This window comes from Aricia agestis, chromosome 1, assembly GCF_905147365.1.
Source record: "Aricia agestis chromosome 1, ilAriAges1.1, whole genome shotgun sequence".
NCBI lineage: Eukaryota > Metazoa > Arthropoda > Insecta > Lepidoptera > Lycaenidae > Aricia > Aricia agestis.
Genome location: NC_056406.1, coordinates 5157953 through 5230041, shown reverse-complemented (window position 1 = coordinate 5230041; position 72089 = coordinate 5157953). Strand labels below are relative to the sequence as shown.

The 72089-nt window shown below is 38.2% G+C and overlaps 4 protein-coding genes across 4 annotated transcripts in view; 2 read left to right on the top strand and 2 right to left on the bottom strand.

Moving 5' to 3' along the window:
* LOC121731024 (myrosinase 1-like) overlaps window positions 1-1963 on the bottom strand; it is a 13750-nt gene extending 11787 nt beyond the window's left edge. Inside the window, exons 1-3 of the mRNA XM_042120328.1 lie at window positions 1935-1963; window positions 1495-1598; window positions 783-930 (exon numbers count right to left, since the gene is read on the bottom strand). Of these exons, the coding sequence (XP_041976262.1) occupies window positions 783-930; window positions 1495-1598; window positions 1935-1963 (281 nt within the window). The remainder of the gene's footprint in view (window positions 1-782; window positions 931-1494; window positions 1599-1934) is intronic.
* A 32331-nt stretch (window positions 1964-34294) lies between these two features.
* On the top strand, window positions 34295-44808 carry LOC121730972 (myrosinase 1-like). The gene is made up of 11 exons (XM_042120233.1): window positions 34295-34320; window positions 35098-35219; window positions 36756-36903; window positions 39270-39436; window positions 40621-40881; window positions 41556-41644; window positions 42086-42233; window positions 42734-42897; window positions 43607-43759; window positions 43969-44060; window positions 44598-44808. Exons 1-11 carry the CDS (start codon window positions 34295-34297, stop codon window positions 44806-44808), a joined length of 1581 nt encoding a protein of 526 aa, XP_041976167.1.
* A 2075-nt stretch (window positions 44809-46883) lies between these two features.
* On the top strand, window positions 46884-54901 carry LOC121731395 (myrosinase 1-like). The gene is made up of 11 exons (XM_042121195.1): window positions 46884-46923; window positions 47201-47319; window positions 47542-47689; window positions 48460-48626; window positions 50318-50575; window positions 50832-50920; window positions 51057-51204; window positions 52257-52420; window positions 53782-53934; window positions 54291-54382; window positions 54637-54901. The coding sequence occupies exons 1-11, from the start codon at window positions 46892-46894 to the stop codon at window positions 54860-54862; spliced, it is 1596 nt and encodes a 531-aa protein (XP_041977129.1). The 5' UTR covers window positions 46884-46891; the 3' UTR covers window positions 54863-54901.
* Window positions 54902-56179: 1278 nt separating this feature from the next.
* Window positions 56180-65965, bottom strand: LOC121730965 (myrosinase 1-like). The gene is made up of 11 exons (XM_042120220.1): window positions 65940-65965; window positions 65055-65191; window positions 64457-64604; window positions 63558-63724; window positions 61431-61691; window positions 60076-60164; window positions 59781-59928; window positions 58944-59107; window positions 58015-58167; window positions 56840-56931; window positions 56180-56397 (listed from the first exon to the last, which is right to left on the bottom strand). Exons 1-11 carry the CDS (start codon window positions 65963-65965, stop codon window positions 56184-56186), a joined length of 1599 nt encoding a protein of 532 aa, XP_041976154.1. The 3' UTR covers window positions 56180-56183.
* Between the last annotated feature and the right edge of the window lie 6124 nt (window positions 65966-72089).

The following is a 72089-nucleotide window of genomic DNA, read 5'->3' as shown; positions in this document are numbered from 1 at the left end:
TCTATATCATAGTGTAAAATACGTTATAAATGTACATTCATTAACTATATAAAAATTGTCAAAAGCTAGCGGTACTACGGAACCCCATATTGCGCGTGACCCGACACGCACTTGGCCGGTTTTTTCCTCTTCGGGTACAGAATCCTAAAAACGACAAAGAAATTTTGTTCATCTTCATGGGTCTACATCTTATTTATTAAAGCCATTATAATCACAATAAACCCAAGCAGAAACTTAATTCAAACCTTCTCATTGAGGTTATAAAAATAATAACAAACACGAAATCCCCGCACACCACAAATCACATTGCACAATAGTGAACCTATCAACACACTGGGAACAATGTTACTTACTGTCTTTTATTATCAATTATTATTATTAGATAAACTCCATATTTTCCAGCAAAACTGAAACTCAATTTATTTTATTCTGAACAATTTTTTTCAAATGATTTCTGAACGTCAGTAAGTACTATATGTTACTAGTTCAGGAGCTAACCCGGCGTGAAGAACAAAAAACAATGAATGCTGATGTCGATAAACTGTAGCTAAGACTTTGAGTTTTTCATATTATATCATTGAGCTAAGACCTTTTAAGGAGCACCATGGGGTTTTAGAATTTAGTGGGTAGTTCCTCGAAGAGTCCCATATACACCGGCAGATGTCCCCAATCCGCCGGGGATGCACAAACATTTCCCCAAGTAAAAAAGGATCGTTTAAGTTTTAAGTCTACTTTACAGAATTTGAAATCTACTTTAAGCAATAATACTTTAGGTAACCGACCTGTAGAAGTCCAGCCCCAGGTCCGCAGCCATCTGCGCGTCTCGTTTCCACAGGTGGTAGCTGTCGCAAGCCACGTCGCCGTTGGAGCCGTCCACCACCCTCTCCGGGTGAGCGTGGATCACCTCGTCCCAGATGCTCCGAGATTTGTCTGTAAACGGTATAAGCAGAAGCGTAGCGTGCCTTAGCGGGGCCAGTATAATTATTTGTTTGAAGGCCCTTAGAAAAGGATATAGCTTTCTGACAAAGCAAAAAATTTAAAATATACGGAGCCGCCGTGGCCCAGGGGCCGTATAATAAGGCGAATTGTCCGCGAAGCAGCTACGGTCATGCCGCACCGCCAGTGCCCACCGGGCACCTGCGGTACGGTCTTTTTGCCTGCCGTGTGCATTGGTAATATAGGATTTCCTTTGTGCTACGCTTGATAAGGGTGTAAGCTTCAATACCGTGGCGTAGGTTTCATGTTTTTTGGCATGGATATTTTGACTTCCGGATGTTTTGGTAATTCGCTTTCTATGGACCGAAATACCAGCTGTCTGGAGATTTTAGGAACCCCAAAATCAATCATGCAAGCAAGATAATCTGTCAATATTGTGGATCGAGATTCGAGCGCAAGGGTGTGTATTGACATCAATTGAATGAAGGTCCATTCAACCAAATGGCCAGTCAACTTAAAAGTATTCGTCGATTTGGATGGATGTGATTGGTGACCCACCGCTGACATTCCAGCCACCCTCCACCTGTGCTGCTGCTGTGGCGGCGCCAAACTTGAACCCCGCCGGAAAACTGTAGTTCGCGCACCACACTGCCTCCAGAAGGCTGAAAGTAAAGATGCATCGTTAGATTTTTTATTGCGACACGATTCTCGTTCCTGAAATATCTTATTTCGCTTTTAGGGCTGTGCCTCTCATTCGGCCTGGTTCCAAGCTGAGATCAGTAGTACCTGAATCACTGATGATGATGATTTACGCTTAAACAGGATCACATCATGATTATACGAAATTTTCAACTGTTAAAGTGCCGCGATAAAGTAAATCCGATATAAGTAAGCCTTTTTCCGATGGTAATAAAGATTATACTTCTGGCTGCAAAAAGTGCCGGATAAGGTTGTATTACTATTATTATGACCGTGGAGTTTGTTTTCACCAATTTCACCTCCCGTGCGCCACTGTTTGGGCGGCCATCGACGATTACATCTTTCTCTACATGGCCTCGGCCGTAGCCTCGGCTGCAGTGAGGATATCCAGATCTCTAGACCTGTTTAGGTCGAGTCATAATATTAAATCAAGTTTTACCTTAAAATTATTATAAAACACTTTAAATACATTTTCACAGAGTTTGAATTCAAATTAAGCAGACCAGAAAAGGGCTGATATAAATCTCAATTTATATTTTTATAAGTAAATAAAAATGAACGTCTACACCGTGCCCTGGTACGATGGCACATGCCGTAGTGGCGAGTAAAGAAGGAAATTATTGTTATTAACGTTGTCGTTTAATATTATGCAAATAAGATTAACTAATCTGTGAACATACAATAATTAATTACGTAAACCGTATTATAACGATATTATGTACATTATCTAACACAGCCTACATTTTTGGATGTGAAAACATGCATTGCAGGTTATAAAAAGTTTGTGTCCAACGAATAGTATTTGCCAGTCGGGCTACAGAAATGTATCATTGAAGAAATTGATTCTTAGGCGGTTGACGGCACCTACGTCATTTGGTCGAATTATGCCAATTCAATGTGGTTATTGGTGATCTCTCGGCTGGGTTTGACCCTATAGCGGAACCAAATTACATAGGCCTGCCATCTGCATATGAATCAACTTCTCAGATAGTACTACCAAAAAATGAATTCATAGGCAGAAGCTGGATCTACGTCTTTTGGTCAAACCAACCCGAAGATCACTACTGTATAACCCGGCAAATTACAGTAGGTCCACGTTAATATATTATATTATTAATACTATCTGAGAAGTTGATTGGTTAACTTTAACTTTACCCTTAACTTTGCCCGGAGAAATTGACAGATGACAGCTGATCCAACAAGGTTATAAATGCGCGTGGGCGGGAGCGCTGCTGGTATAGGAGAACTGTCAAAAATGGCGGTTTTTGTATGATGACAGCGTTAGTTCCTTTTTTCGCCACACGCAAAACCTTGTCGAGCTCTATGGTTATAGTTAAATATGGCGTCTTGATGGCGTCCATTTTTAACTTTACCCAAAGATTTGACATTTTGCACTGTAGTCAAAGTTAAAGTTAGTTGGTGCAATCCAGTCTTACTATAGGCTGCGTTCCAGAAGGCGTTAATTTTAACCAAAACGCTCAAAACGTCCCCTTCTGCCGTTCCCTTTGGCGACCGGGGTCGTTTAGATAGCGGCTATGACGTCACTCATGACGTCATCATTTTCGCTCAAAATGACCCTTGACGAAGATGGGTCAAAGTGGTCGTTCTAGTTTTTTTTTTTTAATTTTAACGTAACTATAATCGCGAAAGCCATGTTCGGAAAGTTTTCAGGAGAGAGTAGAGACAAAAAAACTTTATATTATTTCATTACAAATAATATTTTAATTGAAATACATATTATATTAAATAACATTTAATAAAATATTTTGATTGGAAAAGAAATTGTTTTAAATAAAAGGTCAAATGATTTCTTATTTTCATCTCTCCTGTACCTGTTGACTTAGCATTACGTACCGCGTAATGCTAAGTCAACAGGTACACCTAACGTTTATGTGACAATAGTCAATAATCAATATTCAAAGCATGTGGTTTTGTTATTATAATATGATTCCATGTGAAAACTGAAATAATATAAAAGTTTAACTATATCAAAATATGATTACTTCAGTAAAAAAAATGTAATACTAAAAACGAAACAAATATAATAATATGTATTTTATTTGTAAAATAAATGTAACTAAGTATAAACAACTACTTATGTACTTTTATTTACGACGTGAAGAAAAGGATCGTAATATCCAAGTTCTGTTCAATGTAAGTACTTATGTATAAAAAAAATATACTTAGTTCTTTTTTTAAACTTTTCTCAAAACGCTCAAAACGATCCATAATCCGTTCCACTTGGGTTTGTATCACTGACGCTCACATGCTAGTGGAACGCGAAAAACTACGGTCTTGAGCGTTAGCGTTTTTACCTCATCTGGAACGCGGGGTATATTATAGTAAGAGCTTAGTAGATTATAGTCTCGTGTGCGGACCGGATAATAGGCGACAGCCATGCGACGTGTTAGGAAAATAAACAAAATACAATATGGCCCCTAAAAAAATGTAACTTCGTAGTCTTCAATCTTGAAGAATGTGGTCAAAATTTCGTAGACAAATCCGCAACATCAAAATTTATGCGCTGCTCTAAAATTATAGTAGGCATTCTTTTAATAATATTTTTTATGAAAAAGTTTCAAAAATCAATACAGTGTCTATTAAGTAAGTACGTAAGTTATAAGCTGGTAAATTACCGTCCACTACAAGGACCTTTAAAGGAATAATAATTATTAATTTGTCTTCGCTTTCTAGTCTTATTGACTGTTTGTCGTAATGTTCTATGGCTCTATGCTAGGGGCTCTTTTTTGGGGCGACATATTTTGTCTACTGCCCACTTTGAGAACAAATTATTTTTTAAGCCCCATTAAACAACATTATTATTTGCGAAAATTCTCGAAAGTAGTAGCTAACAGAGATAGAAAGGATTTCATACTTTGATTTGATGATCCTAAAATACAGATTGTTCTATTTGTAGGACAATGTTACTCTTAAATTATATAACTAATAAGTAATAACCTATCACTATACAAAAAAATTGCTGGTTAGGGTTTTAGGGCTCTATAATCAACAAAACTTGGTTGACTACGGAACCAACTAAATCCCATTGCATTATCAGTAAATCCATTAGTCAAAACTCTCAGAGGACAATATTTTATGCAATTTTAATTAGCAGTTGTAGCTGAGGCAATAAAATTAAATTTTTATTGCTCATAAATAATTTAAATTAATTGTCATATTATATTTAAGGCCTTGCCTTAAATATAATATGACAATGATGCCTTGATAATTTGACTGTAGCGATATCGATTTTTCTCAGCAATGACCAGCTAAGAAATTAAAGTTCATTGTCAGTATTCATCATGTTTTTGTCTTTGAATTACCCATAGCATAACACGATTGGTCAACTTTTATAACACAGAATAATCAATCAAAAATACCTCTGTAAAAAAAGGGATTCTATTTTGCTTACAGAGGAGAGTGATTTAAGCTTCCGAAATTTGTACATAAATTAGTTCAAGAATACATTTAAGCCCATAGCTTATAAGATATGTATTTATGGTTATTCGACAAAAACCAGGCGACAAAGGCCGGGCCGGCCTCTCATAGAAAACAAGCAATCTAAAACATATTCAACTCGGTTTTTAGGATTCCGTACCCAAAGGGGAAAAACGGTACCCTATTACTAAGACTTTGTTGTCTGTCCGTCTGTCTGTCTCCAGGCTGAACTAGACTTCTGAAATTTTCACAGTTTTTTTTTTTTTTTTTTTTTTTATGAACTAAAGGGGCAAACGAGCAAACGGGTCACCTGATGGAAAGCAACTTCCGTCGCCCATGGACACTCGCAGCATCAGAAGAGCTGCAGGTGCGTTGCCGGCCTTTTAAGAGGGAATAGGGTAATAGAGGAAGGTAGGGATGGAAAGGGAACGGAATAAGGGAAAGTAGGGAAGGGGATAGGGTAGGGGATTGGGCCTCCGGTAAACTCACTCACTCGGCGAAACACAGCGCAAGCGCTGTTTCACGCCGGTTTTCTGTGAGGACGTGGTATTTCTCCGGTCGAGCCGGCCCATTCGTGCCGAAGCATGGCTCTCCCACGTCAATTGATCGATTGTGTATATCTATTGCCCCTATAACAACAAATACTGAAAACAAAGAAAATATATATTTAAGGGGGGCTCCCATATAACAAACATGATTTTTCGGCCTTTTTCGCTCTATATCAATAATGGCAAGAGGTGGGCACTTGAATTTTTCATATTGTGTTATATGTGTATTTTAATATTTAATTTACTTTAACGCGGCGTCACCTTAAAGCCAGGCGCGTCCCCCACACAGGCGCGTCATTTTCGGTCGATAATATTTTTTATTTATTTATTTATTTAACTCAATCTTGGCCCATATTATAAATACGTTATAGACTAACATACATACAATTATACTAAAAAACTAACACTAACACTAAAACACTAAAAACGTATTGTCTGCGGCGTGGGGCGCGACGTGTTCGGAAGTCTTCCTCGGAACCTCCTGTAGACGACTCCAATCGGCCAAAACTCCTCCTTCTCGAAGATCGGTATATGGTGCGTCGGGACTCTCACCACAAAGGAGCTAAAATTCACTTTATGGCGGGACTCCAAGCGCTCGACCCTCAAGACGAAGTGGGTCTTGCTCCTGATGTAGTCCACGACTTGATATTGCATGCGTTATTGCGATATCAGCTGTCCCTACTTCCATTGCGATTTGCGGCGTTAATATTATCGCAGCAGCCCGTTAAGGGCTCCGGTAAATATCCCGAATCCATACCTCCAATATGCCTCGGTGGAAAGGAGCTGAATAGAGTATTCCATTTTAAATATCTCGGCCATATACTTACCGACGACCTTGAAGATCTGCTTTGGCTTTGGCGGTTCGAGGTAATATGCTGGTCCGCAGGTTCGCCCGTTGTACCGACGAAGTTAAGATCTCTTTAAAACGTACTGTCAGAATCTGTACACAGGCGGCCTGTGGATCAGTTATACCAAAGCATCCCTAAGCACCCTTCCCATCCAATATAATGATGCTGAAACTTCCCCGATTTTGTAGTGCGTCCGATATGTTTACGCAAGCAAGAACGGACGAATTCCGGGCACTCCATAAAGTTAATGTACCTAGCGGAATAGAGAAACAAAGGCCTGAGCAAGACAGATGTCACTATCAGTAACACTGCGTGGTAAAAAGAGAGAGAGAGTGATACATGACAGCAGCACTCTTTTTCTGACGTCCAGTCGGCACGTGCCGCACGTTGACAATTTAATCTCATAGAAATCATGTTCAATCATGCTTGTGTAAGTGTATACAGATGAAACCAATTTCGGTACCTAACGTTTGACAGCTCGAGATTGTTGCTCTACTCCGCTAGGTATATTAACTTTATGGGGCACTCATGCGCAAAAAAGCTGCATCTCTCATAAATCGCGTAAGCGGAAGTGACAACAGCATCCTGAGCATTGCGGCAGATGATCCGCATGCGGCATGCACCCATATTGAGGAGAAATTATGCGGATAATGAACGAATTCCAAAGCAGACCTCCAGGTTACATCCGCACTTAGTTTAGATTGGGTGCATGATATTTTAGTTTTAGTTAATATTTAATTTTAAGTTATGTTTCTGATATTTAACTAACCCTAAATTTTTAAGTTTGTAATACTAACCAATGGACCATAGTAGCACAGATAGTAGTCTGAAATAAAGATATTTGTACGTGATATAAACTTACCGTTATTTTCGTCGCTCAATTAAAACTATTTTTTTCCTGGAAAATTTCCTGCTCTTTAAGGATCTATTTTCAAATTTTGAGTAAGTATCTCAAATAGTTTTTAATATTAAAAAAATCCAAAACCTTCTTTTTAGGTTTTTACTTTATTGTTTATAACTTTTGTATTTTTTTTCAGCGGTCAGCCCAGCCAGCTCTTGTTATTTTGATAGAATGTTCTACATGGAATCCTGAATCTGTTGAGCCCAAAAATCATAATTTTGCGCTCATTCAATTCGGCAAAAATGGCACTTATGAACCAGTGCAGAGTATGTACAGAAGTTACAACAAAATTGATTCCTTCTTTCTTGTTTTGGGCTAGTTTCGGAAAGATTGGAGAGTTACTAACAGTGTTCGTTTTGTTGATAATAATGGATAAGTATTTATATTGCAAGGTATCAGTATCTCTACCATGAGTTTAAAGCTATAGTATTTATCGATACTCGATACCGACTACGTACATTTTTAGTGTGGCAAATTTTATAGTGTCAACAGTGTGTAATGCGTCGAGTTAGCGACCGGTCGTGCTCCGCGTTACACACGCAGCAAAAGTAATATTTTTGCGAATCGCGCGGCACATTGCCGCTGCACGTGACCATGGCGCTCGTGGCCAACGAGTTGCTGGCGTTTATCCAGCACGCCATCGACACTATGGACGAGGTCAGCATCATGCAGATCTGCAAGTCCTCCTTCTCCAGTAAGGAGATTTGCAAGGGCAAGCAGCTGCTATACGAGACGCTCGGACAGAGCGCGAATATGCCGTCGCGACGAAGAGACGGAACGGAAAGGAGCGTGCAGGACATCATCTCCCTGCTGAAGCCGACGGATCCTGATGAGGTGCCGGCTTTTGTAGCAAATGAGCTCCACAAGCTGCCACCCGTCACATTGGACCACGTCGACGTCGTCAGCCTACTGAAGGACATCAGGTTCCTGAAGGAGGAGCTGGCCGGAGTTCGAGGTAGATTGCAGGCATCAGAGTCTACGATCAGTGACTTACGTATTGAATTATCGCAATTAAAAAGTGGTAATTCAATATGTAGGTCACCTGATGCTGATGCCGCATTCGTCACTACTCGTCGTGGTGCGCAAGCGAGCACGTTTAGCCCGTCAGCATTATCGGACGGGTCAACGAACACCGCCGCTGCCGCCCCCGCCCCCGCTCCCCTCCCGGTTGCGCCGACCCCGAGTCCTCAGGCGACTCAGAAAAACTTTGCGACTGTTGCTGGTCGCCCCGCACCTCCCCCGCGGGCGAAAACTAATGGGGCGAATGAGAGCCGCAAGGCTCCGAAGAGTCGCGAGACTGAGAACCGCAAGGCTACGAAGAGCCGCAAGGTGGAATCTTCTCGGCTTGGCAAGGACGAAGGCAGGAGGTGCGATGAGGAGGGCTTCATACTGGTGGAGAGGAGGAAGAAGCCCGCCGCCCGCAACCATCGCGGCACCGCACCATATGTACCTGAGCTGCGTCTGCGGAGCGAGGTCCTCGCGCCCGCACTCATCCCGCCTGCACTGGTCCATGGAGGTCCAGGATGTCGTGGACTACATCCAGAAGAAGACGACACTGCGCCTGAGGGTCGAGCGTCTGCAGTCTCGCCACAAGGTTAACTTTAGCTCCTTTGTGGTGAGAGTACCGACGAATCTTCTGTCGACTTTCGAGTCGCCAGAGTTCTGGCCGATGGATGTAGTCTATCGGTGGTTCCGGGGGAGACTCCGGAACGAAGCGAGTCACGTCGCCGGCAAAATGTGACAGTGTTAGTTTTTAAGTATATATAAAATATGTATGTTAGTTTTAAGGTATTTATTATATAATTATATGTATGTTAGATTTAAGGCATTTGTTATATGGGCCTCTGATGCCTGAATTAAATGATTTGATTTGATTTGATAGCGCCTCTAGCGGTTACTTGCGGAACTAAAATAGCCATACAAAATTAAGGTATCGAGTATCGATAAATACTATAGCTTTAAATTTATGGTAGAGCTACTGTTTTTGTTAATATTTTTTTAAGTCTAATTTGTATATTAGGTACTTATGCTAATATAATTTTACGCTTAGTTTTCCCGCAGCAGAACGATTCGAACCGAATCGAATCATGCAAGTTGTTTTTTGAAAATAAAAAATATTTTGTATGAGGTACCGCGTGGCAACTGTATGCCGATTGCCGATAGGCGCGAGCGGCTATGACGGGCTGACGGCCGTCATTCACCCGGCCGAATTTTATTTTAACTAGAGATCGGCCAATGATCGCCCGTCTCTGGGACTCAGCTGATCTCAGACTGGCCGTGTAAGCCTAAGCATTGAATAGCATAGACATAATATATACCTAAAGACCAACAAAGAGTGCGAGAGAGAAGAAAATCCTTTATGGAATTATAACAAGATGAAAAGAGAGAGGCAGTCTAATGAAAATTGTAACAACTTTTATTTGACAGGTCGTCAAAAGTCGTCAATCGTTTTTATGCCCTTACGGTATTTGCAATTTATTATTTAAATCGTATGTTATTTTCAACAAATACTATTATATATAACAATAATAACTTGTGCTGTGAGTGATTGCAGTGTAAATCATAGGAATAATCCTGAAAAATATACATTTCACCCGTAATTAATCTTCATGTCCTAATTGCTACGATGTGTTTATTTTTGCTATATTCTGGTCTTTAGTTCTCTATTTCAAATAAAATATTGTGAATCCTCCCTTTTACTTTCATATTTTGCGTAACTAAAGGTACTATTGTTCCTGTATTACACAAATTTTGAAGAAAAATTTTTCATCAAAATTTCTTACATATACGCTAGTGCTTGAATCAAATTTATCGATATGCTTATCGATATTTTACAATAACAAAAATCTAAAATAAAAATCATTTACCTTTATATTTATCACCTTAAGCCCGGCCGCACATTATACGAAATTTCTGATCAGAAAAATTCGGACGCCCGGCGGAACGCACTCTGTTCATACATTTTGTTGTAGACCCATCATACTAAAAGAATTTCTGACGTGTCAAAATGTATGAGCGGGGCGGGGCGTCCGAATTCTAGTGATCAAAAATTCGGATAATGTGCGGCCGGACTAAAAGGACATAATTATTATCTTATTTTAACTAATAGTATATTATAATATAGCTAATATAATATAACTACTATAATATAGAGTGACTCTAAAACTAGAGGAAGGTTTATATTTATATATCATAATCATTTGTTTTACAGATTCCCTCAAGATCCCCTAATAAGAGGAAAATGGCTGAAATTAATTGGGCGTGTTGGTTGGAATCCCAAGAAAAATTCAACAATATGTAGCAAACATTTCATTGAAAATTTTTAAAGAAAAATTAGAATAAATACTATTTTGGTTAAAGGAGCTATCCCAACTTTATTTGTGCCAGTAAGTTTGACATACTGTTGCACTTGTTACTGAAGCAATTATTAAAAATAAACAATTATAAGCAATTAATGCTTTTTAGTACATTTAAGATTATACTTATATGAACTAAAAAGTATTAAATAATCCTTATTCTGTACTCAATCTTCATAATTTTGAAGTCGGTACCAGTCCTAAGTATATAAGTTGCTGTTATACCTATTCTGTCAGAGAACTGGCGATTAGGTTAGCTGGTACCGATAGCAAAATAATGAAGATTGAGAACAGAATTATACTGAGTACAGAATAAGAATTATTTAATACTTTTTAGTTCATTTAAGTATAATATTACTATTGTCATTGCCTTGGAAGTTGGTTTTGATTTTTTGTTTAAAAATAATAATTTTACTCATTTTAGCTGTCCTTAACGTTTTCTATACTTACAGTTGGTGTTTTAAAAAATCAAAATCAAAATTGCTTTATTTCTGAACAAATCTAAAATAAAATATATTTTCAGAATACATGGTGCCTACCACCGGTTCGGTAACTAAGCCGACGAGAAGAACCGGCGTAAGAAACTCGCACGCCCACTTTTTACCAAAAAAAGTGAGAAAAAAAAATTATCTTTTAAAACAAAATTTACAATGCTGTAACTAAAAATTATACAATGTAAACATAGATAGATACATAATAATTGTAAGTCATGTAGAAGTAGCCTTGCAAGCAGTCATTCAGCATTCTACTCCCAAGATGTGCCATCAATTATGAAATCATTTTGGCTTTGGCACAAAACGTTCTTTGACTACTTTTTTAAATTTATTTATCGAAAGATTTTTAACGTTATCTGGGACCATATGTTCCCATTTGAATATCAAGTAGTCACTTCGATTTCTCATTGTTTCCATCACCAGACCACCATTTTGTGAACATGATACCTACTCGGAACAATACAATGTACAGCAAAAGAAAAAATTTGAAAATCGGTTCATAAACGGCAGAGTAATCGTTGAACATACATAAAAATTTATCCACAGGCGAACGTCTAGACTCCTCCTGTTTGGAAGTCGGTTTAAAATAATTGTAATAAAATATTATGATATTTTATAATATGTATTTAATTTAAGAATAAAATATAATATACTATGTGTGTTGTTTACTTTCAACGTTTACTTTCAATGTAAGGACTGATTTACCAGATAGATTTTACCTGAGTAATAAATAAGTAACTTTATAATGTGTTAAGTGTAAATTATTTACCCCTATAAGAACCTCATGTCATAACATATCCGACGATTGAAAAATCATTCCAAAAGAAAATGTGTATCTACTTTTCAATCGTCACCTTTTTTTGCCAATTAAAATTTATGATACCTAATTTGAAATACAAATCTATCAAAGTTGCATATTATTTATTTCTTATAGAAACTCAGGTAAAATAACTCGAACGGACTAAACTATCGATAGCAAAATACTATACTATCGATAGTAAAATATACATCACTAGCATACGCACACATTGACAGATCAAAAATGGTCACGCATTTTCGAGTTGTCAGGTGGTCTTTACGACAGTATATATTATGTCTATGTTGAATAGTATCTAAGAATCAATAAAAATAAACTATAATCCATTTTCAATTTCAACCATAAATATAAAAGTCTGAGAATAATTCGTATGTATGTATCATAGATAAAGTATTATAGTATCTCAATGGTATGTATATTGTTACTCAAAAATCTGTCATTTTCTTGAGTGTGCATATTGTAGTGTGTGTAATGTTTTATTTGTTAAAAAATAATAATTTGAAATTATGCTATTAAGCATAATTTCAAAATAATATTAGCTCGATGCACTCCTTCTCCATAATTATAAACTATAACTGTGCAAAATTTCATTCACCTACGTTTCCCGTTTCCGCATTTTTCGTCAAAAGGGATACAATACAAAGTTTTTCGCTTGCGTATTAATTTAAAGATGATTTGAATATAAAAAAAAACTTCACAAATCTATTGTACTACTAACTCTAAGATATAAGATGATTATATCTTATATCTTAGTGCGGGAAAACAACCACTAAAATATATTATTTAAACGTACTTACAATATTTTAAATTAGGAATTCATTAAAGTTAATTGTATTCGTTATTTAATTAATTTATCCCATCAATCCCCACACAGCCGGACACAGCGCGGGCGTGGCAGCCGCCTAGGCCGCCTAACAATAATTGAAAATCTATTTTTAGTTCGTATTATTATTGTTTTTACCTTGGAAGTCGGTTTTAATTTTTTTTTAAAAATAATAATTTCACTATTTTTAGTTATCTACAAGATAAGGCTTTATGCGTAAATAACCACTACGAATTTGCTACGAATGTTAACTATTCACAGTATGTTATTGTAATCGAAATTGTGGTAAATGCTTGCAGTTATCTAAGCGATGCTGCAATTTCCAAACTTTTATCTGTAAAGGTTCAGGATTTAAGTATTGTTACGGTACATGGTATACGGACACGTGGTGCCATCTAGCGACAAACCAGCTAAACTTACCGAGGGAGCACAGGCAACATAAATCCCCTACTCAATACTAGATGGCATGAGGTGCGCAAGTACATACTAGAACCTTCTAGAAAGGTCCAATGTTTGTTTACGTGTTTACCGTTTATTTGTTTGCGTGTTTACGTGTTTTTATTTAGACCTTATGACTGAGTCCATAAGGTCTAAATAAAATTTGCCAAAAAATTCAACTTACTGCACTTATCGTAAGGACGGCAGTTTTATTGTGGTACCTACATGCTCGAGCCTCCTAGTAAGTTCCCACGGTTGTTTACTTGTTTACGTGAATCGGGAACTTTCTGGAATTCGTCTCGCCATATAAAAAGCCGCAGGCAGGCCCGGCGGGTTCAGTTCGGTTCGAGCGATCATCAAGCCGATTTCGGAGTGACAACAAGTGATCAATAGTGAGTGAACCAGTGAAACCTTCGACTTGGCTACGACCTAGGACAGTGATTGTGCTTAGTGATTGGACCTAGTGAACAATGTTTGGACTTAGTGCTAAGTGTTGTGACTTAGTGTTTAGAGCAGTGTTAATAAAGTCTTCAAGAGAGTCACCAGGTCTTTCTCTCCAAATCCTCGAACCCTAGCACGTGACAGTATGTTCAGTGTCTCTGGGTCCAGGGACACCTTCTTATGAAATTTCAGTTATTTGTAACATATGTTTAAGTTACTAGAAACAACTTCTTAACCACTATACGTGGGAGAGCCATGCTTCGGCACGAATGGGCCGGCTCGACCGGAGAAATACCACGTTTTATATCATATCATAAAAATGTGTATTTTTTAGGAAAACGTACTGTAGTGTTATAATGGATTTTAATGAATGTGGACCAAATTATCCCAATACGACGGACACAATATTAACTACTTATTATGATTGATAATATTATTTAAATATTATTATCATAAAAGTTAAAACTTATTTTTTTTTTATGAAATAAGGGGGCAAACGAGCAAACGGGTCACCTGATGGAAAGCAACTTCCGTCGCCCATGGACACTCGCAGCATCAGAAGAGCTGCAGGTGCGTTGCCGGCCTTTTAAGAGGGAATAGGGTAATAGGGGAGGGTAGGGAAGGGAAGGGAAGGGAATAGTTGAGGGTAGGGAAGGGAATAGGGTAGGGGTTAGGGGATTGGGCCTCCGGTAAACTCACTCACTCGGCGAAACACAGTGCAAGCGCTGTTTTACGCCGGTTTTCTGTGAGAACGTGGTATTTATCCGGTCGAGCCGGCCCATTCGTGCCGAAGCATGGCTCTCCCACGTATAAAATACTAAAACAAAATTAATTTTATAAATGTGTTTTTAACATATTTTATAAATATTTAAATAATATTTTATAAAATATGTGTTTTTAACATGTTAATTGTTTTGTTTTTACTAAACAAAACTCTGTTCTTGAATAAAATTTGATTGCTTAATAAGCACCGTGAGAAAAATTGTTATAAATTATCTTCATTAACCATTTTAAATGGGAGGTGTTATTAAAAAATAATTGATTAAAGTTGCCTACGGGGACCACATGGTGTATTATCTTTTTTAATTATATTATGTTCGGGTATATATATATATATATATATATATATATTCGGGTTCAATTTTTGTTAAAAAATAATAATTAGATGATTGTAGAGGCGCAATTCGCAAACCTTGATACCTTGATACCTTAATTATACAGTATATTAAACAGTATAATAAGTTCTTGAAATCATACTCGCTCATTAACAGACAAGTTTGATGTATGTGCGAAATAGTGCGTCTGATGAATGTTTTATTTACTAGAACCAAGTAAAATTACAAACTTACGTACACTACAAATATGTCTTACAACTTACTACCTGATTACAATGAGACACCGGTAGCTACAAAGACGTGTAAAACTGCAGTGCAGCTCTTATACCAATGCCTCTTACATGTAAATAAGAAAAAAATCGGCCAAGTGCGAGTCGGAATCGCGCACGAAGGGTTCCGTACTGTTATAGAGCAAACATAGACCAAAAATTGTGTTTTTGTATGGGAGCCCCCTTAATTTTTTATTTTATTTTAATATTATTCTTAAATATTGAAGTAGACATAATATAATTCATGCTTTTGTGAAAATATCAAGTGCCTGTTGCCATTATTGATATCGAGCAAAAAGGCCAAAAAAAAAACACGTTTGTTGTATGGGAGCCCCCTTTTAATATTAATTTTATTTTGTTTTTAGTATTTGTTATTATAGCGGCAACAGATATGTACACAATCTGTGAAAATTTCAGAACTCTAGCTATAGCGGTTCTTGAGATACAGCTTGGAAACAGACAGACGGACACCGAAGTCTCATGAATAGGGTCCCGTTTTCACCCTTTGGGTACAGAACCCTAAAAACTAGGCCTTTGCATCCGTTGTGGATGATTTATACCAGGGGTTCACAATCTTTTTCAGCCTGCGACGCAGTCAATATTTTGTCACGGCGCGGTGCAGCGCCCTTCTTTACCTAGCTATTATAAATATATACATAAATTATAACACCTTTTATGATTATTATAGTTAGGTTAAGCAGGTAAATAATATTAAACAAAACTTTCTATAACTCATATTATAATTTTATTTTATTATATATTTTGTGGTTACGGATAACGATGGAGCATCGACTCACGGCGCCCCTCTTGCCTTCCCACGGCGCACCAGGTGCCCAAAGTGTGCGCCGCGGCGCGCCGCTTTGGGAACTCCTGATTTATACTACTGTATATAAGTGGATACTTTGCTTTGAAAATACTTTTTCAAAGCGAAGTATCCACTCCTCAAACACTGTAGTGCCCGGGACACGATTTTAAATGTCCGTATGGTTGCCCAAGCACATACGGCATTCTCACAACATAGTCGGCCTAGTCCAGAGGAAAGAACTAGTCAATACGTCTGGGACCAACCATGATCAACGGGTTTCCTAACGATGTTTTCCTTCACCGTATGAGCGTCCGTATTATGTACATGAGATCACAATACATAATATGTCTCATTGGAACAGCCTCCACCCGGGATCGAACCTGCACAAAGTACTTTATTATTATAATATTATATAGGAACCTCTACCAGTGTGAACCAAAGGTCATACCCACAAGGCCACGGACGCTCTTAAGAGGAGTCCACACCGCCCTTTTTTCCATACAAACGTTGTCCCCTGTTTCCTCCCTGGATAATGCTAGTAGAGTTATAATTTTGTTCCTGAATATCTACGGCCACTAATACAATGTCCCTATGTTTTCTTTTTTTTCATAATTTAATTATTAAATAAGATATGAACGTTCAAAAACCCAAAAAAATGGCCAGATTTTCCGCTGTGTTCAAACGTCCAGAAAATAGATTTGGCTAGATTATACAAAAAAAGCAAAACATAGGAACACAGCTCAATCCTTTTTTTAATCTTTAATGAAAAAACTACTTAAATCGGTTAAGTTTTGGAGAAGGAATCAGGGGACAACGAATCGTTGATTTTCTGGATTTTCTGCAGTTGTCTCTATCGCGTTCTGCGGTATAGGCTTGAGGTAAGGGAGACAGCTATAGATATTACAAGTACTTTTTTTTCATTTCTCTAGCCCTTGGTGTATCCTCTTAATATAACTAGCTGTTGCCCGCGACTTCGTCCGCGTGGACTTTAGTTTAACACGTTCGCTGCGTTGTGAGGCATTTATACCCCATACGCGTACCCAGTGCGGGAACAATTTGCTGCAATTTCCCTCTGGTGCGGAGCTCGTATTTCATAAAGTACTAAGTGTATGAATGAAAAAAATATATAGATGTGATGGCCGACTTAAACTGTTTACTATTTATAAATATATGATGAGACGGAAAGACCACACACCGCACTGAAACAATAACATTAATTTTCTGTGGGTATGAGTGGCGTTTCTGCCTCACGAGGGTATGAGATGTTCCCGCCCCTCACCGTACTGTCGAATTAGGTTAGTGTGTAAACACTATTCCTAATATGTAAATATTAGGAATAGTGTTGCGCTACGCTCGCGTAGAAATGAATTAATTATTGTTACATTATATTATTAAATATTAAAGTGCATTATCAGAAAAAAATCTCGGCTTCTCACCGGGGTTATTTCTAAAACGATGGTTCTTTATGAGTTTTGACACTATTTTTTTTTTTTTTTTTATTTATTTATTTAAGGTCGCTTTAACATCAGGGTCATTAGCGACCACAACAAAGAATACATTACAGAAGACTTAAATACATTTGTATAAATTTATCATTTTCAAAAATTGTAGAGTTTTAATACATCCATTTTCATCATTTAAACATTCTTTTAGATCGGTAGGTAATTTACAATAGCTTCTTTCAACATTATAGGATAAACATTCAACAAGGAGGTGAAAAACAGAAAGAAAACATCCACATTTGCATTTGCTTTTTTCAGTCTTAGTAATATTGTGAATATGGGTGATGTTTGTATGTCCAATTCGCAATCTGGTTATAACTACTTGATCATTTCTACACGAAAAGTGGGCAGGAACTTTATCAAATATAGAATTTCTAATAGAAAATAATTTAGAGACATTGCCTGATTTCCAATTAATGTCCCAATTGCTTTTAATTTTGTACTTTATATATTTCTTTATGTCTGAATATGTAACTTTATTTGTACATTCAATATTTATTTCATTAGTTGTGTTATAATATAAATTTAATTCTACTTTTAGATACTTTGGAATCCATATAATTTTAAAATTGTAATTATTTTGCAAAAGGCTTATAATCCTAAATTTTAAATCCATGATGATAGGATCCTTGTTTTTAAGGTTTAAAATAGCAGTTAAACATGATTTTGATGTAGTAAAAATAATATATTTTTGTTGAGAGGAACTTTCAGAAATGATTTGAAAAGTTTTAATCAAACCCATTGCATCCGAACTAAAAACTGAAAAAATGTCCAAAAGTTTGTATATATATTTTTTGTTTTTTATTAAAACAGAACAGCTTGGTTGACTATTTGTGGCGAAGCCATAAGTATATATCTTTTCGTAATCAGAAAAGGTATTCATAAATTCAGGAAATAAATCTTTAGATGCTATTTCTTCATTGTTTACTAATTCAAAACTTACTGGAATCTCATAATTATGCCACGGGCAAAAAGGTGATAAACGTTCAGTAAAAATTGGAGGTGAAATAATATTTAAATCTTTTATATATTTAGCGGCTCGAATACGTATTGGTTGGGATAATTTAGGTTGTTGTAAATATTCGGAATCAACAGCTAGTGACTGGGTGTAAATTTTAAAAGGGCTATCAGTCCGAGATGTAAATTTAAAGCCATACGATAAAACTAACTCCCTCCTTCTGTACTCTAATGGTGCTTCATTAGCTTCTGTCAAGATGCTCATTATTGGGCTAGTCCTAAAAGCACCTATACAAAGTCTAAGTGCTTGATTTTGTATTGGGTCCAGAGAATTAAGTGTACGTTTTTTTGCAGAATCATATAAAATCGATCCATAATCAAGTTTCTGTCTAATTAAAGCACGATAAGAATTTAATAAGCACCTACTGTCAGCACCCCATTTAGTAGAAGATAATACTTTTAATATATTTAACCTCTTATAGCACTCAGATTTTAGTTTATTGATATGATCTATCCACGACATCTTTTTATCAAAAATGAGCCCCAATATCTTTAAGTTTTTAGCTTCGTTTATATTATGTCCGTTTAAATTTAACTGTGCATTCTTAATTTTAGCTCTTTTTCTGGTAAGTATCATAAATTCAGTTTTGGTTTTTGAAAATTTAAATCCTGACTTATTTGACCACTCGTAAAGATTATCTAATGTATTTTGTAACAATTTTAAAGTTGGTTTTAAAGTTCTACCACTGCAAGTTAAAGTTAAATCATCAGCAAATAGAAACCCTTTTACAGGTTTAATAATATGTGAAAGAACATCATTTATTGTTAACAAAAACAAAATTACACTAAGCACGGAGCCTTGAGGAACGCCATTTTCTATAAACATTTTGTCAGAAAGGATATCATTAATTCGCACTCTAATAAATCGGTTTGAAAGAAAATTTTTAATAAAGCCTAAAACGTTTCCCTTAATACCTATGTCCTGAAGTATTTTTAGCACTCTGGGTTTCCAAACCATTTCATATGCTTTTTCAATATCTAAAGCTACAATAATTTCATAATTTTCATTTGCAAAATTGTCGAGCACCTCTGTTTCTATATTTATTAAATGATCCATGGTTGATCGATGCTGCCGAAAACCAAATTGATTAGGAGAGAGATAATTAATGCCTTCTAGATACCACTTAAGTCTTTTGCTTATAATTTTTTCTAATATTTTGCATAAATTACATGTTAACGATATTGGTCTATAACTTGAAGGTAAAGATTGTATTTTTCCTGGTTTTAATATTGGAATAACTATGGCCTCCTTTTAAATATCCGGGAATACTTGTTGTTTCCATATAAAGTTATATATGCAAAGCAAGTAATTAAGACCACTATTTGGTAGGTTTTTAATTATAATATTCGGTAAATTATCGGGCCCTGGACTAGAATTTCCTACTTCTGATAGAACTAGCAAAAGTTCATGCATGTAAATTTCACTATTAATCGAATTAGAATTATCTAATGTATCAAAACTATAATTTTGTAATTGATTATTATTTATTAAATTTCTAAATTCATCGCAATAATTATTCGAGTTAGAATTATTGGCAAAAGTACGAGCTAAAATATTAGAGACTTCGATAGGATTACATGTATAAGATTCATCATCTTTCTCTAAAGAGTTATTAATACAGTTTATCTTTTTCCACATATCTGCTAGAGGCGCACTGTAGTTAATAGATGACACCCAATCTTCCCAATACTTTTTTCTGTGATCCTTAAGAATTCTTCTGCTTTTTGCTCTCTTTTTCTTATAATCTATTTGGTATTTAACTGAAATTTGATCGTTATTGGAATGTTTTTTGTAAAGTCTAAATGCTTTCTTAGCTTCTTTCACGGCTATTTTACAGTCTTCTGTCCACCAAGGTAAGTATTTTTTATTAAATAATCCAGATGTTGTGGGAATGGCCTTTATTTCTGCTTCGTATACTAATTTGTTAAATTTGTCAACAATTTCATTAATCGAAAAATCACTTAACCCATTTGGAGATACTAAATTGTTAATCTTTTGATCAATTTCATTACGAAACATATCCCAGTCACCTTTATCAAATTTCCACTTTAATGGAAATTTTATATTTTGAGATGATAATTCATCAACTGTCGTTTGACTTTTAATACTTATTGGGAAATGGTCGCTGTCATATAAATCGTCTAAAGCATTCCATTCAAAATATGGCACTATATTTTGTGAAGCCAGCGATAAGTCTATATTACTTGTGCGACCAGTATTGCAATCAAAATGAGTGGGTTGGCCGTTGTTTAAAATTAACATATCTGTATGTTCATCAATCCAATCAGCTATTAATTTACCTCTATTGTCACATTTTTCAGAACCCCAGTAAAAATGGTGGCTATTAAAATCGCCTACTATAATGTAAGGAATAGGAAGCTGTTCAAGTAAATCATTTAATTCTTGTAAATTGAGAATTCTACTATTTGGGAGGTATATATTACATATTGTTATAGGGAAAGGCAATTTAACTTTAATAGCTACTGCTTCCAGGTTCGTAACTAAATTAATTTTTTTTGGAATTGTGTAAGTTTTAACAAATATTGCGACTCCACCACTAGCCCTGTTACCTGTAACCCTATTTTTGTAAAATGAATCGTATTCTTTGATATTAGAACAATGATCTCCTGTGAAATTCGTCTCTTGTAAGCAAATGCAAGTTGGAAGTAATCTTTTTTTAAGTAATTGTATATTTTCCAATCGTCTATAGTAGCCGTTAACATTCCACTGTAAAATGTCCATATTATTCATTTTAAATTTATAGACAGAATAAAAAGCGTATCAACTGTTTTTTTTTTTATAATCTATGAATTACCTAACATTTGATGTAGTTTTTTTGTAAGTCTAGAGCATCTATTTTTTAAACTTTTATTCATTTTACAGTGTAATGTGTTGCACATATAAATGAGATCTTTTATGTTATCAGTATACGAAAGAACTAGATCTTTAACATTTTGTTTACCTCTTGAATTGTCTAACAAACTAATGAATTGGTCTAGGTTAATAGGAAACTCACTGTCTTTCTTTATTTCATCAAAATCGTTTTCAATACTTCTCCAAACATCTTCTTCATTCTTAGAATCGGATCTTTTTAACTTCTTCTTACTTTTCTTTTTTTCTTTATCTGTTGAAATATTACTGCAACTAGATTCATCAGTTTCTCCTTCCATATAATCACTCTCTTCGTCTTTATTATCTTTTTTCTTATTTTGTAATGTAGATATTTCACTTGTTGATGGAGAATGGATTCGTTTTATTCCTTTCAGGTTTTCTTCCGGGAGCTGAAATGATTCAGGAACTTGTGGTGTAATAAACTTAGTACTAAATGAAAGATCGCCACGGATACTACTTTCTTGATTAGCACTTCTTATGTTAGGTGGTTGAGCATTTGAAGAGAGTTGAGTTAATTCTGGCATAGGAGATGTGACAACAGGAGGACTAGAAAGAAGATTCTCGGGATTTCTACTTTCATAATTTTCAGTTTCAGTTTCCATATCTTTGCATATTGGAAGAAATTTTGGTGCAATTTTTGGCTAAATGACCCATCTTGTTGCAGGTGAAGCACTTTAAAGCGTCCGTTGACACATATATCCAATAATTAGTGTCTTCAAAAGTAACTTGGAAGGACTCGGGCAGTTTAACTTCGTCTTCTGGGCTGATAAACAGCTGTCTTCGGAAGCTCAATATATGTGAGAAACCTGGTTCAGTGGCACCAATTTTCATAAAAGATATTTCGGACATTAATTTAATATCAAATTCTTCAAATTTGTTTTGTAACACACAATTCGGTATAACGGGACATACGTTTGACAAAACAATTCTTTTATTCTTGGTCACCAAGGGTTTTATAGCTAAGATATGGTTTTTTACACTAATTGTTTTCTTATCTTCAATTAGGTTATCGGCTGTTTTCTTGGTGTCGAGATAAATACAAACTCGAGCGTTGGAAATTCGTGACACAAATCTAATAGACGCAGCAGGTGTAACGGAAGATAAGCTCATGATGTAATCCCTTAGAGGTATTCCCTCAATCGCATCTAATATTACAGCTTGGTCTTTTTTGGGATAGCACATTGAAGAAGTTACATTTGCATAACTTGATGTTTTCTGGGACATTGTAGGTAAGTTTGACGATGTGGATGTTTGTGACATTGAGTTGCTTAAGTACGTTGGGTTTGAGGACATAATGAATAAAAGGGTCTCCTGTTACCAGGAGATACCCTTCTTACGTTTCCGAAGTTTTGTTTATATCGCGTCGTCCGTAGGCACTGAGATACGAAAACAAGTTGAGCGGAGAACAACACGCGCGTCCGCAGTGAGCTATCGCACGATACTGTGTGACACTATTTTATATTGGTGGAAATTCTATCATATTATTTTGGTTGCCTGGAAGAAACCGCTGAAAGCGGTAAGGCCGCCTATTTGCTATGTTTCTTGCCTAATGTTGTTTTTGTTATTTTATATTGTTTTATAATGCAAATAAAGAATTTATAAATAAATAAATAAATACATATTTCAGTAAAATGTGTCCAGCCGTTTACGCGTGATATCGTGACCACGCGAAATATAACGTTCCGCGCAGCTTTGCCCGCTTAAATTAGATATTTCACAATTATTAATCCACAAAAAATAGCCTATAATCCTTCACGTGGTCTACTTCCTATCTGTGCCAAATAACAGAAAAATTGCTCCAGTAGTTCGTAAGATAAGCCCTTTCAAATAATTTCTCCCATTTTTTCCCCATTTTCCTCTATTTCTTCGCTCCTTTTTGTTTTAACGTGATAAAATATAGCCTATAGGCTATATTCTATCCCCTTATCGATAGCCCATTTATCGAGGAAGGATATATCCTTCCTCGATAAATGGGCTATCTAACAATGTAAGAATTTTTCAAATCGGACCAGCAGTTCCTGAGATTAGCGCGTTTAAATAAGCCCTTTAAATAATTTCCCCCATTGGTTTCACATTTTCCTCTATTTCTTCGCTCCCATTAGTTATGGCGTGATAAAATATAGCTTATAGCCTTCCTCAATAAATGGGATATCTAACACTGGAATAATTTTTCAAATCGGACTAGTAGTTCCTGAGATTAGCGTGTTCAAATAAGCCCTTTCAAATAATTTCCCCCCATTTTCCACACTTTCCTCTATTTCTTCGCTCCTATTAGTATTAGCGTGATAAAATATAGCCTATAGCCTTACTCGATCATTTATCGAGGAAGGCTATAGGCTATATTTTATCTAATATATCTAACACTGAAAGAATTTTTTAAATCGGACGAGTAGTTCCTGAGATTAGCGCGTTCAAACAAACAAATAAATAAACAAACAAACTCTTCCCAATTATAATATTATAATATTAATAAAGTATAGATATAGATATAAGAAAAACAGTACCGTATTTAAAAATGTATGAAGTTTAGATATTATACTGTATTACATTATAATTTATAATATTATTTTGATGGGCATGCGCCCAATTCAGGAGTTGAAGTAAAAAAAGGTTATTGTACAAAAACTATAGGTGCATTTTTATATTATGAATAAGAAAAAAAATAACATTAATTTATCTTTAAACTCAGTGCCCGTCTTGCTATGAAATATTTATTTATTATAAAATATTATCGACCGTAAATCTTTGCTTGTAATTTTTTTAGCTTACGGGAATGGAAACAAATATTTATTATTATTATGGTGTATTATACTGAATAATAACATCGTTCTAATTATAATAAGGGATCATCCATAATCACGATTTTCATGATTTTTAGACCCCTAGAGTCATTGTCACAGGTGGTCACATATTTTGTGAGACCCCCTCCCCTCCCTAGTGTGACGTCATCTTAATATTTTGAGGTTCCTTATTTAATTTATTAAAAAATGACGTGACGTCACAATACTTGAGACCCCTTTTACACCATGTCACACTTCGTCGATCCCCTCCCCGCACTAAGACGTACCTACTTAAATGTTATTTTTTCAGAGCGGGAACGAACACTTTTTTTTTGTTTTGATATTCGGAAGCTTACTGGGGATTTGGGGCCGAAGGGTCAGGTGGTGATCGACTTCTTCCAGGCGATCCTAGAGGTGATCATGAAGATGGTGACGGGCGTGATGTCGTTCGCCCCCGTGGGAGTCAGCAGCGTCATCGCTGGCAAAATATTGGGCGTTGACAATGTTGGTAAGGTACCTATAAATTAGTTAATCCTTAAATTTATTAGTATCAAACTATCATAATATTGATTTTTGGTCTTGGACTGGCCATAGATGGATCGCAAATTGTAATTATGCCGTCTGTCTGTCGCCGTCTTTACTCAACAACGAGAGGTTGAATTTTGGACATGACAAATCTATGTTAGTCTACTACATAAAGTTAATATACCTATCGGAATAGAGAAACAAATGCCTGAGCAAGCGAGATGTCACTATCAGTAACACTGCGTGGTAAAAAGAGACGTGTGATGCATGACGGCAGAACTCTTTTTTTGACGTCCAGTCGGCACTTATCGGCACGTTAACAATTTAATCTCTAAGAAAGATGCTTGTATAAGTGTATACGTAAACAATTTTTTACACACAGACGTAAATCAATTTCGGTTTCGTTTGACAGCTCGAGATTGTTGCTCTATTCCGCTAGGTATATTAATAGTACGGGAGCCCTAGAACATTTTTTTTATTACTATCAAGCAATTTTTTTGTGAGTAGCTTCATTTTGATAAGACTCGGAACAACATTTTTATTTGCGAAAAATCTCGAAAGTGGTAGCTAACAGAAATAGAAAGGATTTCATACTTTGACTATATAAGAACCCTGAGCCATGTAAGAGCACTCTAACGGGAAAATGCTTGTTATTCGTTTATTAACTAAATAAATTAAGAAAACAAATTATCAAGTAATGCTCTGTTTTATAAGGTATCATATTATAAATCTCTTTTTAACCTAGCTTCAATGCCATTAAATAAACTTAAGTTTTGTTAAGCTCTTCAAAATGGCCTTGCAAGGAACACAGCTCCAAACAAGGCCAATATTATACATCAGTCGTTTAACTTGAAAATAGAGTTACAAGTATTTATTTATCTGTTTTTACTAAAACGACATTATGATTTCTTTCAATTAAGCAACACATTAAATGCTCAATATATTTATATCATTTAAAGAAACTATTACGAACATTGCTTGAACATCATCTTTTAACTAAGAGTATATTAATGGAAATTCTTTAAAAATAGTAGTAATGAGTACTTGACACCTTATAACTAATATAAACCTTATAAAATGCGTTTTATAATGCAATCAAATTTTTTTTAGTAGTATTATAATAAAAAGAAAATTAATTAAGTTGGCACCAGCGGTCATTGACCTTTCTAGTCTAGGAAAAATGCTCGCACTTTATATTCTGTTAACTTAAGAAAAATTTAAGGACACAGAATATTACAGATTTATCGGAAAAACTCTTAGAATAATAAATAATCGGTCGCGGTTTCTTTAGGAGGTATCTAATTAATAAAAGAGTAAAGCTCAATTTCATATAGCTTATATTCTTCGCGGTAAATGGAGGAATCTCGTCTTCGAGTGCCGGACATTTTTGACAGCTGCCAGCTACCTGCCTGCAGCTGCCAGACTATTATACTCGTAGCTGCCGTGGGACATAATTGGAGTGAAACCTAATACAATAATACAAACATTTTGAAAATCGGTTCACAAACGGCGGAGTAATCGTTGAACATACAAAAAAATTTAATAAATATCCACAGCCGAACATATTATAACCTCCTCCTTTTTGGAAGTCGGTTAAAAACCCTACCCCAAGTAATATAAAAAGTGGTGCAATGTTAGCCGTTCGGAGTTTAGTTAGCGCCTTGTCAATTATTTGTGTCGCGATGTGATATTTTTTTTTTTTTTTTATTATAAAATTGGGGCCGTCTATAGACTGTTCGTCCATATCCTTTTTTTGTTATTTTATTATTTAGATTTTGCGCACCAAGGATAATTGAAATAATATTATGAATTTTAATTAATTGTGGTCCATCACGCCATGGACACTTTTTTTTTTTTTTTTTTTTTTTTTAATATGTGTATATGTATATTTAATAGAATAGAGTATAATATGTTATACATATAATAAATAAATATATACATTTATTGTTTTATAAATTGCATAATAATAATATTAATGTTTTGAACGGTGAGGTCCCAGTCGGTGTGGCGGCCAGTAGATCCGACATTTTCCGATTTTCTTAGATTTTATGCTACTCCACCCTTTGCCTTTAGATGTTGTGACATTGGCTTGGTGGAGAGGGGTCACTCAAGCTGGGTGGAGTTTCTAGGTTGTTAAAAAGACATCGTTCTGTGTCGAATCTACCCGCCATGTGGCTTAGGACTTTATCGTTCCTGTCTTTTATAGCCATTTTTATGTTACAATCTTTTATGTGTTCGATTGACACCTCCGTGGCTCTTTTTATGAAGCTTGCCACAGCGTCTCCATCAGTGTCAGTGTAATAGACACAGGTGTTAGTGTGCCGGGATATAGCTACAACTGCATGAGGAACGCTGTCATGGATTGCCAGCTTTCGGGACTTGGTCTGTATGATGATCACCGAAGGACTCGTTAATCCCTGAGCTTCATGGATTGTGAGGACGCGAGAGTCCGTTCCCGATCCATAGCCTGTATTAGTGAGGGCTGCTTTCTCCTCTTGTGTGTGGACAAGATACAGGGTATTTAGATCGGTTTTAGGTATTCTCGCTCCTGTATACTTCATTAGCTTTAGGGACCGCACAATTTCCTTCGATGAATAGATGTTATTATAGACCATGTTTAAGGCGTATGCCACATCCATAGGGCTCTTGTGTGTGCAAGACAACTCCTGGGTGATGCTGGTTACCAGGTTTGGACGAGTGTAATTAAGTTTAAAGAGGTTTTCACGCTCTATAAACGGAAGTTGGTTAATATCTCCAATGAGGATGACATCGTTGGCGCCTGTTAACTGATTCGCCATGACGATTGAGCCGAAATGGTTCATGAGGGCCTCGTCAACTATCAACCTTTTGTAGGTTCCTTTTGTCCCATTTACCAGCAAAGAGGCCATGGTACGAACTTTATCTTTAACTTTGTTGCCAGTTCGTAGCGATAGCCTTTGCTTTAGATCCTCGGCTGCTTCGATTGTAGTTGTTATTATAACGTCTGTTTCCTCATTGAAGTTATTAATGATCCAAGTTGTCTTCCCACATCCAGGAACCCCATTGACCCACGAGTAGTTGATAGGTTTCGCGAATATGTCCCAGTCCATGCTAGATTCGGGGTCCCCAGATAGGACTTCTGCCATTTCTAGTATCCTGTCTTCCAGCATTATTCTGGTACATTCCGCTATTACCACTATTGGATCCTCAGATTTTGTAATAAATTTGAGTGTTCCCGTGCGTTTTGTCTCATCCTCGTCCAGAACCACGAATCCGCAGTCGGCACTTAATGCCGCCATATACTGCCCTGTCATCGCCCCGGCAATTATTGTGGAGGTGACATTGTCGTATATGGCAGCTTTTGCATCCTCGAGTCTCACTTCTAACAGCTTTTGATTTCTCCGCTGATAGGCCTGCATGATCTTATTGCAGGTCAAGAGCTTTATGGTCTTGTTTGCTCTTATTATTGCCTGGAACTCGAGGAAGGCATTTATTATATGATCTTCGGGGCTCTGGGCCAGTCTGAGTTTTGGCGGGAGCACTTGCCCGAGATCGGCCCTATATCTTTTGTTTTTATTTGCCGGTGTTTGTGTAGATGGTTCCCTCAAAAAAGCCTCCATTGCTAAAGCCTGCCGATTTGTTTGTGACGAAGCCTTGATCCGAGAAAGGGTGTTTTTATCCTCGATCATTCTTTCACGATGAAGTACTTTTTTGATGGATCCCACAAACGCTTTTAATTTGGCCATTGAGTTTAGAGACTTCTTAATTTCATTTTTATCTCTCTCTTTCTCATCCTCTTTTTGTCAAGCGATGTGATATTTTACTGCGGGCTTATCACAGAAATAAATCAAGATAGAACGGCGACGCACGTGCGTTGCTAATTGCTATGGAATCGATCGTGTCAATTTTTGCTTTGCATTTAGTTAGAACAAATAACTTACCCGTGGAAAGAAATACCTCCTTTTGACCGATTCACTTTCGTTCTTCTATTTTTACAATTAGACACTGCACAATGAGGCATTTTTGCACAACCGCTCCGGTGTAATCAAGTCGAGACGTGCGCGCTGACTAAATATGAACGTTCAACGAATCTTGCTCACTTGTGCAAGATTGAAACACGCGTACTTCACCCGCTTAGCCATTCTATCTTGATTTATTTCTGTGGGGTTTATCCATACTATCCATACAGTTAATATTATAAACGTGAAAGTGTGTCTGTCTGTCTGTTTTCCTCTTCACGCCTAAACCGCTATCCTTGGAGTCCCGGGAAACGACATAGGATACTTTTTATCCCGGAAAATGTACGGTTGCCGCGCGTAACGCGTTAAACGAATTTTGGCGCAACGCAGTTGCGGGCGTCATCGGATGCGGATAATAATTAATATTTGGTATGTACATAATATTATCTATTATGTAAAGTATTTAAAGAATAAAGTATAATACGATTTGACAAATAAGATGAGATTAATGGGTTTCGTTGCGAACTGCGATAATGCTAGTGTTATGTGATAACGCGTCAGTCCACGAAATGAATCCAACGGGAGTCGCCTTGTTGCTGTAAGTTGACACATTTCCACCTAGTACGTAAAGTCGATGGCACTCCCACCTAAATTAGTGCCTAAGAGTTAATAAGACCGCCGGAAGCAAGGATGTAGTATCACAGGAATCATGTGACCCACAAAAATATATTTTATATGGTAAACATTTAATTAACATGGTACGTAATCGTTCTGCGAACATTATTCGTGAGTAGGTAATAAAACAATGAAACGGAAAAAATAAATCCCCGTTTTTTAACCGTTACCATCTTAAGGCCCTTCCTCTATGTTTGCGGAGATTCCGTAATTTACCGTATTTAGAGCCTTATAAACTCATAATTTGAAAGCTACAAAGTTATAATATACAAATACAGCAATAATCTTTAGTAAGTATATTAACATTCCTTTTCGGTTTTAAATTTTCTATATTTGTTTATTATATACTTACTCATGACGTAATTAGCTTCCAAAGTAATACCAATTTATTAAAATTTAAGCATACTTTCAGCATCTCCCCAGTATTTACAAATTACGTTTATTTGAAACACACGAAAATAGATAGATAATTTCATTAACTACATATTCCCCGTTTTAAATTTTTAGATCAATTTTGAACTTTTTTTTTATGAAATAAGGGGGCACACGAGCAAACGGGTCACCTGATGGAAAGCAACTTCCGTCGCCCATGGACATTCGCAGCATCAGAAGAGCTGCAGGTGCGTTGCCAGCCTTTTAAGAGGGAATAGGGTAATAGGGAAGGGTAGGAAAGGAAAGGGAATAGGGGAGGGTAAGGAAGGGAATAGGGTAGGGGATTGGGCCTCCGGTAAACTCACTCACTCGGCGAAACAGAGCGAAAGCGCTGTTTCACGCTGGTTTTCTGTGAGAACGTGTTATTTCTCCGGTCGAGCTGCCCATTCGTGCCGAAGAATGGCTCTCCTACGTATAAAGTAAAAAAAAATAGAGTATAAGATAAGTAAAAAAAAATAGAGTTTTGTGCGATCTCGGTAACGCGTCAAATGTATGGTTAAGGTCGTTTGCTCGGAGGATGGCCTTAACGACGCTCTTATAATTATTATTTTTAAACAAAAAATTGTAAACCGACTTCCAAGTCACAAAAAAGGATTAAATCATTGTTAATATTTAATTATAATATAACTTTATAGAATTTTCCAAAATAGCCAGGGAAAATTAAGGAATCAGACCAAATAATTCATGTAGTTTTGAAAATTGGTACAGTTGTTCCTAAAGGTGTCCAGATGAATATACAGGTCACAGGTCAACAAATATTCATTACGCTAAATCACCTTTAAATACGTTAATAATTAAAACTATTTACAAATAACAAAAAATAAAAACTAAGGACACACATTTATCACAACATTTAACAAAACTTAAATAGGACTCACGATTACAAATCACACCGACATACAGTCAAACCAGCAGAGGATCCGCACGCAAGAGGACCCGAAGTAAAAGTGGATCTTGCGTTTCCGTCGTAACTTCCCACACGCCAAGACCCGCGAAGGGTCCCCGGGTGGGAAACCATGTCCAGGGGCTATACCCCTCTGCATGGGAAAATACCATTTTTTTTTTGCTTCCGAACCTTTTTTATTTTTGGCGGACGGCCGTCAGGCCCCAGGCGGAAAATAGAAAAATATGTGGATCTTGCGTGAACCCTGTACTTCTATAGCCTGACGACAAGGGAAGGGGAGTGATCCCACTACAAGTGCTAGTAGGCGGGGCTTATTCTGGAAATACTCCTAACACTAATATGATATTTCACATGAAATTCCCGTTCCCCTATAAACACACTTTAAAATGTAAAAATAAAAAAAATAATATAAAAAATACGTTTATTTCAGGTAAAATATAACCCATAGGAAAATTCTTAAACTAGCAGGAAATGAATGTTATTAATTTATATTTGCCACCCTCTGGTGCACCGGATACATGCACGTGTGCATGGACCCAGTGCTTCAGGAGGGGGCTGTCCAGCTTATCACTGAGTATTTTCAGGATGATGTTGGGGCTGCCGCGCGTTCGGAACATCAGCGATGCAATGCGACGTCGCAACACGGTGTGAAAACCGTCAGTTCGTGCGTGCGCAAACATCGCCGATGCACTATGCCATCGTGGAAGCCCCACCAACATCCTGAACGCATCATTATATTGTACCCGGAGAACGTTGATAGCCCGCTGCGTATAGCTTACCCACAGATTGCAGGTGTAGAGTGTTTGACAGAATGCTTTAAATAATGTAATTTTTACATCTGTACTACACTTTGCAAATCTGCGCGCAAGCATGTTACAGCGGACTGCCATCGCCCTCCTCTCCCTTTCGATGTCTCTATCGTCTTTTAAATCTTCGGTAACTATGTGACCTAGGTATTTAAATTCTTTTACTTTTCGGAGCGCAACACCACTGAGCAGTACCGGTGCTACATCTCCGATTTTACGAGCCCTTGAATTAAATACCATGAGCTCGCTTTTCCTTACATTGTATATAAGACCATGCGACCTGCCGTAACTTTCACACACACTTATCATTTTTCTGAGGGCGGCTATTGATGCGGCTGGTAAAGCTAGTGTCGACACTGAAAAAATTAATAATTTTAAATACATATCTACAAAAATTTATTCTAGATGATAATATAATACTTTCTAACACAATCTCGTTCCACTTGACAAGTGCGATTTTTGTAAAACACTTGTTTGTGTTTCATAAGCCTAATACAAGTGAAAATCGGATTCACCAAGTATTCAATTAGCATGCTATAAGAGCAAAATCCATACTAATATTATAAATGCGAAAGTATCTCTGTCTGTCTGTCTGTCTCGCTTTCACGCCAAAACTACTGAACCGATTGCAATGAAATTTTGTACACAGTTATTCTAGCGTCTGAGAAAGGACATAGGCTACATTTTGATGTGCGAAAATATCTTATTTCCATGAAAATATCGATGAAAATTAATTCGCATTGCGCGTGGCCAGCGCTCATCCCGGGGGTCCTGGGTTCGAGTCCCGCAGGCGGAACAAAAAGTTTTCAATGTTCCTGGGTCTTGGATGTGTATTAAAATAATATTTTAAAAAATCTTAAATATATTTTATGTATAATATTATAAAAAATCCAGAAATATATCGATGCAATGAACATTTTAGTTCTAATACGATTCAACAGATGGCGTTTTATTTTTTACTTCATTGTAACATAGAACTAATTATAGAAAAAATTATTAGTTACTAGCTGTTGCCCGCGACTTCGTCCGCGTGGACTTTAGTTAGACTTTAGTTAATTTAAAAACTTTTTAAAACCCTGGTAAGTGGTACCCCTCTTACGGCCGTTCCCAATATTTGATCTATCTCTGGTTTTGCCCTACTAGAGATAGGAATAGCTCACATTAGACATTAGAGACATATATTTTATGTCAATTGTGAGCTATTCCTATCTCTAGTAGGGCAAAACCAGAGATAGATCAAATATTGGGAACGGCCGTTAGAGCCGCGCTACACCGGAATGGCAGCGCTGAAAGTGCTCGCCTCGCCACTGCCATTCCGGTGTAGCGCGGCGTAATCAAAATACCCAAAAACAGCTGTGCAGTGTGCACATAATCTATACTAATATTATAAATGCGAAAGTATCTCTGTCTGTCTGTCTGTCAGTCAGTCTCGCTTTCACGCCAAACGCCAAAACTACCGAACCGATTGTAATGAAATTTTGTATACAGATAGTCTAAAGCCTGAGAAAGGACATAGGCTACTTTTTTACTGGAAAAAAGGGTTGTCAGGGGGTGAAAATGCGTAAATTTGTTCAAATTAAGTTAGTTCCAAAAATTCATAATAAATGGCGCCGTGCGTCTTCTACATCGCGCTGACGCTTGATCAAAAGTCTTTCTATAAGAGGTGGTATCATCTTAAATTTAAGTTTCGATTTTTTTCGATTGTTATATCTATAATTCTACGGTATAAAATAACTCAGTACTTTATCTGTGCAGTGACGTAACCTTAAACCTATCAATGATAAATAGTTTATAGGTAAAGTTGTGTAATTGGGGGCTAAAATATAAGCTTTAAAATTTGGCATAAAATATAAAGTATAATATAAAAAAATGAAATACTTATTGTGTGCACACTGCACAGCTGTATTGATTTAAGGGGTACCAGGGTTTTTTTATAAAAGCTTTTGACACCAATTTTGTTGACATCGCGCTTTATAAACTGAAGTCCACGCGCACGAAGTTGCGGGCAACAGCTAGTAGTCTTATAAAGTGGGCGCTTTTGCGGTCTTGGAGAGCGCAAACAGTGTATTATAAGTGTAAGAAATTAATGGTCTTGAGATAATTATAAGAGTACTTTTTGCTAGTCGGGGACTTTCCAGAAAGGGTAAAGCTCAATTTCATAGATTATATTCTTCGCTCATCGCTGTGTGGACAAATCTCGTCTTCCACTGCCGGACATTTTTGATACCTGCCAGACACCCTTACACTTTCTTAAAGTATTGGAGAGAAAGAGTTAAGTAAGACTTTGAGAGTGTCTAGCAGTGGGAAGCAACTGTCAAAAATGTACGGCACTGGAAGACGAGATTCCTCCACTTACCGCGAAGAATATAAGCTATGATATTGAGATTTACTCTTTCTTAAAGGTCAGGTAGACCTTCAGAACTGGATACTTCATACTTGCTGGTCATTCTTACCTCTGTAAAGGGCACAAAGATGTATACTTTCAGCTTTACGAAACTGAGGAAGGTTTGGCCGTCGCAAGCTCTTGGTCCATTTTAATTTCCGGTTGCATTCAGGTTTGCGACAACTACCTAGAATTTTAACTTGTAAATATTTTAACTTTAAAAATCGGATAAGGACGGTCAGTGGTCACTCGAATAATCGCGAGCTGCAGAAGGTGCGCGTGCGCCTTCATCGCTGGCACACTTAATGCAAACAATGAAAATTAATATTATATTTAAATCCTCAGGGCATAAATACCATACATAGATTAGTGTAATATTTTCATTCCATTATTTAATGCCGCTATAGTTTTTGCCATTACAGTATTTGAATATACATATTTTCGTGAAGTTATAAATGATCACGATTTAAATATTTCGGGCCATCGTTACTTTGTTTTTGGTGCGTTCAACATGAAGTATTATGTGGTATTATTGAGGTAAGTGAGATCAACCAGCTGTTTGTAGTAATTATGGCGAAAGCGCTGACAATCAAGATAATATGGTGACCGATTTAATAAGTAGAAAAAAATTGGCAGAATTCCATGATTTTTTTATTCGTTGTCTCACGTTTCGGTAAGTTTGTGTCATGACTCACGACTCACATGTTTTATATTTTGAAAGCATTTTAAATGTAGTTTTTTTTCTCTCTGGATAGTCTAGGAAACTTTTTTCTATTGTTATTAAACTTATTAATGAATGTGTGGCTATCTTCTTATAAGGCTAATATAGAAAAATGATAATGTTAAATCCCTGTATTAACTAAATATTTATAATAATTTTTGCATGCTTCAAAAGCAGAGTGTTTGATACTGTATATAACTATAAGATCTTTGTAAACAACATTCTTTGCAAATAAATGATGATTATGATTATGATTAACCTGATATTATCGAGAGGAATACCTATAAGATCTTGCCCTGGGAGCCTTTTGACCTTATCCTGAAGTTGAAATCGGGCGCATGCTTTATATAATACTATAATTCGTTTATCGCTCGGGAACCGTACATTTTTCTAGCATAAAATGTATTCTATGTCCTTTCCCGGGACTCATACCCAATCATTTTGGGCGTGAAGAGGTAACAGACAGGCAGACAGACAGATAGATTGATAGACTGACGGACACACTTTCGCATTTATAATATTAGTATGGATACGTCATACGTGTAATATACGTGAAGGAGAAGCTAAAATATCATATTCTACTTTATTTGCAGTGTCCTAATAGAGCGTACTTGGAGCACAAACGATGCCCCGCAGCAGCTGAAGTTCCCCCCGTGGTTCAAGTTCGGAGCCGCCACCGCCGCCCATCAGATCGAGGGCGCCTGGAACGTCAGTGGTAAGCATTATATTGTTTTTAGGGTTCCGTGACCAAAGAGTGAAAACGGGACCCTATTCATGAGACTTCGTTGCCTGTCCGTTTGTCTCCAGGCTGTATCTCAAGAACCGCTATAGATACAGTTCTCAAATTTTCGCAGATTGTGTATATTGGTTGCCGCTATAAAAAAATACTTAAAACGAAATAAAATTAATATTTAAATTTCATACAACAAACGTGATTTTTTTTACCTTTTTTGCTCGATATCAATAATAGCAACAGGTAGGCACTCTTGATATTTTCACAAAGGCTTTAATTATAAGTCTACTTCAATATTTAAGAATAATAATGAAATAAAATAAAAATTTAATAAAAATAAAATAAAAAATAAAAATTCATTATTATTTTTAACAAAAAATTAAAACCGACTTCCAAGGTAAAAACAATAATAATATGAACTAAAAAGTATTAAATAACTCTTTCTCTATAATAGTGCCTTTTTTAGAATTCGTCTAAATCTCAACTATTTCTTTAAAAAGGCAATATTATAGAGTAAGAAAGTTACTAGAAACAACATTTTAACCACTATGAGTCTTTTGATAAATTTCAAGGATTTCCCTCGATTGCTCATAGATCCCATCATCATCTCACCACTTTCGTAATTATTATATAAAATCAAGATTATACCCTATACAACAACATAAGAATTTTGAAAATCGGTCCACAAACAGCGAAATAATCATGAAAAACATCTGCCTCTATGCAAAATATCACGAAAAGCATCAATAATTGGGTCATAATGTCAACCCATGGCATAATTATGATTTTGATGATGATGATCAAATAAATTTATGTGTTGGCTTATGCTTTCAGTTGTTTAAACAACGCCGAAATCCCCGAACCTATATCTATAAGGATTCAAAAGTTCTGTTGGGTACCTTCGGATCCAGGACCTGGTGCGAAATTTTACTTTTTGGTAGCATTTACCTCGAATGCTTCAGAAAAAATTGAAATCACTATATGTTTCTATACAAATTTCAAGGAGTCTCCTTGATTCCTCCAGGATCCCATCATCAGATCACCACTGTTGTGAACATGGTACCAAATTTGAGTTAAACCCTATACAACACAAAGAGAATTTTGAAAATCGGATCACAAACGGCTGAGTTATCGTTGAACATACAAAAAAAAAGATACATACAGCCGAACGTATAACCTCCTTCGTTTTGGAAGTCGGTAAAAAAACACAATTTTTGGCCTATTTTTTACAAAGCTATTTTTGCTCTATAACGGTCCGATAAGATTTTAGATTCTAATGTACTCGATAGCAGGACTTTTTTTATAAAAATGTCCGGCCAAGCTGGCTGCTTTGTCCGGCTTTTCGGTTGAGCGACCGCAACCCTACACACAGTGAACTAAAGTACTTAAAGTTTAATTTCTACTTGTGATAGTTGTATCTACTATATGTATTAAATCTAAGAAGACATCAGCACAAAAACGAAAATTTTATGTCATTAGATACCGCATAAGAAAAACTTATTCAACATTATCTTTCAGACAAAACGCCGAGTGTTTGGGACGTGTTCTCCCATGAAAAGCCGTCAAGAATTGGCGACGGCAGCAATGGCGACGTCGCCTGCGACAGCTACCACCTGTGGAGAGAGGACATCGAGATGGTTACGCATCTCGGCCTGCATTTCTATAGGTATTACTAGGTTCTGATGTCGATTTTTTTATGAAATAAGAGGGCAAACGAGCAAACGGGTATGTCCGTCTGTCTTACCGCGGTTTCGCGCCCACCCCATCGTGTGGAGTATCGTTGGATAGGTTTTTTAAACACATTATGAGTATTCATAGATCATTTTCCGATTTAGGGATCCATTTGTGAAATATTAAGTTTTAAAGTGGAAAAAATCGTTAGACTCCAGTGTCCTTGTGACCTTGAAATGTGAAAAAATTCACGGCGGTAGGAAATATGCTGAATTTAAAAGGAGAACTTCATAAGTTATTGAGTAATAGTCGATCAACTAAAAAAAATATATTCGGCGAAGTATAAAGGAACTTGTCGTTCAAATTCCTTTGATAGTAACTGAGATGATGTTGTTAGTATTGTAAAACACGTTATACACGTACGTTCATTAATCATACAAAAATTTTCCAAAACTAGCGGTACTACGGAAACCTATATTGCGCGTAGCCCGACACGTACTTAGCCGGTTTTAATTTTGGTATGGATATTACTAGATATTCTAGATAACCTCGAATAGCCATCAATTTGAAAACCCCTAGAGCGAGTTATAGAACTTAAATTATAGGTAGTGTTGCATTCCGAGTCATTCAATAAAATATATCCCCGGAATATATATACCGCGTGTGAAAAATACGGAATGAACAAGTTTTAGTATACTCAGAAAGAAAGAAACTTTATTTGGTGGTACATTAAAACAATCAAAAACATTTTCAAGTCCTACCAAATTGGCCTAGTCAGCATTCAGCAACCAGCATATTATTATGTTTCAAACACAGCTCGTAACGTTGGTTACAAAGCCTATTTGAGGTTCACTACGCCTCTGCAAAACACATTTTAAGGTGTCACCTGGAGTTACTGTATAAATCATGATGCTTCAGTCGCTAGCCGGTACCAGCTGCAGTCAATGACTTTATTAAGAGGATACACCAGGGGCTAGAGAAATGAAAAAAAAAAGCACGTGTAATATCCATAAAGTTAATCAAGTTCCTAGCGGAATACAGAAACAAAGGCAAAAGAGATGTCACTATCAGTAACACTGCGTGGTAAAAAGAGACGTGTGATACATGACAGCAGCATTCTTTTTTGACGTCCAGTCGGCACGTGCCGCACGTTGACAATTTAATCGCATAGAATTCATGTTCAATCATGCTTGTGTAAGTGCATACGTACACATATTTTTCACACAGATGAAAACCAATTTTGGTTACATTTGATAGCTCGAGATTGTTGCTCTATTCCGCTAGATATATTAACTTTATGGTAATATCTATAGATGTCTCCCTTATCTCAAGCCTATACCGCGGAACGCGATACAGACAACTGCAGAATATCAACGATTCGTTGTCCCCTGATTCCTTCTCCAAAACTTAACCGATTTAAGTACTTGTTTCATTAAAGATTAAAGAAAGGCTTGAGCTGTGTTCCTATGATTTTTTTTTGTATAATCTAGCCAAATCTGTTTTCTGGATGTTTGAACACAGCGGAAAATCTGGTCATTTTTTTGGGTTTTTGTAAGTTCATACCTTATTTAATAATTAAATTATGAAAAAAAAGAAAACATAGGGACATTGTATTAGTGGCCGTAGATATTCAGGAAAAAAAATATAACTCTACTAGCATTATCCAGGGAGGAAACAGGGGACACCATTTGTATGGAAAAAAGGGCGGTGTGGACTCCTCTTAACCTTTTACCTAGGGAGAGTCCTACATTTTGTATCGTACGAAAAACCTTCGCATTTCCTTTAACGTTATTTCTTTGAAGATTTATGATAATAATTAAAGAACTACTCAAAATTATTCCACCCTCAATGGCTTTTAAATTAGCGTTTTCTGTTTAAACACATACAGTTTAGCATAATTTACCTACTGTAGCTATGTAAAAAAATATATTATGTTAAGTATGAAAATCGTCTGTAGGTATTTCAAGGTTTGCATGTCATGAGCAAAGAAAATCGCAATGATTTATAAGGTTAATTATTTAACGCAATTATTAGTCATAAAAAGTCATAATTTTGTGGTTTCGTCATAATTTTGGGTGTATTTTACCTACACACTACGTCTAATTTATTTATCAAAATACATTTGCAATTGATTTGCCTCTAGAGTCTAGATACTGAATACTCTGATTCTACAATTTGTACTATTTTAATGCAGCTCAATCGCTTCTTCGAATCTGTACGTTTCTTACGAACCAAAAATATTTTTTAAATAAAAAAATCTTCCAGTTGAAGTCAGACTCGCGTCCCTAGGGTACCATACCATTGACTATTGGTAAACAAGTCTTTCTTGGTCACCATTTTTAACAAACTTTATTTTTTCAGATTCTCTATATCGTGGCCAAGGTTACTACCGTCCGGGTTCCCCGACCGCATCAGCTCGGCCGGGCGGCGGTACTACAGCGAGCTGATAGACGGTCTGCTGGCGGCCGGCGTGGAGCCGGTCGTCACCGTCTACCACTGGGACCTGCCGCAGTCCCTGCAGGATCTGGGTTTGTAGAGTTGTCTATGACCGCATCAGCTCGGCCGGGCGGCGGTACTACAGCGAGCTGATAGACGGTCTGCTGGCGGCCGGCGTGGAGCCAGTCGTCACTCTCTACCACTGGGACCTGCCGCAGTCCCTGCAGGATCTGGGTTTGTAGAGTTGTCTATGACCGCATCAGCTCGGCCGGGCGGGGGTACTACAGCGAGCTGATAGACGGTCTGCTGGCGGCCGGCGTGGAGCCAGTCGTCACTCTCTACCACTGGGACCTGCCGCAGTCCCTGCAGGATCTGGGTTTGTAGAGTTGTCTATGACCGCATCAGCTCGGCCGGGCGGGGGTACTACAGCGAGCTGATAGACGGTCTGCTGGCGGCCGGCGTGGAGCCGGTCGTCACTGTCTACCACTGGGACCTACCGCAGTCCCTGCAGGATCTGGGTTTGTAGAGTTGTCTATGACCGCATCAGCTCGGCCGGGCGGGGGTACTACAGCGAGCTGATAGACGGTCTGCTGGCGGCCGGCGTGGAGCCGGTCGTCACTGTCTACCACTGGGACCTACCGCAGTCCCTGCAGGATCTGGGTTTGTAGAGTTGTCTATGACCGCATCAGCTCGGCCGGGCGGCGGTACTACAGCGAGCTGATAGACGGTCTGCTGGTGGCCGGCGTGGAGCCGGTCGTCACCGTCTACCACTGGGACCTGCCGCAGTCCCTGCAGAATCTGGGTTTGTTGTCTTAATATCAGGCATTATATAGAGTTCCGTAGCCGTAACCGTATCCGCGTCATAAAGTTCCCAAATAAATCAATATCCAAATCTTTCTGAAATTGAAATGATTTCTTATTTATTTGCGTATCTGGTATCAATAATTCAATAGTCACAATGTTACACTTGTTACTTGGTAAGTATAATCCGGCCAAACTATAGCATATTATAATATTATAGCATATCCATTGTAGATATTTGTTCAAAGCAGGAAAAATATCCCAAAAATTGGGAGGACGCTCGTTTTTTTTCATTCTTTTTTTTGTACTTTTTACAGTAAACATTTCACTAATATTAATTCCTTGTAGCCTAATATGTTATTTTTTAATTTTAAGAACATCTGCTTTGTCGATAGTCAATTAATGAATATTATTATTAATACCCATTACGCAGTATTTTTGTAATTTCAACGATTACCCTACTTCTTGATTCCAGGAGGCTGGACCAATCCTCTAGTCGTCGATTGGTTCGCGGATTACGCTCGGGTGGTGTTCTCCCTCTTCGCGGACAGAGTCAAGACCTGGATCACCATCAATGAACCTCTGGTATTCTGCGACGGAGCGTACACCATGGGAGTGTATGCTCCAGGTGTCCTGAGTCCAGACATCGGGAAATACCTCTGCAACAGGCACGCGTTGCTGGCACATGCTAAAGCCTGGAGAATTTACGACCAGGAATTCAGGGATAGGTATCGCGGTAGGTTGCTTTACCTTACATGTTTTGGAATGAAGGCTTTCGTTTTAAAATGGGCCAGAAAATGAGTAAATGTATCAGGTGGTGATGAACTTAGCGTCCAACGCAACATCGAGAAGTTACAGTTGTAATTATCTGCCCTAGTAGACAAGTGGCAAGCGATTATCGTAGACGCTAACGCTAACGCCACAAAATGTATCCAATTTGGCATAAGTCATCGCTTCGCTAGCGAATAATAATGTCAAATAGTTAGCGCGATAATGGCTATTGCCACTTGTCTTGGGGGGGCTGGTGTTGTGTACTTGCGATCGTGCGCAGTCATTATAATCGCAACCTTTTGTTGGAACTTTGGTAATCTCACTTGGCAAAACACAACGTTATAGTCATATTTCAAGTAAAATTTTTAATAGGTCAGGCAGGTTATTATAGGTAATTTCTTTGGTTGATACGGGGCTAGCCAAGTGGCAAGCGATTATCGTAAACGCTAACGCTAACGCTACAAAATGTATAGGATTTGACATTAGTATTCGCTAGCGAAGCGATGACTTGTGTCACGATAATCGCTTGCCACTAATTGTCTAGAGTCTGTTCGTGCTCAAGTTATAGCCCACCTCCCGCCTAATCTAGCACCCACTTTTCTTACTTTGATGCCGGTTGAACAATGAACATGCTTTCAGGCAAGATATCGCTCGCCAACACTATCACTTGGTACGAGCCGGCCGACGGAGAGACTGATGATGTAGCGGAGATCGTGCGACAGTATGGGGTATCAATTTTAATATCATATCTGTTACCCCCCTCCCCCCCTCCGCATCACGTCAGCAGACATCGAGCATAACCGGGTCGCCTCGACCATAAGCCGCGTAGGCTTCCGCGCCAGTCGAACCCCTGTCTGGCTTGAACGCGGCAACCATAGGCTACAACGACCGGTCAACAAGCAGAGCACGGTGCCCTCTCCTGGTCATTGCATGCTAGCTTCAGCCCACACCTGACAACACAAGCGCATCGAAGAATACCACAAGTCTTCGGAGGGAGTGATGTGGCGGTACCCAAAATTCATCGAAGTTTCGAAGAACGGCAAGATATATACGTCTGAAATGACGTCAGTGGGCTTCAGCCTGACCGAGCATGCTATCTTGCTCTTCTTTCTAAGATATTCCTTTTCGGTCGCCACTAACGTTAAAGCATTATGTTTCTGCATTTTCAGGGTGGAATATTCTCGCATCCAATATTCTCAAAGAAAGGTGGCTGGCCGCCAGTAATCGCGAAGATGATCGCCGAGAACAGCAGACGACAGGGATACCCGAAGTCCAGACTACCGCCATTTACTGAAAAAGAAATCAAGTTTATCAGAGGTTAGTAGTTTTGTAGAATTTGTTGTACCTATTTTTTTATTTTGTCTGGCATAAAACTCAGAGTCTTTCTCCCAAAGCTATAGGTAATAGGCCCTTAGGTTTAGTAAGTGCTCATCGACTTGCAAATCTTTCAAAACGTTAATAAAATCAAGCGTTACTTTGCGCAAAATAGCTTAATGTTGACTCATCAAGATCCTGAATATTCCTGAATTCCTGAGGATGCTCCGGTGTTGGGGCGAAACGCGAGTCGAGGTTTTCAACTTGCATGGTGGTGAGAGGCCTTGCACGAATTTGCTAACATTATTGCTTGTGTGGTGGTGGTGTTTGCAGGTTCTTGCATGCGAGTGTTTACAGGTTGAGGTTTATTTCGCGGAATATTGCTAAAAATAATAACAAACTTACTACTTTTTTTTCAAAAAGTTTGAAATTGAAAAGTCGTAGTCGAGTAAAAAGCGGATTTATTGAAAAAAAGGATATAAATCCTATACAATGCGTCACAGGTACATACGACTTCTATGCACTCAACTACTACACATCGCGCGTGGTGCGGCGCGCGCGGCCGGGGGAGACAATCGACGCGTGGCCCTTCTTCGGCGCGCCAGAGCTCAACGTCTCCTTGACCGTCAGGCCAGAGTGGAAGAAGGCGCCCCCCAGTTGGTTCTATGTAAGTTTGAAGAGACTAAGGGTCTGTTTCACCACTTCCTGATAAGTCCCGGATAGTTATCCACATGGGCGTACCGAGGGGGGGGGGGGGGGGGGGGGGGGGGGCAAAGGGGGGCAGCTGCCCCCCCTGGATCATGTTCACGTCCCTACTAAGTATATTATCTAGTACTTTATCTATAAAAATTAAAAATTAAGAAAACGAATTTTTGCCATTTCTTTGCAATACAATATCTTTACAACAAAAAATTATTAATTTTTTATTTTTTATAAACACCTAGCTTATTAAAAAACTGATTTGCCCCCGCCTGGCCCAAAACCTGAGTAATTTGCCCCCCCCCCCCCCCCCCCCCTGGCCGAGAACCTGGGTACGCCCATGGTTATCCACAACTTATATATGATTGAGTATGTAGTTTCTGTCAGATAAGTTGCGGATAGCCTATCCGGGACTTATCAGGAAGTAGTGAAACACAGAAAAAAGTCTTCACTTCAGTGTCACTTTAAAGTCACATTTTAAAGTCTGGCTTAAAGAAATCGATTCAAATCGATTTGCATTTCTCCATGACCATCAATATCATCCCATATACGAGTAGGTAAGTGCAAGATCATCGAGTCAAAATTTAAAGTGCCTCCAATAGAATAAATTGCTGTAAGCTTTCAAACGAGTAACGACTCACTGAAAAAGTACTAACCAAATTATATGTTGAATCCAGATAAATCCAGTTGGCATCCGTCACCAGATAAGATGGTTGAAGGAGCAGTACGGGGACGTGGAGGTGCTGATCGCAGAGAACGGGTACGCCAGCCACGACCCCACCGCACACGACATGGACCGAGTGCAATTCTACAAGGATCACTTGGAACAGGTAAAACAAACAATTTGGAACATTAAAAAAATACTGCAGAGGTCAATTAGCCGCCGATGATGACGTCAGAGCGAAACTTTAAAAATTTATTGAGAAAAAACTAGCCAATGAATTTCAAAATTATTTAATTCACATTCTTAAAATACCCTATTTTAACAAAAAATATATAAAAATACATGTGATTTTTTTTGGACAATGCCCGTTCCCAGGTTCTGCTTTCCATATATGAGGACGGTGTGAACGTGACCGGCTTCACGGCGTGGAGCCTCATGGATAACTACGAATGGATGGATGGATATGTGTAAGTCGTAGTAGAACATTAAATACGGCTATAATAATTTATAATTTACTAGCTGTCCCGGCAAACGTTGTTTTGCCATATAAATAATTTTTGGTATGAAAAATAGATGTTGGCCAATTCTCAGACCTACTAAATATGCTCACAAAATTTCATGAGAATCGGTCAAGCCGTTTCGGAGGAGTATGGTAACGAAAACTGTGACTGTAAGCTAAGTAAGTAAAGGGACAATACGAGAAGCTAGGATACGTTCTTGACAATTCGATTCGATTCTTCGACATTTCGATGGGTCTTTCTCAAAGTATCGGGCTTATACATATTAACGATTTGTATTAAGGACTAGATTACTGATTGTTTTTTTTTTTATAAAATAAGGGTGTAAACTAGCAAATGGGTCACCTGATGGAAAGCAAAGTTACTGTCGCCCATGGACATTCGCAACATTAGAAGAGCTGCAGGTGCGTTGCCGGCCTTTTGTAGCGGCAACTGTTGTGGCGAAACGGACGGATGGACTGACCTATTCCTTCTTTCTCCTTTCAGGCCCAAGTTTGGCCTGTTCGCAGTGGATTTCAACGATCAGCGCACGCGCAGTCCGCGGACATCGGCCTCCTACTACGCTGCCATCATCAGAGAACATGCGCTGATAGAGCCGCCCGAATATTTGTCAGTCACCCAAAACGCGACTAACACAAATACCTCATATAATAGTTTAATATTGTCTTTTGTTTTGATTGTATATTTTATAAAATGAATGAATGAAAAGTTTTGATTGTATATTTTAATAATGTGTATTAAGAATTATTTATTTAATAAAGTAATTTTAAGAAGTTTAGGTAGTTATTTGTATTGTGTAATGCCTAGACATCGTCTTTAAATGAGGTCTTATTGAAAGGTTTCGATTTTCAACAAAATTTTATTTTAAAATAAAAGACATATTTAATCGCATTTGCAACTGGAAGCACATGGCGTACAGCGGTACAACACGGGGGCTTTAAAATTTTCAAATATAAAATACCTACCTTATAGAATATAATGCCCGCAACTCCGTTGCGCCAAAATTTTGCCGCCGTTATGGCCCGGGCACCGTACATTTTTATGGGATAAAAAATATCCTATGTGCTTTTCCAGGACTCAAAGAAGGAAGAGGTAACAGACAGGCAGACCCACTTTCGCATTTATAATATTAGTATGGATCTTATGACTAGTACAAATTATTGTACTTTAATTATAATTATTTTTAACAGAAAAATAATTATAATTAAAGTATTTGTAGTTTGCATAAATCACGTAGGTACGATCTGCAAAAAAATCTAATTTTCCTTATGTGAGGTATAAAATTAGTTACTTAAATTATTATAATATTATTATAATATTTAAGTTATGTCCAACAACAGCAATAGGTTCAATTTGTCCGGTTTGAGTTCCAATTGTGGTCCAAGATAAATAACTTGAAAAATAATTTAATTTTTAATATGTAGTTTTATTTTTATAATAATAATATTATGCAATATCAATGGTTGTAAGACCCTACTCTTTAATCTTTGTACTTCTGGATGGAGTTCAATTTTTAGAGAGATCAATATCTATTTTCTGCTTTCTTTATCAGTAAAATTTCAGTTATCGATTCATGATTCAAAAAGTAGAGATAATATTAGCACGTTACCTGATAACTGATAAGTGATAATAATCAAAGTTAGTAAAAATAAGACGATGTACAGGGTGTAGCAAAAATAAGTGATACTACTTTAGGGTGTGTACGTGTTCCTTGTAGAGAGTTCACTGTGAAAGTAGCAGCTCTGAAAGACGAAAATTTTATTTCACTTTTGTATGGGCAAGGGCCCAAGCGTCACGAGTTTCCCCACATAAAAGTGAAAAAAAAATTTGGGTCTTTCAGCGCTGCTACTTTCACAGTGAACTCTCTACAAGGAACACGTACACGCCCTAAAGTATTATCACTTGTTTTTGTTACACCCTGTATAATTTGTAGACTGTTAATTTAAATTTTCCAGATCAGTCGCTATTTCGTTCACAGTTTACACTCTTGCTGTAAGAGATTAGAGAGTCTGTGAATCCTTTTCCAGCGCTGTATTAACTTTAGATACCGAGATGGTACAGACAGGTACTCATTACTTAACTTAATCTATAATATAATTATAATAATATCTATGGACGCTTCACACCACACGTCAGTCTGGCCTATAAAGTTAATACATCTAGCGGAATAGAGAAACAAAGGCCTGAGCAAGCGAGATGTCACTGTCAGTAACACTGCGTGGTAAAAAGAGACGTGTGATACATGACAGCAGCACTCTTTTTTTGACGTCCAGTCGTCACGTGCCGCACGTTGACAATTTAATCTCATAGAAATCATGTATAGTCATGCAATGAAATGCATGTGTGTTACGTACACATATTTTTACACACAGATGAAACCAATTTCGGTTTCGTTTGACAGCTCGATGTTGTTGCTCTATTCCGCTAGGTGTATTAACTTTATGGTCTGGCTCCGTGGTAAGTACCTGAAGGACTTATGTTACAGGTACCAGACAACGGAAATATATTATGCTTTTATACTTTACATATATTTAAGATTTTTATTATATGATACACCCCGGGAAATTTGAAAACTTTTTGTTCCGTCGGCGGGATTCGAACCCGCGACCCCCGGCTTGAGCTACCAACAGCCCACCAACTGAGCCACAGAGGTCGTCTTTTACTTAACTGATTTTTAGGGGTTATAAGAAGGCGTTTGTCTAACTTGTTAATTATAAGGCTAAATTACCATTATTATCATTAGTTATGTCTATTGTATCATCAATACTTGCCCGAGTAACATGTATCTTCATCTTCAATCAGTTTTTATCATGTAAGTTTAGCGTAATAAGTAATAACTAATCATAATATGTTTGTTTTGTTTCATGCAATATATTTACTTATAAATTCAATATTTATTTGAAAGTTGCTTAAAAGCTTGATTTTTCGGAGGTGATAATATGTGAAAACGGAAATTTAAAAATATGTATTATTTTCAAGTTCTTTAGAGAGCAAAACATTCGGAATTATTGTCCTACCTAATGATAAATAAGAAACTAATACAAGCTAGAGTATTGAAAATTATTCTTTCGATTAACAATTTACCTAAGTTTTGTAGTGGGAAGTGTATGGTCTCACAAAAATGTATCGGAGCTGAAGTTCCCCCCGTGGTTCAAATTCGGAGCGGCCACCGCCGCCTACCAGATCGAGGGAGGCTGGAATATCAGTGGTAAGTTTAGAACTTACAAAATATATCCAACTCATCTGCATGACATTACTATAAATGGGACGCTTTTCATTAATTTAGGTAGAGAAAGGGAATCACGTTGTCTCAAACTTGCCTCAAAGATATCCTTTCGAAAATATATTTATTAAGGATCCAGGCTCCTATGATCAGTGATTTAGGATTTGCGTCCCGAGCAGGCTTCTATTAACAAACAAAATCTTTCAGACAAATCTCCCAGCATCTGGGATGTGTTCACTCACGAGAGCCCCGGGATGATCAGCGACGGTGGCGCCGGAGACGAAGCCTGCGACAGCTACCGCCTGTGGCGAGAAGACGTTAAGATCGTCGCCGACCTCGGCTTGGACTTCTACAGGTGTACTGCCTCTTCTATTCCAATACCTCTTTACCTTGCTCGCAACACGAGCCGACGCTATACCCAACTAGCAAAATTAGTAGTATAAAAAACTGCAGCACGTTTCTATTTCAGCTATTGCTGGAGGGGGAGAGAGAGATCTTTTAATTAATGTCGAATAAGCGATCTCTGCACGTTCTCTCGACACGATTCGGGCGCACTTTTCTCTGCTTCAAGTGCTATATGAATATTGTAAAATTCGTGTAGTGACGTGGCTAATAGTCACGTTTTAGAATTTCAGCGCAGTTCTGGAAGCCCACTTTAATCAAACTTTGTTTCAGTAGTTTCACCAAAAGGGTGTGAACAAACATTTTGAGGTTCTTTATTTTTTATGCATGATGTTTGATTAACGTTATAATGAATAACATTAAAATTGCCTGAGTGCATTTCTACTCTAAAATATACCAAAATGATTTATTTTACCTGATGATGTTATGTTTTGTTTGAGTTTCATTTGTAAGTAACAAAAAACCCGATTAGATCTTTTATGGATGTGAAAACACTTCAGCATACCGTATACGACATACTCATAAAGCATATTAAAGAAGTTGTGTTTATAATAAATAAACACAACTTGCTTAGTACCCTAGTCCTTATATTATATTTTACATAGAAATAATGTAATTGAGTAATTTATAATCATAAATAAGTGATAAAACAATAGCTTCATATTACTGCGATTGCGTAGTTAATCACATCCAATGAAGTAATTAAATTATTGTGTTTTTCAGATTCTCTATATCGTGGCCAAGGTTACTGCCGTCCGGGTTCCCCGACCGCATCAGCTCGGCCGGGCGGCGGTACTACAGCGAGCTGATAGACGGTCTGCTGGCAGCCGGCGTGGAGCCGGTCGTCACTGTCTACCACTGGGATCTGCCGCAGTCCCTGCAGGATCTGGGTTTGTAGAGTTGTCTATGACCGCACCAGCTCGGCCGGGCGGCGGTACTACAGCGAGCTGATAGACGGTCTGCTGGCGGCCGGCGTGGAGCCGGGCGTCACCGTCTACCACTGGGGTCTGCCGCAGTCCCTGCAGGATCTGGGTTTGTAGAGTTATCTATGACCGCTCCAGCTCGGCCGGCCGGCGGTACTACAGCGAGCTGATAGACGGTCTGCTGGCGGCCGGCGTGGAGCCGGTCGTCGCCGTCTACCACTGGGACCTGCCGCAGTCCCTGCAGGATCTGGGTTTGTAGAGTTGTCTATGACCGCACCAGCTCGGCCGGGCGGCGGTACTACAGCGAGCTGATAGACGGTCTAGCCGGGCGTCACCGTCTACCACTGGGGTCTGCCGCAGTCCCTGTAGGATCTGGGTTTGTAGAGTTATCTATGACCGCTCCAGCTCGGCCGGCCGGCGGTACTACAGCGAGCTGATAGACGGTCTGCTGGCGGCCGGCGTGGAGCCGGTCGTCGCCGTCTACCACTGGGACCTGCCGCAGTCCCTGCAGGATCTGGGTTTGTAGAGTTGTCTATGACCGCACCAGCTCGGCCGGGCGGCGGTACTACAGCGAGCTGATAGACGGTCTGCTGGCGGCCGGCATGGAGCCGGTCGTCACCGTCTCTATGACCGCTCCAGCTCGGCCGGCCGGCGGTACTACAGCGAGCTGATAGACGGTCTGCTGGCGGCCGGCGTGGAGCCGGTCGTCGCCATCTACCACTGGGACCTGCCGCAGTCCCTGCAGGATCTGGGTTTGTAGAGTTGTCTATGACCGCACCAGCTCGGCCGGGCGGCGGTACTACAGCGAGCTGATAGACGGTCTAGCCGGGCGTCACCATCTACCACTGGGGTCTGCCGCAGTCCCTGCAGGATCTGGGTTTGTAGAGTTATCTATGACCGCTCCAGCTCGGCCGGCCGGCGGTACTACAGCGAGCTGATAGACGGTCTGCTGGCGGCCGGCGTGGAGCCGGTCGTCGCCGTCTACCACTGGGACCTGCCGCAGTCCCTGCAGGATTTGGGTTTGTAGAGTTGTCTATGACCGCACCAGCTCGGCCGGGCGGCGGTACTACAGCGAGTTGATAGACGGTCTGCTGGCGGCCGGCGTGGAGCCGGTCGTCACCGTCTATCACTGGGACCTGCCGCAGTCCCTGCAGGATCTGGGCAAGTGATTCTTCATTTAGGTCGTTGGCAACTCGTGGTACCATACCGGTGGATGGACCCAAGGTTATTGGAAACTCGCGGAATAGACTCACGCGATCCCGCAGCTCGCTCAGGGTGCAAAGTGGAGAGCCGAGTTTTTCGGGTTCAGCAGGCCAGGCCGCCGGCAGCATACAGTTTCCAGAAAACAATACAAACCTACATATATTATTATTGATTCAGAAGGCATGAAGTCACATTAAAAAAATACTAACGTAAATCGTCTCATTTACATTGGACGTCTTTTGGTTAATACATTGCATTAAGTTATAATGCAATTAATTTCTGGGGTATTTAAGATTTTTTGTACATACATTCATAATTTTGGTAACATAAGTCGTTTGGAGGTCGGTTACTTAGAGCGAAAAATTTAAGGATAATTATACCTACCAACTAACGCCGTTGGTGTAATGTTTTTAATTTTTATACAGAAAATATTTATGAATGCAACCTAATTGCAGGCGGTTGGACCAATCCTCTCATCTCCGATTGGTTTGCGGACTACGCCCGAGTGGTGTTCTCCCTATACGCTGACAGAGTCAAGACCTGGATCACCATCAACGAGCCAGTAATTTACTGCGATGCCTCGTACACAATGGGAGTGGCTCCTAAGGTCCAGAGTCCAGAAATAGGGCTGTATCTATGCAAGAAACATGCGCTTATCGCTCATGCCAAAGCCTGGAGGATATATGATAAGGAGTTTAAGCCCAAATACCATGGTGAGCTACAGATCTGCTTGCCATTGCTGACTTGTTAGTTGTTTCCTTTTTAAGCTTAAAGCACTGATATGATTAGAGGGAATATTAAATGAAGAAACTGTGGATCTATAGGATAGATTTTATTACATAAGACCTAATGTCCCGCGCGATAAATGCATATAATATTCGTCCAATCATTAGATTGGATGAACTATTATAGATGATGATAAAAATTATGATTTTTATATTTCCTTTCCTATTGTTATCAATTTTCCAGGTAAAGTGTCGCTATCCAACCTAATAATGTGGTTCGAGCCAGACGACGATGGCGAAGAAGAAGTCGCAGAACTGGCACGGCAGTATGGTGTAAATAATATTTTTTCTTGTCTTATCTTATTTTGCCTTGCCCTAAACATACTAGTTCAAGGCGTTTGGCAAATATATTGCCCTTTTTCTGGTGTAGTCTGGTAACAAAATATTTGAAAGTAATGGAATTTTTCAGGGAGGTATGTACTCACACCCTATCTATTCCAAAGAAGGGGGTTGGCCACCAGCGATCGAGCAGCTCATAGCCAAGCGGAGTCTGGAACAGGGGTACCCTCGGTCGAGGTTGCCAGCCTTCACGGAACATGAAATTCAATTAACTCGAGGTACACAATGACTGTTGATAATCAGAGTGGAGCAATTCATTACTTAAATGTAATTAATTTAAAGCCTTATACATTATCTGTCAAACTCTTCAGCGGAATAGAGAAAGAAAGGCCTGAGCAAGCGAGATGTCACTATCAGTAACACTGCGTGGTAAAAAGAGACGTGCAGTGATACATGACAGCAGTACCAATTTTTTCTACTGTTTGACGTCCAGTCGGCACTTATCGGCACATTGACAATTTAATCTCTTAGAAAGATGCTTGTGTATACCTAAACAAATTTTTACACACAGAGTACAAAGGTAGATCAATTTTGGTTTCGTTTGACAGCTCGAGATTGTTGCTCTATTCCGTTACGTATATTAACTTTATGGGTTAATCATAATTAAATGTCTCTGAGTATCACGGTAAATGTGATTCTTGTGATTTGTGTTTAAATATTCAACGAATAACGGACTCTGGACAGTCAACTCATCACAGAAAATAGAACATTATTTTCTGCAGAAGATGGTGACTTTAAATTTTTATTTATTTTGAAAACCAAGAGCTTACATACTTAAAAATTACATAGAGCGTTTAACAAATAATAAAGCCAATAACAGGTTTCCCATATATAACTATTATGTACTTAGTACAAACTAAAACCTTAAAATAATAAAGGCACATTAATATTCAAATTAAAAGTTAAAAGTCTAGGAAGAACAGGCTGCTCGAGACGTTTAACCAGTATAGTACAACAGTTACTGTTAAGTTCAAGAATAAGATAAAGTATCTCTCATTATTGTACACTTCAAATATTACACATTATTATTCAAACCTTTTTTATTTTTAATAAGACTATCATTATAGTCTATGGTAACATTTTACCATGTAGGTTTTAATAATAACGAAGTGTTTTAGCTGTGTTTTATGTAAGTATTTAATTTAAATTTTTATTTATTGACCTTTCAATACTTAACTTTTGCTTATCTGAAATGCGTTGAATACCCCGGAATCCGGAGCTATAACTCGTCATCTGCATCACGCTCACACTGAGTTATTTCCTTTACCAGGCACATACGACTTCTACGGTCTCAACTATTACACGGCCCGGCTAACGCGGCGGGCGAGATCAGGGGAGAGGATAGGTATCTGGCCTTTCTCCGGAATATCTGAACTGAACATAACCTTCACCACCAGACCGGAGTGGAAGAAGGCGCCGCCATTTTGGTTCTATGTGAGCTTTTTATCACTGTGTAGACTCTACTGTATACACCGTGAATATTAACTCAAGTGTTTAGGTTAAGTTTGTCAGGTCTTATAATTTATGACTTATCAATTTTTATAGTAACTTAGCTTCCGAATACAGTGTTTTGAATAAAGCTGACCGGTAAGTACAAATGTTTCACACGTGGGAGAGCCATTCTTCGGCACGAATGGGCCGGCTCGACCGGAGATATACCACGTTCTCACAGAAAACCGGCGTGAAACAGCGCTTGCGCTGTGTTTCGCCGAGTGAGTGAGTTTACCGGAGGCCCAACTCCCGTCCCTACCCTCCCCTATTACCCTATTCCCTCTTAAAAGGCCGGCAACGCACCTGCAGGTCTTCTGATGCTGCGAGTGTTGCTTTCCATCAGGTGACCCGTTTGCTCGTTCATTTAAAAAAATGTATAGTTTGAAATCGTCATTATTATTATGTTAAGTACATAACTAGTAAGTGCAAATAAACTTTGATGTAGTCATTTAATTATGCTAAACAAGGTTAGTGGAACTAATTATCTTGTATACAAGGATATAGTACAGTCTACAATACAATGTAAGATATTAAAATTGGAACTTAATACAAGATAATATTTCGCATACATAAAACAGTTCGGATTTGTTAAAATATTTTGCGAATAAACCGTACGACCTAGAGACGTCTAGAGACATTGAAGTTGAACACTGAAATGTATGTCAATGTAGTTCCGGCAATCATTTTAGGCCTTAACTCTTACAAATGACGGACTGATTCTTATTTATAATATTATGTAATTAGTTTTGTGACTACTTAGGAAAAGATAATGAAATACACAGGAATTTAACAGAATCTTGACACACCACTTATTTTTTCTAACTGACCTAACTTCAAACTTGAATAGGAAAATACCTTATCAGTTATCGTACATTGTCATACACGTCCAATCTCGTACCTCCAATCAGCCCTGCATTTATAAATAGGCCGTATAGGCCGCGGCCTAGGGGCGGCAATGTTCTAGGGGGGCGGCATCGTCCTAGAGGGGCCGCAACGTCCTAATTAAGGGGTGGCAGCGTCCTGGGACGGCGAAAGCATCCTACCCCTAGGGCAGATTTCATACAAGGGGCGGCTGTAATATAGTGGCCTACACTCATAAAAATAAATGTGGGACTGCCTCCAATCATTTATTTTTTTGTGCTGAAAGCAGGTCAAGTAGCCCTGATGTCACTGCGATCCTTGAGGATCTATTGTGACTACCTCCAATCATGGTCCTATTCCCATTTCTTAGGCTGTCTCGAAAAATATTACGAGACTCGCCCCAGTTATAGTTTTATAACAAGTTATTAATTAAATGACTGCAGATATACCCGGAAGGTCTTCGCCATCTGATGACGTGGCTGAGAGACCAGTACGGAGACATGGAGTTTTTCATCACGGAGACCGGGGTGTCGGACTACGATGGTAGACTACACGATGTGGACCGCGTGGAATACTATCAGAAGCATTTGGAGCAGGTATCGTCCGGTCGCGAAGCACGTCGACTTTCGTAATACATTACATATTTCATCCATTCGCGTTTCCTTTTCAGTCCTCATTGCAAAAAGAGGGATGTCTGCATACTGTGGGTGTGTCATTAGCTATTTAATTATTAGTCTCATTAGCGAGTCGATTTTATTATTAGTCTCATTAGCTTTCAAAAGCTTACGTGATTTTCTTGGCTATTTTTCATCATCAACAGTCAATTGAGGCTTATCCTTATATTTTGTTCTCCAACCAATTTTGGTTTGATTTTTATTCGTTATAAACAATCTCTTGTTCATTGCCGGGTTATCGAAGTTGTTCAAAAGTTAAGTTTCACATTTTTCCGCAGGTTCTGTTATCCATACACGAGGACCATGTGAACGTGACCGGCTTCACGGCGTGGACGCTGATGGATGACTTTGAATGGATAGATGGATATAGGTCGGTAGATATTTCACAATGCCCTATTATCTATTAGGTACTCTACTTAAAGGATTCCTCTAGTTTTATTTCAAGACTAATTTTAGTGTACGAATTTTTGACCTTTTTACCTTTTAAACAAAGTTTTAAATTATTTAACGAATTAGTTAACGATTATATCCCTATCACTTTATAAATTCGCTGCTATAAGTTCCTTTCATATATTTTACATTACGTGTAAAGGATCAGTAACTAAGTGCTTATTCATCTTTCAGATCCAAGTTCGGTCTATACGCAGTGGACTTCTCAGACCAGCAGCGTCGCCGCACACCGCGTACATCTGCGGTTTACTACCGCAATGTCGTCCACACCGGCTCCATCACGCCGCCAAAATACTCACCATACTCTGATAATGGAGTAACGAATAAGATTTTTAGTTGTACAAATCTTTACAGTTTAATTATCACGGTTTATTATGTATTGGATTTTCAAAATTGTTGAATATGTTCATGTTCTAAAAAATCTGGCTTATACCGCTTTTGAGACAGCAATACTATAATTAATATTATATTGATGTATCTGAAGAATTTTCAATTAAAGATTTCATTCAATGTTGATGACCAAAAAATACTTGAAGCTGCAAAAATACACATAAGTACTTAAGGCTAGGTTATTCCAAATTCACGTTTCTAGAATGAGTAATTTTTAAAGAAAGCATCATTAAAAAAAACTGAAAAATATATACATGTATAGATACATCTTTTAACTAGTGACTTTTATGGTTAGAAACACAATACAGATAATTTTACTCGATAAAAAAAATCCGAAACAACCTCGATTTTAAAAACATTTTGAGTTTTATAGGACTTACAGGGACTCAATCAAAAAATAATTTGGATAGTTCGATTACTATTAAAATTTTACAGGGAAATGTACGGATACATGTTTAGTTATACTATTTTTTATCTAAGTAAAAAGGTTTTTTCTCCTATTTCGCCTTATCATGGACGCGGCGAGCGTCGTAACCGCCACTGTACAAGGCGCGCTGATATGAATGTTATTTTAATGTCATTTACGTCGATATTCACACTGACAGACATCGACCTGCTAATTTAGGAATAACCTCCCCTTAACGTTAACAATAGATACTTAATAAATTTACATATTTTTCACCTTACGCTTAAGATATAATTACCTAGTACCTAAGCAATACGGGGAAACAGAATATATATACAAGTAACTATTTAATAAATATGTCGTAGAAATAACACGAATAACATAGCAACACAATAAATTATTATCGATAATAATGTGCATGAGAATTTTAATCCCAATCATCATCACAGAAGCAATCTGGAGTATTTACTGTTTGCATGATACAATGTTATATTTCTATAAATGTAATTATTACAGTCTAAAGCTATGAATGAAATGCCTATAATACTTTGTTGTTATTAAACCATTATATTTTATTACTATCATTTACACTCAAGAACGGAGAGATAAATTCCTTAACATAATAATTGAAATAACTAAGGGTCAATTTATACTTGCGCGGAGTCGAAGCGCATCGAAGCGAACTACACTAACTTAACACTTTATTACTTTTGAGAATTTAAAAAGGCGCGCGCATCCGTGCGAATTCGCGTAAATTCGCCCGACCAACGCTGATTGGCCTCGCAGAAGTACGCTCTGGAGTTAAGGTTGAATTTTCTGTGTTCAGTTTTTGGGAATTCGCTTCGACTGCGCTATTATAAATTGACCCTTAGGAAATACTCGGGTAAAGAAAGAGTACATTTTTGTGTAGGTAATCTGTAATATTTTATTTTATTAAACTTAATGCTAACATAAAATTTATTACTATAGTAATGTAAGACAGCGCGTTTTTGCTGCTACTAGCAGTGTATGAGGTGTACGTAGCCGGTAGCACCAGCGAGCCGGTGCGGACGACGCTGCTATAGTAAAACGCAGACGCACGCGGCGTGCGGCGCCGCTCGCTGTCTGAGAAGTCCACCGCGTATAGACCGAACTTGGAACTGGAAGGAAATCAAAAATCAAAACTTAAAAAGTGTAATTTTGTAATTAATGTGATCAGGCACATAGGCGCTCAAACATATTTTGGTTACGCTGTAGTAGGGACTACAATTATAGAGAAATTATAGAAATTGCGTATCATAGGTTCCCAGGTAGGTACTATCAGTGAAGTTGATTCCTAGGCAGATGAGGGACCTACGTAGTTTGGTGGTGGCGTTGCGTCAAACACAGCCGACAGATCATAATTAACATTGAATTGACATGATCCGACCAAATGACGTTGGTCTGTCAACTGCCTAGGAATCAATTTCCTCGATGGTACCTATTGAAATGAAGTTATTGTACCTATGAGAAGAGAAGCTATTGAGAGTTCTTGCTTCATGGATGACCATACTACTGAAACAAATACACCTGAAACAAAACGAAACTACAAAAGAAACTCACTGGTATCCATCAATCCACTCGTAGTTGTCCATGAGGCTCCAAGCGGTGTAGCCCGTCACGTTCACGCCGTCCTCGTAGATCGACAGCAGGACCTGCAGATAATAAACAATTTTAAAATCTTTCAGAAGTATCAAACAAGCAAGCAGATACAGAGCAATTACAGACATAGAACGAATTTCTACAGCGACAAAGTTGCGGGCAACATTTAGAACATTAGCAAGAATCCAAATGTGCAACAGTTGTCGCTCAAAGTAACGCCGACACCAGTTCCGATTTCGGCTGTTAAAATTATGAGCAATGGTGCTATAAGATCGATTGGATCTATTGATTAAGGATATGATATATTATGTTTGTCAAGTAACACTTTAAGATGGGAAACGGAAACATCTTCGGCGCTCAGGGTGCTGATAATGATAAATAACCTTTTTATACGGCGCCCTGGGCAGACGCCTAGCGTCGCCCTAACACCGCTACTTCTGTCGGCTTAAATTATGTAGGTCTTTCGCCAAAAGATCCTTGTAGCTCTGTATTTTAAGGCGACGCCTTGATAATTTGGCTGTAGCGATATCGATTTTTCTCAGCAATGACTAAAGCTAAGACCCGTATTTTTAGTCAGTACTTAAGAAGCATCTCGGCCTCAAGACACGTTTCAGGCTCTGTGATTGGTTGACTGTCAAAATTTTGACCAATCACAGAGGCGAACCGCGCCTTGAGGCCGAGGTGCTTCTTGAGTACTGACTAAAAATACGGGCCTTAGAAATTAAAGTTCATTGTCAGTATTCATCATGTATTTGTCTTTGAATTACCCATAGCATAACACGATTGGTCAACTTTTATAACACAGAATAATTATTCAAAAAGACCTCTGTAAAAAAAGGGATTCTAATTTTGCCAACAGAGGAGAGTGATGCTTCCAAAATTTGTACATAGATTGGTTCAAGCATACACTTGAATTTGCCCATAGCTTATGTGAAATATATTTATGGTTTTCTAAATTACGCGACAAAAATCATTTTGTCGCTTACGCCCTTTCCATTTATTGCTGTTCCATTTGTTGTTTTCTATGAGAGGCGACGCCGGCCTCTAATAGAAAACAAGCAATCTAACACATATCCAACACGGTTTTTTTTTACTCTAACGCGGCGTCACCTTAATCCGCACAACGCATTACGCACCTGTCTCAAGTGTTCCCTGTAGAAGTCGACGCGGTCGGTGTCGTCGAGGCGCGGGTCGATGTTGGCGAGCCCGTTCTCCATGATGAAGATCTCGATGTTCCCGTACTTCCGCTTCAGCCACTTCATCTGACGACGAATGCCTTCGGGGTAGATCTGGAAGCGTTTAAAATATGTTCATCGGGTATTTAGACGACATATTTATTATATATTTTGAAATAGGCTGAAAATGTTGGAAAATTTATCGTCATTGCTTTAAACCAAAATCAACTGGCTTAGAATATCTATCTACAGAAGAAATGCGAAATAACAGAAAAATAATAATAGAAACACTGACAGATTTTGGGGACAGACTGACAAAGGGGTATGAAGATTTTGGCCGACCTACTGTCCGCCAATGGGTTTTTTTTCGTGAACTATTTTTGAAAAAAATATTCGTTAACATGGAAAAACACAATGGCGGACTGTAGGTCGGCCAGGCTTCATAAAAAAATCTTCATACCCCTTTCCTCTATGGCTAAGCTAACGCGCGTTCCAAGCGTAGATGGATGTGAATAAAATTCAATTTTATACTGCTGTCAAGAGTTTCGGCGCGATATCAAATATGTTTAACATGTTTGATGCTTCAATATATTCTACCGAAATCATTGATCCCGTCGGATCGCATCAGCCTGCCTAGCATACGCCAACGAAATATCTCACTCTACATGTTTTCTCGATGTTTGATGGTTTGTCTCTTCAACTCTATTGTTCCTAGCATGACAAACATTTTTTCTCGCGTAGATCTATCATCGAAATAACACATTTTTATAGAGTTTTGTCGAGATAATGTCGAGATTTTGACATTATGAGACGAGTAGTTTTTAATTATCTCGAGAGTGAGATATCTCGTTGGCGTATGCTAGGCAGGCAGAAAGCGATTAGGAACTTACAATGAACCAGTCGAGAGGAGACTTCTTCCACTCAGGCTTAACGACGAGGGAGATGTTGAGCTCGTCGGTGCCGAAGTGTGGCCACTTGCCCAGCACCTCACCCGGTTTCGCCCACCGCGCCAGCCGCGCAGTGTAGTAGTTGAAGCCGTAGAAGTCGTACGTTCCTGGAATATAATAAGACTATGTTACTTCCATGGGCTATTTTTTTATAAAGGGGGCAAATAACCTAACGGGTCACCTGATGGGAAGCAACTACCGTCACCCATGGTCACTCACAACAATAGAAGAGCTCCAGGTGCCGGCCTAAACTATTTTACACTTCGTTTATTATAATCGATTTATTAGTTTAGGTATAAAGTATTAACATAACCAGCTAAGTTTCCTACATAATATTTAACCTTCTGCTTTTTCTGAATTTGGGTGAAAAAAAGACGTAGGTAAGAGAATTATCATTCTAAAGTGTGCCTATTGAAACCACCATCTCGTATGGGTTAAGTACCTACCTTTTTTTATGTGCAGGGGAAACCCTTTATGGGTTGAGGATATGTTAAGCTGAAGCACCCCGGGAATATGTGGGACTGCGGGTAAGAGCGCCGGGCTTACCCACTAAAACCACCTGCGGTTCGCCTTCAGCCGTAAAGGCGGGGGGATGTCCTGGATCTAACAAACACAAGACTCCCACCACGACCGGCCGGTCTGCCTCAGAAAGGACCGGACTTCCACCAAAGTTAGGGAACGCTTTGGCAAATTGAAGCGTTCCCCTCGGCGCCGGGACTGACTAAGCCGGGGAGGTTGAATGGGAAGTACCTAGTCAATTTAATGAAATGTTAAACGTACCTCTAATAAATTTAATTTCTTCCTTAGTAAACGGTGGTAGTCTGGACTTGGGGTATCCCTGTCGCCGGCTGCGCTCCGCTATAATCTTCTCTATCACCGGCGGCCATCCACCTTCCTTGGAATATATCGGATGCGAGTACATACCAGCCTGAAAATATTTATTGTCAATGATCAGAATAGCAAAATTTCGTCGGTGTGTAGACGCGTACAAGGTTGAGGTCTAAGTATTATCGTGTTCGTGTATTAATTAATTAATATTGTTATTATCCGTTAATTAAGTAAAATGAATGCTTACACCAAGTTCTCGAACGAGCTCTGCCACTTCGTCTCCATGCCCTTCATCCGGCTCGAACCAGAGCAGATTGTTCGTCAATGCCAATTTCCCTAAAATATATTTGACGTCAATTCAGATTTTCATACAGGTTTATAAGATCTTTGTTTTCAAACGAGCCATTTAAAACTTAACTTTTTAACTACACAAAAAATATGCATTGAATTGACAGATCATATGCCACGCGCGGTCTAGCCCACTGTTCCTATTTTAAATGTTTTCAAAGTGTCGAAACTGGAATCAAGACAGCAATTTCCAATCTTCGACCCTTTAAGGGCCCCGAAGGCGATCAAACGGTTTGACTCAATCACGTAAATTTGGGTTTGACTCAAACCGATTTGATCGTTTACAAAGCTAGTTTGAACGGTTTGTCAAACACTTACGTGTTTGAAGCTTGTTTGATAAAATTTCATATTTTCGTTGTGTTTGACGCGCCGTTTGATCGTGTTCCGCTTCCGACGCGTTTGAAGGTTTGAACAAACCCGGCTTAGTTTAGTGCTGGATTATGAAGAAGAAATAAAGAAAGAATCTGTAGTTTCTAGCACTTTCTGTAGATGTTCGTGGGTAAAACGATATTATGTTAGTCCATAGACCATACCATTCTTTGGACCAGTCTTTTTCTTTTTTTTTTTTCTCTTCTGACGGAGGACATTAACGTTATAAACATAAGATAAGAAAATCGCGATCCTCGTTCTAGAATCTAGAGCATCTTCTGAATCACAAGACGTGTACTCGACAGCGCGTATTGAATGAAACTGCGCAGTGTCGTTTGACAAACCGTTCAAACCGACATCAAACGGTTGCATCAAACACGTAAGGTTTTAATCAAACCGTTTGATCGTCTTGGGGGCCCTTGAATTCGACTCTCAAGTGTTCGATTTTCAAATGCTCTAGTTTTTAAATATTTTGAATCTCAAAGGCGCGACTTTGTGTATAGTTCTCACTCCGCGTTTTCGGCATCTGAACTGCCCCGGGGCAGGGCAGGCCGAATGGACACGAAATAGCCGAAGTATAAATCACTACGTATTGCTAGTACTAAGTCTACGTGATTCGTGGATCACCGGTTTTGTTTGGCTATTTCTGTATCCATTCGGATGTCCCGGGACAGTTCTAGATGCCGAAAACGCTATAAGATATTTTTTTTTTTTAAAGAAGGCAGGTCGCTATAGTAGCCCTGACGTCACTGCGACCCATGAGGATCTATTGTGACTCCTTCGCACTAGAGTATCATCCCCAAGATATTATATGGAATAGGTACGCGTCAACGTCATAGGTTTCGTAAATTCATGGTACCTATGACGCGTCGGAGCTCTACTCACCATGATACTTATGCCTAAACTCTTGATCGTAAATTCTCCAGGCTTTAGCGTGTGCCAGCAACGCATGCCTGTTGCAGAGGAAGTTGCCTATCCCTGGGCTGAGGATGCCTGGAGCGTGGCTGCCCAGGGTGTACGTCGCCTCGCAGAAGACCATGGGCTCGTTCAGGGTTATCCAGGTCTTCACTCTATCCGCGTATAGGGTGAAGAGGACACGGGCGTAGTCCGCATACCAGTCGACTACTAGGGGATTGGTCCAACCACCTGCAGAAAAAAATATAGTTTAACCCTCTGCGACTGACGTGGTAGTCCAACAGACACCACGAAACATAAAATTCTGTTTATTTTCATTAAGTTTTAAATTTGCGCGCTGCTGGGCTCAGTACCTTACCGTGATGACCTCGCGGGCCGCTTAGAGTGTGGGGGGCGGCTGCAGCAAGTGCAAGCTTCCGTGGAGGAACGACGGTGTCTACGGTACTACCACGTCAGCGTCAACGTAAGTGTCTATTAAACTACCACCTCAGTAAAATTGTTATATTTCCATAGTGTCTCCTAAACAACCACGTCAGTAAGTTTGTGTTTACGATACGGTATTTTTTGATTATTTATAATTGAGGATGAAGAATTTGATTTTTTTAAACTAGATTTTTTTACAAAATGTTCTAATTTATTTATTTACTCATTTTTTAGATGGCAGACTCAAGCAACAACCCTACTCGTAACTCGTAAGATAACATCGACTGTAACATTAGTTACAGTCGAAGTTCTCTTACGAGTATATTAGACGTGGGAGAGCCATGCTTCGGCACGAATGGGCCTGCTCGACCGGAGAAATACCACGTTTTCACAGAAAACCGGTTTGAAACAGCGCTTGCGCTATGCAAAATGCGAGTCCGAGTGAGTGAGATTACCGGAGGCCCAATCCCCTCCCTTCCCTTCCCATCCCTACCCTCCCCTATTACCCTATTCTACCGAATACGCCTTGAAAACGGTATATAATAAAAGATTGCCAAGGGAGCTACGCATGCGGCATGACCATCGCTAGGGTTTTAGGATACCCCCCCTCCACCACCAGCAGTAGCAAATTCTGCAGATGGCAAAAAGCTATGTTATAATTAGTTGTCCGTCAAAAATAAAAAGATAAACTAGATAAAGATGCTGCGATTGTTCGAAAATTTGTCTTCAGTACTCCAAGACACTGTATATTATTGTCAAACAGAGCTATGATTTTGAAACTGTGTAATTCTTAAATTAACCAATGAATGTTCCTAATGTTTACTTGTCTGATTAGTGTAATTGTTAATTTCTAAAATACCTAATGTTAAATATTAAAAAAGTTAATCTTGTATTTTTTTCTATGTCAATAGTGCCTAAGTAAAAATTAATACACTGATTTGTGTGATCTCAATAAACACTTTAAAATTCGTTAAATAAAAATGTTTTCTTTTATTTATAATGTATTTAACATAATAACTTTGTTTATTTTTCAAATAATATAAATAAAATTGCTGTATAATTTAATTCTATAAAAATATTCAATGTTTAAATGGTGTCTCGTGTACTACCACGTCAGTACAATTGTAAAAATTGAGCCACGTCAGTTGCAGAGGGTTAAAAAGCTTTTTTTTTCAAACTTCAAAAACTTTATTTGCAATTTGCAACCAACTTTATTTGCAATTTGCAACCAACTTTCTACTTATAAAACCCACTTAACTTCAAGCTTGACTTTTTGTCTGTGTTCACAAGACATCGTGATCATTATAAATGCAAAAATGAGGGTGAGAAAAAACGTCTTAGTTATTTTTTATTTTAACAAACCGGACATTTTTAAATTGCTGATTTTTTTCCATACTGAGCAAATCTTGGTCTTCTTTATAAGGCCGGCAGTATAAATACATTTTGCGTATGCGATTTCCGAATTAGTTTTCCTTATTCGGAAATCCGAATGCATGGAATCAGTAGTCAGTCTGCCGCGCACGTTCGTTTATGTCCATACGGAACGAATTCCACACGTACAAGGGAACGTTCCCGCTAGTCTCCCGGAAAACTAATTCGGAAATCGAATACGAAAAAAACGTATTTTCGCGGCCAGCCTAGTGCTGACAAGTCCCAACCATCTCTAAACCTTACCCAGATCCTGTAGCGACTGGGGCAGTTCCCAGTGGTAGATGGTGACGACGGGCTCGATGCCCACCTCGAGCAGACCGTCCATCAGCTCGCGGTAGTACCGCACCCCCTCCTCGTTGATGTGGTTCGGGAAACCCGATGGGAGTATCCTCGGCCATGATATGGAGAACCTGCAAAGTAAAAAATGCATTTTAATCCGCTGCGTACTTTTTAAAAATAGTATATCATTTAAGCATATAATATAGAGGAATAATTGTTTTATACCATGTACAGATGTACAGACGCGGTACCTGTTTGTGTAGATGTGATCCATAGTAATAAATCTCTAGTAATAATATGATTAATCTGTAAGTGTGTTTGTCTGTCTGTTTGTCTGTCTCATTACTTTTCAGAAGTGTGTGTGTGGTCACAGTCACGTACAATATGGACCCACTTTTAGAAACCCCATTTTCTATAATTAAAACACTGCTGCACATCACGTTCGTCAGTACTTATTGTACTAATTATTATTGTCTGAGCACTTCACAAGATCACTGACATGCCACATAGAGATAAGACAACGGACATTGACCATTTGACCCCTAGACAAATAGAATCTTAGCTAGTAAATCATAATGCACAGCGAGATAGATGTACTAGCACAGCACAATAATATAAAATGGCCGGACATCTTCGTACTCTAGAGTCTAGACCACACGAATCTGCGCACGCACGAGAATAAAACGCACACATATTTTTTCACGCAAGAGGAACCACGCCGGAACTGTTTGTTTTGAGCTGATTCAAAGAAGCATCTGCCACGTTTTCTGCGATGTTCTTGATATTTTTTGTAATAACTGTCTGCTCCGCAAATGTAAAGAAGCAAATCCTCCTTATTATATAAACGGCAAAATATTTCTTACCTGTAGAAGTCCAGGCCCAGGTCCGCGGCCATCTTCACGTCTTCTCGCCACAGGCGGTAGCTGTCGCAGGCCACGTCGCCATTGGAGCCGTCGGAGATGGCTCCTGGCACCGTGTGGGCGAACACATCCCAGATGTGGGGAGTTTTACCTGAACAATAACAATTAATTCACATTGCAGGGTGATGGAGCGCTGCGTTTTTAAATGAACCATTCGGAATACCGCAACATAGACGGCAGCAAGTCAGGTAATTTTAAGTACTTCTCTTCTCCTTGTGTTGTAAATAAAGTTCAGTGTTAAATGGCTCCTTTATAAATGCGTCGCTACACCGAGGAAGCGCGTGCGCAAGTTATAACAAATACACCCAACAGCCAATCTAATAGGCATTTCCGGTAACGTTGTTGTAACCGTGCCAGTAGTTTCAAGTTTTTCATTATTTGACTCTAGCAGAACCAGAACCACTCCAGAACCACTGCGGCTTCTCACAATAGACCACAATTATAGCCTCTGCAGCTTGAGAATTAATCATCATCCCATACTCGCCAGTTTTTTTTAAATAAAAAATACGAAAGCAGTAGAGTCATTCAGCGCTTTTCTTACCGCTAGCATTCCAGGCACCCTCGATCTGATGTGACGCGGTTGCCGAGCCGAACTTGAACCATGGCGGGAAGTGGACCTTGGAACCCTCCTCCACCTCCGACTTCCAGCTGGAGCTCCAGGTGTTTCGGACTAGAATACTGTGGAGCAGACAACATCGTTAGCTCCATTAGATAACCACTCATAGCGCGTTTGCTGACTAGTAAAGTACCTACTTTACTACTAGATAATATTTACTTATTCTGTAATGTACCTACATTACAGAATAAGTAAATATTATCTAGTTACTTAATATACTTAGTGCATGGTCCTAAGAAATATCCTTAGGTCCATGAAGCAGCAGTGTTAATATTTTTCTAAATCTATTATTACACCAAATATTTTAAATAAATTTGACGACCTCTGTGGCTCAGTGGTGAGCGCGTTGGTAGCTCAAGCCGGGGGTCGCGGGTTCGAATCCCGCCGACGGAACAAAAAGTTATCAATGTTCCCGGGTCTGGATGTGTATTAAATATGTGTATGATATAATAAAAATCTTAGATATATGTATAGTATAAAGGTATATATAAAGGTATTAAATATATTTCCGCTGTCTGGTACCTGTAACACAAGTCCTTTAGGTACTTAGCACGGGGCCAGACTGACGTGGTGTGAAGCGTCCATAGATATTATTATTATGAAATAAATTACTTTTATGTGTAAAGGAGGATTAGGAGTCTATTGGCAAATTTAATATTATTCATTATGTTATTCATTAATTTATATTATACTTCAGGTGAGCATATCACGCAAACGCATGGAAATTCTCATGTTTTGTTTTGAAGTTTTTGTCGAAAACCTTTGTCAAAATTCGCAATTTAATCATCAAAAATTGGTGCAAAAACTCACCACAACACAAAAGTTCGGTACAACATGTTCGCCTTAACCGAGTCAATGCGATTGTACATTACATTTACATACTCATTTACTTATAAACCTTTCCTGATGCAAAAACTTACCTATTGTCCGATCAAGGTGTCGTGCTGCTGAAAACCATGCCCAAGTTGCAATTTGGACCTCATGATCACATAATAAAATTCAAATTGCTAATGTTAATTTTAATTCTAACACAACTTTTTGTTAAAAGGTGTGTCTCAATTATTATTGTTTTAATTTTTAACAAGATATTAATTTAATGCTAAGTTTTACCTTATTATCCATACTAATATTATAAATGCGAAAGTATCTCTGTCTGTCTGTCTGTCTGTCTGTCTGTCTGTCTGTCTGTCTGTCTGTCTGTCTTGCTTTCACGCCAAAACTACTGAACCGATTGCAATGAAATTTTGTATACAGTTATTCTAGAGTCTGAGAAAGGACATAGGCTACATTTTGATGTGGGAAAATATCTTATTTCCATGAAAATTTCGATGAAAATGAATTCGCATTGCGCGTGGCCAGCGCTCATCCCGGGGGTCCTGGGTTCGAGTCCCGCAGGCGGAACAAAAAGTTTTCAATTTTCCTGGGTCTTGGATGTGTATATTAAAATAAAATTTCAAAAATCTTAAACATATTTTATGTATAATATTATAAAAAATCCAGAAATATATCGATGGAATGAACATTTTAGTTCTAATACGATTCAACAGATGGCGTTTTATTTTTTACTTTATTGTAACATAGAACTAATCATACTTATTAGTTAGTATGTTTTTGTTTATAGTTTTTAATACGTTAGAATATTATCTATACTAATATTATAAATGCGAAAGTATCTCTGTCTGTCTGTCTGTCTGTCTCGCTTTCACGCCAAAACTACTGAACCGATAGTAATGAAATTTTGTACACAGATAGTCTTAAGCCTGAGAAAGGACATAGGCTACTTTTTAACTGGAAAAAGGGGTTGTAAGGGGGTGAAAATGCGTAAATTTGGTCAAATTAACTTAGTTCCAAAAACTTAAAACAGATGGCGCCAAGAGTCCCCTAGATCGCGCTATTGCTTGCTCATACGTATTTCTATAAGAGGTGGTACCATATTGAGTTAGATTTTTCGATTCTTTCGATTGTTATACACGTTATTAACTAATAACTCACCTACCAACTTAGACATCAAATTCAAAAACAACAGCGCCAAAACTACTGAACCAATTGTAATGAAATTTTGTACACAGATAGTCTAAAGCTTGAGAAAGGACATAGACTACTTTTTAACTGGAAAAAGGGGTTGTAAGGGGGTGAAAATGCGTAAATTTGGTTAAATTAACTTAGTTCCAAAAAACTCAAAACAGATGGCGCCAAGAGTCCCCTAGATCGCGCTATTGCTTGCTCATGCGTATTTCTATAAGAGGTGGTACCATGTTGAGGTAGGTTTTACGATTCTTTCGATTGTTATACACGTTAATATTAACTAACTAGCTGTTGCCCGCGACTTCGTCCGCGTGGACTTTAGTTTATAGCGCGCGGTGTCAACAAAATTTGTGTCAAATTTAAAAACTTTTTAAAACCCTGGTAAGTGGTACCCCTCTTAGGGCCGCGTTACACCGGAATGGCAGCGCTGAAAGTGCTCGCCTCGCCGCTGCCATTCCGGTGTAGCGCGGCCCTTAATTAATCAAAATACCCAAAAACAGCTGTGCAGTGTGCACATAATCTATACTAATATTATAAATGCGAAAGTATCTTTGTCTGTCTGTCTGTCTGTCAGTCTCGCTTTCACGCCAAACGCCAAAACTACCGAACCGATGGTAATGAAATTTTGTATACAGATAGTCTAAAGCCTGAGAAAGGACATAGGCTACTTTTTTTACTGGAAAAAAGGGTTGTAAGGGGGTGAAAATGCGTAAATTTGTTCAAATTAAGTTAGTTCCAACAATTCATAATAGATGGCGCCGTGCGTCTTCTACATCGCGCTGACGCTTGCTCAAAAGTCTTCCTATAAGACGTGGTATCATCTTACATTTAAGTTTCGATTTTTTTCGATTGTTATATCTATTCTACGGTATTAAATAACTCAGTACTTTATCTGTGCAGTGACGTAACCTTAAATCTATCAATGTTAATAGTTTATGGGTAAAGTTGTGTAATCGGAGGGCTAAATAAGCTTTAAAATTTGGCATAAAATATAAAGTTTAATATAAAAAAATGAAATACTTATTGTGTGCACACTGCACAGCTGTATTGATTTAAGGGGTACCAGGGTTTTTTTATAAAAGCTTTTGACACCAATTTTGTTGACATCGCGCGCTATAAAGTACCTACTATAAACTGAAGTCCACGCGGACGAAGTCGCGGGCAACAGCTAGTATTATTATACTAGCGACCCGCCCCGGCTTCGCACGGGTATAAAATATTATATGTTGTGTACACAATGAAAAGGTCTACAGAAAACTCCGCGATGGTATAGGTATATCCATCTCTTATGGATATTCCACAATAACAGTTTTTTGTCATTTTCTTTTAACCAATACGGCATTAATCCTTATTCAATTAAACACTTTAAATACATTGTTGATATAATGTAGATCTATATGACCCTTTAGACTTTAGAGCATAGATTTAAATGAATATTACGGCGGTACCGACCAATGCGGGCCACGGATAGCAGGCCCGATCTAAGGGGGGCGAGCCGGGCATTTGCCCAGAGCGGCAAAAATGAGGGGCGGCGAAATTGACTTATTCCTATCTTCCAACCTAGCCATCCACCACTTAAGTTTGAGAATTTTACCTAAATGTTCCTCCCATTTTCCCCCAACAAATATGTTTCCTGTATATGTAAAGGGCGGCGAAAATGATCTTTGCCTGGAGCGGCTAAATGGCTAGATCGGGTCCTAATTTCCCTATATTCATTATTACTACCCGTCGGGTAGTAATAATGAATATAAATCAAATCGTTTTTTCAGGGGCTATATATTTTATACCCGTGCAAACCCGGGGCGGGTCGCTAGTTTTATATATTATAAGAAGATGTAGACCGCTCAGAAAGACTCGCTAGTTATTATTGACTTAAACACAATTTGTAAAAAGTGTGAAGATTGAGAATTCTGAAAAAGCTAAAGTAAAATAATAACAATTATTAAATACTTTTTTGTGAGTTGGAAGTTGGTTTACAATTTTTTGTTTAAAAATAATACTAATTATTTACATTACGTTGAACTACGTTTTATTCTCATATTTAAATAAAATTTGCATGTTACAATAAAACTATTAACTATTTAAAAATATAAACATGTAAAATACTGAATTTTTAGGGTTCCGTACCCACATTGTAGAAACGGGACCCTATTACTAAGACTTCGTTGTCCGTTCATCTTTCTGTCTGTCTTTCTTCAGGCTGTATCTCAAGAACCGTTATAGCTAGACTTCAACAATTTTTACAGTTTGTGTATTTCTGTTGCCGCTATAACGACAAGTAGGTACTAAAAATAAATATTTTATACTTATGCAACAAACGTGATTTTTGCCCTGTTTTGCTCGATATAAAAAAGTGCAAATTAGGCACTTGAAATTGTCACATAATCCTCAATTATTTATGTGCTTATAGTTTATACTTGAATAACAATAAAATTAAAACAAAACAAAACGGGAGGCTCCCATACAATTTTTGGCCTATTTTTGCTCTACGGAATTCTAACGGTACGGAACCCTTCGTGTGCGGGTCCAACTCACACTCTGCCGATTCTTATTTGCACGACAGTAATAAAATTGAAATAAAATAAAGTGACAATATAGTGATGATTGTATAATCTAATTTATGTAGCATTTGAATGATATTACTAAATCATAAACAAAGACAGAAGAATCGAATTAAGAATTTTTCTCAGACAGAATTGTTACTGGAAACTGGAACCTATATTAACGCATTCCTGAAGAGAATATTACAATAATTAAAGACGTAAGTGGATGAACCAGACAACTAACATTTTATAACATAAGGATTTAATTAGTTATTAGTTATTACTCAATTTTATTCCAATTTCCCTTATAATTTAAACAAACCTTGTAACTTACCTACTTCATCATTTGACTAATATATCTAGATATACTTACATTTTTTTTACTTCAAATCATTTTCCTGGCCCTCAAGCCCTTTTTTATGAAAAAGGCACTTTTTTAACTGTTTCTTACCTGTTTCTTTCACTAACGTCTTCAATTAATATAAGTTACAAAGAACTTTTATAATATTGTATCATTTTACTAAGTATTATAAAATATTTTGAATATTATGTTTGTATATTTTCATATTTCCATAATAATTATTTGCTGCTGTTATAATATTATGTTACATTACAAAGCATTTTGCTTATTAGTTAAATTTACGCTATTTGACAAACATATTACATAACGTAGGTTTGCAGTTTATCAAAATAGGGACGAAGTTTAAAATACTTACAAGGAGCTGAAAACGGGATCCAAAGTTATTACAGTCAAAAATAGTTTAACGCAAGCGATGCTGCTTTCACAATGTGGAAAATCTATTATTCTTTCTAAATTCAAATTTAAATCCATTTCATTTTAACTATTTGCTTTTTGCAACACTATTAGTAATTACTTTACAACAGGACTAAATTTTATTGCGAATTCAATTGAGCGTGTTGGTATCGTGTATCACAAAGACATAGAGCCAAACCTTGTACTTTGTAGGCTTGGCTCCATGTTAACTACACGAGATGCACATTATCTATAAAACACACAATGCCGTGAGCATTCACGATCACGACTCACGATCTAAAATCATCAAGATGCTACGAATAATCTGATATTGTTACCAGTTGTACTTGTAAGAATTAAGTATGTTCAATAATTTATTTGATAAAATAAAATAAAAGAAGATAATAATACTCCCCACACCGGTTTCGGTGACGGTGGCCGGTTTCATTGAAACCAGACCAGGTACGCAGGAGTACTTTTGTAGTGCCCAAGTGTGTGCGCAGTACACAAGAGCACTCTCTATTCCTTTACTCTCATAACCCAGTGGGACGGAAGACCGACACGACCGGCGAGAGATCAGGCGCAGGACCGACTTTTTACATGCCCATCCAACGCATGGATCATCTTACTTGTCAGACAATCAGGTGATCAGCCTGCATTGTCCTAACCAAACTTGGAAATAACATGTTTCCAACGCGGGATTCGAACCCACGACCTCCGGAGTCGAGAGCGACGCTCTAACCACTGGACCACGGAGGCGTTAAAAGAAGATAATAATCTGCCAATAGTCTATACCAGGGGTTCCCAAACTGTGCGCCGTGGAAAGGCAAGAGGGGCGCCGTGAGTCGATCCTCTATCATTTTCCGAAACCACAAATATTATAAAATAAAATTATAATTTGAATTATACGAAGCAGGCAGATGATTATATATTTCTTTATTACTATTATTAATATTTCCTTATTTACTTGCTTAACCTAACTATAATAATTAAAGGCGTTAATTTATTTATCTTTTTATAGTAGCTAGGTAAAGTAGGGCGCCGTGACAAAATATTGAGACTTGTAACTGCGCCGCAGGCTGACAAAGATTGGGAACCCCTGGTCTATACTAATTATTACAGGCGCGCAGTAAGTAGGTAATAACAAAATAACTAGCTATGTAAATGAACTGCAAACAAAAACATGAAATGATTTTTCATCTATTATGTATAACCTACTTTTTATGGTCCAGTCGTTTTTAAGACGGATCATAATTTTGTGGAGATGATACTTGTATCTATAATTCTGTATATTATATAATATCATGCTATGAGTGTTTAAATATGTCTAATGTTTTCTAACTGTAGAAAGGGACAAGGGTATTGGTAGCAGTATCTTCTGATAAAATTGAGGACCTTGCAGCAAAAGGCGGGCAGGTCCAAATTTTAACGGTTACGCTTTTTTTCGCATTTTTAAAACCTTTTTTTTAAATACTCGACAATTTAGAAATTTGGACTTGCCTCCCTATAGCTGCAAGGTCCTCAGTTATAAATTAAAAAAAAACGCAGCGGAACGAAGTATCTACTCACTGTACATTGTACACAGTACAAGTTATGATTGCGCACTGGAAATGTGGTTGCTATGGTCACAATAGACAT

What these genes read in the sequence shown, in the direction of transcription:
- LOC121731395 (XM_042121195.1), top strand. Translation starts at nt 46,892, where the DNA reads ATGTATCTTCATCTTCAATCAGTTTTTATCAT. An exon ending in TGAAATTCAATTAACTCGAG is followed by an intron (nt 51,205 to 52,256) that starts GTACACAATGAC and finishes TTCCTTTACCAG; the next exon opens with GCACATACGACTTCTACGGT. An exon ending in ATCAGAAGCATTTGGAGCAG is followed by an intron (nt 53,935 to 54,290) that starts GTATCGTCCGGT and finishes ATTTTTCCGCAG; the next exon opens with GTTCTGTTATCCATACACGA.
- LOC121730965 (XM_042120220.1), bottom strand. Translation starts at nt 65,965, where the DNA reads ATGTTGTACCGAACTTTTGTGTTGTG. An exon ending in AGAAATTAAATTTATTAGAG is followed by an intron (nt 59,108 to 59,780) that starts GTACGTTTAACA and finishes ATTATATTCCAG; the next exon opens with GAACGTACGACTTCTACGGC. An exon ending in GAGTGGATTGATGGATACCA is followed by an intron (nt 56,398 to 56,839) that starts GTGAGTTTCTTT and finishes ATTTCCTTCCAG; the next exon opens with TTCCAAGTTCGGTCTATACG.
- LOC121730972 (XM_042120233.1), top strand. Translation starts at nt 34,295, where the DNA reads ATGAAGTATTATGTGGTATTATTGAG. An exon ending in TATTATGTGGTATTATTGAG is followed by an intron (nt 34,321 to 35,097) that starts GTAAGTGAGATC and finishes CTTTATTTGCAG; the next exon opens with TGTCCTAATAGAGCGTACTT. An exon ending in CTCGGCCTGCATTTCTATAG is followed by an intron (nt 36,904 to 39,269) that starts GTATTACTAGGT and finishes TTATTTTTTCAG; the next exon opens with ATTCTCTATATCGTGGCCAA.